The sequence below is a fragment of the Pseudopodoces humilis genome, chromosome 2 (genome assembly GCF_049639895.1).
Source record: "Pseudopodoces humilis isolate 2021_Gansu_Grassland_sample_001 chromosome 2, ASM4963989v1, whole genome shotgun sequence".
Classification (NCBI taxonomy): domain Eukaryota; kingdom Metazoa; phylum Chordata; class Aves; order Passeriformes; family Paridae; genus Pseudopodoces; species Pseudopodoces humilis.
In genome coordinates this window covers 83343559-83415647 of record NC_142201.1, presented here as the reverse complement: position 1 = coordinate 83415647, position 72089 = coordinate 83343559, and positions in this window count along the sequence as shown.

Genomic DNA, 72089 nt, shown 5'->3' with positions numbered 1-72089 from the left:
GGGGCTGTGTTTTGAATTTGTGCTGGAAACAGTGTTGATAACACAGGGGTGGTTTCACTACTGCTGAGCAGTGCTCACCCAGAGCCAAGGCCTTTGCTGCTACTCACTGACTGCACCAGCGAGGGGGCTGGGGGTGCACAGGGAGCTGGGAGGGGACACAGCTGGACAGCTGACCCCAAATGACCACAGGGATACCCCAGAGCACAGGGTGTTGTGCTGGGGAAAGGAGGAAGTGGGGGACATTCATAGTGATGGATTTGTCTCCACAGGTCACCATTACACGGGATGCAGTCCTGCTTTCCTGGGGATTCCTGAAGACTTGTCTGCCCATGGGAAGTGGTGAATGATTCCTTGTTTTGCTCTGTTTGTATGCACAGATTTTGCTTTTCCTACTAAACTTTCTTTTTCAACCCATGACTTTTCTCACTTTATCCTTCCTGCTTCTCCCCCCAATCCCACATGGGGAGAGTGAGCGAGAAGCTGACTGGGGCTGAGCTGCTGGCTGTGTTAAACCTCCAAAGCAAATGCACCAAAATGTTTGTTGAACATGGGCCCTGAATGATTTGTTCAAGATCATGCTGTGAGTAAATACTCATCAGGGAACCCAGAGAGAACAATAACTTAATTGCACGTGAAACAAATGAGTAACGCTATATACTCTTGTCTACTGTGGAACTTGCTGCTAATAACCATGAATAGTGAGAAACCTCTTTTCTACAGCACATGGTTACACAGCAGCTGCGTAATTTGCTGGAGAGAGATTTTGTTCCCTCAGTCTGTAATTCCAACACTTTACAAGTGTGGGAGTTTTTTTTGATTTTTTTTGTTTGTTTTTTTGTTTTTTCAGGACATAAATGGAAACTCAGTAAATACATCATGTAATAAATGTCAAGTCCCAGGCTGCTTTTTAGCAGCAGGAGAAGCTGAGGGCACAAGTGCAATGAAATCTGTGCACAGCAGAGACGTGCTGGGGACTTGCCCAGGTTCCAGTCTCTCTGCTGAGATTCCATTGCCTGTCCTTGGCTGTTTGATTTCTACACAGACTCACCCCCATCCCCCTACCAAACACAAAAATGGTCAAGGAAGCAGTTGTTTCAGGGACAGTGAAGCCACAGAGGATGCAAGTAACAAACAAACAGATGGAAAATACACATAAGGGGATTTGATTAAAAGTTTGATTCCTTTGAAGCAATCTGAAGAGATATGGGAACAGGGGAATATAGAGCCACAGCTAAAAACACACTGGGGATCCCTCCAAGTGAGGCACTGGAGACAGTACAAGTTCTAAGGATAAAGTTAGTTGCAGAAAGTCAACTGAGGAAAAAATAAAAAAGAGAAAAGGAAATCAGAGCTACTTACTAGGAATAAATCAATGTCTCAAAAGGTCTGCTGGCCTTCCTGGGATGGGGAAATCAAGAGCTTCCTTTCCCTCAGGTTATTACTGCAAAATGGCTGGAGTCTCAACCTTTACAGGGCCGCAAATTCTGATTTTCTGAGTCTGCTACCTGGGCTCTTAAATTCCAATAAATCAAGAAAATTGACATTTCTAAAAATACCTCTTTTACCTATCCTGAGATAATTACAGCCCAGGAGTATTCAAAACATACATGAAGCCTTGTGAAGCCCTTGGAGTATGATTCATCTCATAATAACCACCTCTCTTTCCTGTCTCATCCCAGCTAATCATCAAAAATCCCCCAGTTTCTCCACCTCGTTACACTTCACTCCTCTTCCCTTCCCTGTAAAGGATATCTGTGAAACAGAAAGCTGATACAAATAAATGGGGGGAAAAAGCTTAAAAATCCCCATTGCTCCATTTTAGGTAGAAGAGTTTCTGGGTCTTGTAGGGTGAAAGAATCTCCAAACACTCCTCTGGCTCCCTATTCTCAATCTCATAGCACTGAAACACTTTAGCATGGTTGGGAGTAAATACAGAAAATGGTAACAAATGCAGTCTTGAAAAAAATGTAATGTAAAATATCGAGAAAACTAGCTAGAGTTTTGTTTTTTGGAGGCATGAGTGCTTACACCAACGGGAAGCCGTGGGATCAAATACTCCTTGAAATAATTTGGTCTGTACAGGGACTGAAATTTTTCTGAAATTTTAGACTTCCTAAGAAGTCTATGTTTATTTCTCTTACCTGATGGAAATCTGTAGCTTTTGTTTTTTCAGCACAGAGGAAAAATTCTAAAATGCCAGGGCTGATGTTTAAGGACAGTCCCTGTCTATGCTACATGTAGTACAGTATAGCAGAATATCTTATATCTCAAGGGCACCTATGACTGACAGCAAAATTAATTTCATGGATTTTTGTGGCTACCAGTTCCACTTGAAAAGTTAATGTATAGAAAGACATGATATAACTTTTGACTACTGGCTGGGAACGTAACTGGCCAGCAGCATCAGCAATCAGTTAACATGTATTTCTCCAAACTCTTTCAGGGAGTTGTTTGGTTTATGAAGCAGACTGTAACACTACCTGCCATAAAGTGCAACTTGGGATGTTACCTAATTCTGAAAAAGAAGAAAAAAAGTGCATTTACACCCAAAAAGTGCATAAAGATTAAAGGACAGCCAGCCTTCTCTTCAAGATAGCAGTGCATCTCATAGATATATGTCCTGAACTGAAAATTTAAAGTAGTCTGCTATGGTGGTTTGGTACTTGCCTCTGAACTTAGCTTCCAGTGGTCAGGACAGTAGGAATGTTACTGAATTTGACAAACCATTTATCTCATCCACAATGATGGTAGTTTTCCTAAGTGAGTTCTGTATATAGTCATCAGTTCAGGTGGCTGCAAGTATTTAAGAAGTTATTATTACTGTAATATTAAAATATAGCTAATTAATACCATCCACTATCTTTAACATCACATATAATAATTACTTTAGTGCTGCACAAAATTGTTACATTTCTGAATGTTAATCCAAGAACTAACTTTTGTCTTCTCCCTCTAATTCTTATCCTCATCCACGTTTATGAAGAAATCTTGGCAAAGCAATTTTCTAGGTTGTTAATTAGACCACTGTGTACAGAATATTATTCCTTTATTACAGCAAATTGCAAATGTGTTCTTTTCTAGCAGAGACAGAAGAGTGACTTCAATGCTCACTTTCCTCTCTCATTTGCTCTAGGAATAGTTTTAAAAACCCACAGGAACCAGCAAGCAGTAACATCGACAATGCAATGACTTTGTTACAGTTGGACCTGAATAATCAAAAAGCTGTTACTGAACGCAAGCAGAGATTTCCCCAAATCTGTTCAATAGCCCCATGTCGGATGATTAGCTTTGTATCACCAGTTTAGATGGCCTGACTTTCAACCAGAACAGTTGAATAATGCCACTTCATTAAACTAGGAAGAAGATAGTCCATTCCTGTTTAGGAATTCTCTTGCAAGCCTTTGTGAATAAGTCTGGAAGTAAGAGAACAGCTCTGAGATGTTGGCATTTAAAGTAACTTCATAGTAGCTAAAGGTGCCAAGTGCAAGTGAGGCTCCTTTTACTGGCAATGGAAAAGACAGTAAACAAATTCCAGTTGATGAAACCATAGATATTAAAAGATCTTCAATACAGATTGATTTTTTTTTAAATAAAAATTCTTTATGAAAATTATCCATCCCAATGGCTCATTGGTCTTGGGTTGGTTAAACAGACAGGAATATGCATTTTTCTCAATGACAGTGGCATTGAGAAAAGAAGCCCAAACAAGTTTCTATCAATTTTTCTTATGAGCCTGGGGATAGATATATGGACTTAACAAAGGGTTGTACAGTTTATTTTATCCATTGCAAAATGAGTCTCCAAGCCTTAACAACATATATTTTTGTAAGATCATATGCTGATTAAGTAGTTATTTGAAGCTGTTCTAACTGTTCTTTAAAATGTCTTTTCCTTTACATTTTTATATTCTATCATTTTACTAGAGATAAAGCAAATTATCATTTAGAAAAAAGAATAACAGTACAGAATCAGGTATAATTAATAGTATTTAATTAGGGCTACCTTGAGCAACCAGAAAGATCACCTCACTCTTCACTCAAGGAACTTAGTGTATGCCTTACACATTCAAATGTTAGGTCTACCTCAGCAGGTGAAAACAAAAGGATAATGCTGTATTGGTTTGTACAAACTGTCAGGCTCAGCTGAAGAGTGCCTAGAGACTTTAAGAGAAAAGCAATGTTATGAACTGATACATTTCAGAGCTACCTCTTCTTTTAGACATTTTAGCCGTGTACAAAGATTAGGGTCTTATGAAGGAGTTTACAAAGCTCAGGGAGTTACAGGGTGGTTCAGCTCCACTAACTGCTTTTGAAAATCTCAGCCAAAACTGTTTCTTTTTCAGCAGGGTTGTGTGCTATGTTCTGTTTACATACTGAAATCACTGATGGAAAAACATTGTTTATTTTGGGCCAGAGTTAGAGCTGTAGTAGTGTGATGAAATATGCATTTCCATCTGGTTGATCAGAATAATCCTCTTACATCTATAATGTATTCAGCATACGCCTTATGATATCTTTAGCCATTAATTCCCCTGACATTAAGAGTTTGAAATTTAAATATTAGGCAGCAAAGTAGTGCATGGGTTGTATTTAGGAGGTACACTTAGTTTTCAGCAATTTTTTTTTTCTCTTGGAATTTTCCAGGTTTATTTTCTATTCTTATATAAAAAATGATGAACCAAATAATTGAATCAAAAAGCTGATAAAAACCTGATAATAAAACATATTTTATTTCATCTTCCAATTTTGAGATCACCCCTGGAGAAATCCACTGGTTAAAGGCACTGCCTGCAAGTCTAAAACCAGCATGTTTTAAAAAAGCTTGCACCAACAGGACTACAATGCCAAGAAACAATTCATCTCCCCAGTATCTCTCCTTCTAATGTTGAAAGAATTCATCAATAGCAGAATCTCTTTTTCAGTGCTACCTTTATATATCTTGGTGCAGACACGTAAAAGGATCTTCGCATCTCACCTCTGCCAAACACTCTTGATAATATCTTTGTCCTCTCACTCCAGGAGCCACCTTCCTTCTTAGGAGGTGAACTAACTGCTCATTTCACTCTATAATATTTATTTTAGAGTTGCTGTCATCAACCAGGATATCAGTACTTTGATGATTTATTGAGTCAGTTTTCTTCTCTGCCTTTCCATTTCTTTAATTCATTACAGTCAAACTCTACACATCTCTGAACTCACACCTTTGAACTTGCATGAGCAGCTCTGCCATAATTTCCTCCTCATTTTCCATTTTCTTCTATTCTCCTAGTCCCTTTTTCTTGTTTCTTCTGCTGCCCTGAACTTTTTCCTGTTGCTATCCTTCCTCTCCCATAACATTTAACACTTTCCAATGAAAAGTCTATTTCTTCCAGACCAAAATCTAGTGCAACACATTCCTTTGTGACCAAGAAAATATGATGGGAATGAATTATAAAAATCCAACTGGCTCTCACATCCACAGGTTCGTGGTACAGTTCTCAGGTTTGTTTCAGAAAATCCCACACCTATCACTTACTCAAAGGTCATTTCCCCAGAAATAATTTGCATTTGGAGTTCAGTTTCTGCATTCATGAGAGTAAGAGTGTCATGTAACAGCTATGTGATTTCTTAAAACCTACGCTGTTCTTGCATTAATTTTAATCACTAGAGGTATTCTCAAGGAATTTTCAGTTTTGGATCATGTCCTTAACTTGGTCTGGACAAAAATAAAGTGCATAAGTCATAGGTAGTTCTTTTCGTCTTTAATTTGTTTTTGCCACAGTATAAATGAAGCCTTTTGAGGTTTTAATAACCAATCTGCTTCTTGTCAGAGGAGACAAGACTGCTGTGAGACCTGCCCAGGCACAAGCTGCAATTTCTCTTTTTAGTCTACCTAAAGCATTGATAGCATCATCAATAATATCAGAACAGTAATATGCTTTTTAGTTAACCTGTGGGTCTCTGCCTGCTGCCTGGCTGTGCACTGTGAAAAGAACTTAGCATTCCCAATAAAGGACATCTATTAAAAATACACTGTTCTCAGTATTTTATTTTAAACAAAAAAAATATGAACCTTATTTTTATCCTATCCTGCCTCTGGAAGATAACAGTACCTTAAACAATTACTTTAATGTAGTTCCCAAGATTTCCACTGAAGTCTTCTATGGATTTAGCTAAAGGTCGTATGTAGTAGGTGACCAATTTTTACTGGTCTCTTGGGTAATGGCTTAAGACAGGATTCCCTGTGTTACATTAGAGTAGGTCAGACTTTCAGGGTCAAAGATAATTGCTTTGAAAGTGGGGCATTGCCAAGGAATTAAAGGTAGCTTGTGAACACAGATAAGAGGCAACACATTAGTTGTCCACTATTCCAGTTAAAGCATATTTCTTGCTCATTTAGTACACACTGAACAAGCAAAATGGATGTGACATGGAGGGTCAGAAATTTTACAACCCCCCATCTCAAACAGTATGTCACAATATTTTATTTGCTTAGTTTACAAAAGCAACTCAATAATTAAATTCAACTCCCATGTAAAAACACCACTGAGCAAAATTCTACTTACTCCTGTGATAGGAAAACAAACTAGACTAAGCTAAATGCAATTATTAAAATAGTAGGCCAAATATTACCTGTTGTTATTGTGTCAATCTTCTCTAAAAAAGCAGACAAGTATATATTTTACATAAGCAAGTAAATTATCATAATAATTTCTGCAACATGTCTTTTTTTTATATTATATGTCACTAAGAAATTAAAAATCTTTTTGCTCTCATTTGCCACTTCTACCTTTTATTTTATTCTCTTCTCTTTTTATGCTATCAGTAAGAACTGAAGTATTATGAACAAATATTTTTAATGTAATGTGTCAATTCAGAACATATATATATATGTATGTATGAATATCTATCTATATATATATATATGTATGTATGTATGTATGAATATCTATATATAGATATTCCTTAACAGAGTCAACTGCAATTAAATTACCACTTTGTTTGCAAGGCATATTGGGAAATTTGTTTTTTTTCTGTTTGCTGTGCTCAGTATGTATATAATTTATCATTTCCTTCATCCAAACTGTCATACTTTTAGCCTGAGTTAAAGTTTTGTAATATTTTTTTCAATGTTTCAGTAATCGACCTCTTTACAAGATTTTGTGATGCATCCAGTTATTTATAGCATCTATTAAGTCTCTTTAAATAGATCCTCTCCTCTGTGTCAAGCATTTATGTTTTTCTGATGCTCTTCTGTAGGTTTGCAGGTTAACTAAAGACATAATTAAAAATTTATGCTTCTTGTAATTAATATTCTATTAAACCATAAACCATTTGACATAAAAGAAATATTGCAAAGATGTGTAGTAATACTTTCTTATGATGAAGCAATGCAACTTTCAACAATTAGCAACATAATTAAGAAGAAAGCTTGGCATTAAATATTTTTTTAAATTATGCGTGGGAATAAATTGGAAATCTTGATAAACAGAAGACAAGCTTGTGCATCTGAAATTCAAATTTATATTAAGATTTAATCATGAATCACTAAAAGCCAAATTTTTTGAAATCTTTTCCAGCTTTCCTGATGTTTTTTTGTAGTGTAACAACATTCACAACAACATTCATGAAAGCATATGAATTGCTTTTTTTAACACTCAGTTCTTAAAATGTATGTTTGTAGTGTTTGACTCACATTACAATCTGATCTCTTTACCTAAAAATGTAATAAATAACTCAATGAGTCAGAAGATCAACAGCAGTGAGTAGTAATATTCCCATAAAAAGATAAGAAAAACATAGGCAGATGGATTATTTTTTCGGCACATTTCTCCTGCCTGCAGCAGTTTGTGAGTTTCTGTGACAAAGTTTGCACTTAGATCATCATATTTAATAGTCTCTGATGGACCTATCTTCCAAAAATTTTCTAATTCATCTGGAACCTCTTTATGTTCTCAGTTTCCCCAGCTGCATAATTTAATTATGCAGCATCCAACAAGTAACTTAATTTGATTTGTTCTTCTTAAATTTTAATAACATTCTAATTGAAATGGTGAATATGAAGAATTCCTTATCAACCTTTCAATATCTTTCATTATATTAATATTTTTTTTCCTCCAGTATTACTGAAAGAGACACTCCGGGGACAAACAAAAACCCAGAGAACCCTCGGCAGTGTCCTGAACCTCTCAGGGGTTCCTCAGGAGGATCTGGCAGCTCTCACATTTGAGATATGATACTGAAATTGGTGTGAAGAGGGTAAAAAGCTCTTGAAACCACCATGTATTGGAAAATCACATGGAGAGAAATAAAAGGTCTGAAAGAAATCATGTTTCAGGATTTCCTCAGACTTGAAATTATTTGACAAATCAAAAGTGATTAATGTTATTTATCAACAACAAAACAAAGACTCTCAAAAGGATCAGAACATACCAGCTGACTGGTGGGCTGAGTCACAACAAGCTGTGTCTCTGAATTATTTCTTTTAAACTTGTAGAAAGAAAGCTAGCAGCAGGATATTTTTTGCAAAATAAACAAGTTTCAGCCTTGCAGTCATCTTTCACTCAACTGCAGTGGTTTTGCCTTTCAGGCTTGATGTCTAGGTCAATGGAACTTTTCCATAGCAAAAAGTGAGGAACGGAAGAGGAAGGGAGACATTCCTCCCATTCTTAAAAAATTTAAAAGGAAAATTATTTTTATATTATTTCTGTGAAAGGTGGGAACACTTTTCACACACATGCATTGACAATTGCCTAAAATTCATTTCTCATTGAAAGTGTAAAAGAAATCAGCATATCACAGCAATTCAGACCCTGTCATGGCCTGCCTAAATAAAACACTAAAATCCCTCTATCACAGTTATACAGCTGGGAAAAAGAAGCATTATGGATCTAGCATGTATTCAAAAGAGTTTAACCAGATCTTAGCGTTCAGCAGAATGTGATAACTGTATTAAGAAATTATGAGGAAATGCCTGTAACATCAACATAAATTATGATTAATAAAATTCAATTGAAGCCAGAAAGTCAAATAACTTGCAGTTAGATCTGTGCCTACAAATGCCTTCTCCCTTGATTTAAGTCTTAATACTCAATGTAAATATTATTTTACTCATGTAATGTCTCTCTGACATCTTGCTGTGAGCTTCTAAGAAACTTCAAGTTATTTATATAATTTGTCTCACTGGCACCTACTATATCTTGTCCTTTGATGACCAGTATTGATGTCTGACTCTGCTTTGCCAGGCTCGTTTCATGCACTCATCACTTTATCTTTATAGAATTTCTGTTCAGTGAGTTAAATAAGTGTTTGTATCTCAATGGAAACCCTGACAAACATCACAGGAGAACAGCAGCAGTCTCCAGCATGTGTAGAGCAATGCTAGAGGCAGCTGGCTTCTGACATCCTTTAATTGGTTCTATTCTCAGAATTAGAACTAAACCCCTGGTAAAAGCTTCTGGTTGGTGAAGGAGCCAGCTTGGAAGTTTTCCCTGTCTGAAACTTGTCACTTTCAGCATGAAACAGGAAAGCTGAGGTCTGCCCTATAATTAAGTTTGAACAATAAGCAGTTATGCCTTTACCACCAGGTTATTTTGTCCTGCCTGAAATTTACCATAAATTCAAAAGCCTTCCAGTGTTGCTTCAATGGTGAGGAGTATGTTTCGTTCTCTTGGAAAATAAGAATTTCTGGTCCAAAAATAGCAGGTCAAACTCCCTGCTGGCGTAACTCCATTAATTTCAGGGAACTAGCACTGGAAGAAAAGTTGGCCAAGAAGGTCTAAATGAAAATTTAAATTAGATGTGAGACATCAGTGAAGATTTTTAACTTTTTAATTTTTTTTCCCCCAGTACTCTCCAGGGACCAGATGCTCAGCAGGTATAAATTACTATAGTTGCACTAATTTCATGAGCCATGACAATTTGAACAGATTGAGGATGTAACTCTAGGTAGTGATATTCTTTTCCAGGAGTGAATAGATGAACACTTGACAGTACTGTCAGAAGAGGTCATATTTTGTTAATGTGAAATGTAGAGAACTGCAGGACAGATAGTGCCACAGTGGTCTCAGTTAATAACATCCTTAAAATAATTTCAAATGAATTTCACTTCAGGGATATGAAATAGTCTTTTGATTTCCCATAAATGGCCTTTCTAGGTAAGATCAAAATTCTGCCCAGTCCAGCATTCTGTTTCAAACAATAATGAAAAGTGAAGATGCGATGAAGAATTGAAAAAATGGGGTAATCATGTAGCAATCTTTCCCCAGAATGCTTCTACAAACTCAAGCGATTTGTGGTCTGGGGAGAGGTCAGGCCAGAGGAGATGCACTGTAAGCCAGAAGAATCATGGTAGTTGTAAGTGAAAAACTCAAGCCATACTCAGCATGAATATATAAACCATTCTCTATTCATTCAGTCACTGTAAAATTCAGTAAAATTTTATTGCATGTTTTCATCAGAGTTCCTTATATTTGTATCATACAGATTTATCCAAATATACTTTTGTAACAGAAAATAGCATTTGGTATGAATATGTTATTGAAAGTGCTTGATAAATTTAAATGATGTTATGGAAGTTCTCAAACCCAAGTCAAAATTCAAACTGCGGTATTACAGTGTAAAAATGATACTGAAGATCTTTCTCTCTATTTCAATGCAATTAAAATGTTCTTTATGTATTAAATAGTTAGCATGCGGTATATTCTTATCTATTAATTTGAAAAACACATAAAAATTGGGTGTAAAACAAATAAAAGAAAGGAAAAAACCTTGAATATCTTTGAAAGAAAGGAAAAAAAAACCCAGTATGTTTGAAAGTGGTAAACTCAAGTAATTAATATATGTAGAAGTCTTGATGTTTCCTCTGATGATTCTGGCACCTGGTTTGTATCTTGTGGCAGTGCTAAAGTGTGTTCTTACAAATCTTTCAAGTTTGGAAATACATCATGCCCTTTGAAGGTTCTGATTGGGGTTTAGCAGGCAACAGTGGCCTGAACAGGACTAACAGAACAGAACTACAGAACAGGACTAACATCTCTCCAGATGAATGAAAGTCAGATACACATAAGATTTTAATATCTGGTAAATCCAGTAACACAGGTAACAACACCTAAAAAATGGCTAGAATACAGTGAACAAAATGAACTAGTGGGAATCTGTTTGTTTGGGGTTTTTTTTTTGGGGGGGGTGGGCTTTCTTTACATTTTGGAGTTTTTCTAAATTTTACATGACAGGCTCATTTGCAACATCCATAGTAAATTTATGAAGGTTCAGGTGAAAATAAAAACAAAAGCAAAGTAAATAATGGTAGATGATTTTGAAACAAAATTAGAAGACCGCTGTTGTTCAAAGCTAAGGAGTGTATCACTTTGAAGGGCAGGGAGACAGTGGGAAGTGTGAGAACTAGCTGTCTCAATTAATTATATCAAATTTAATCATTTAACATTAAGCCATTAATATAATGAATTTTCTTTTCTTTAAAAACCGATGTAATAATTATCCATTAGGTACAAGCTGGCATTTAATCCAGAATTCCAACAGATTATTATGTCTTTCTTTATAAAAAATTAAATAAAACTGGAGAGAAAAAATAATACACAGACCCTCAAATACTAATAAGAAACAAGAGTAAAAAAGTTCATTTGCTTTGGTCATATTGTTCTAAGAGCTAACATCAGCAGAGCAGGGCAAGATTTTGAAAGACTACATTAAAAAAAAAGTTACTTCCATCAAGGAAAGCACAGTTTGCTTAAAAATAAAATACATGGTTGTAAGTCAAAGCAAAGAAGAAAAATATTAAATCTGTTGGTCCATGACATTTGGTGAAGATGCTCACAAGACTGTTCTCTATGTTCTGACATGCTTTTAAGAAGTTACTTTAGAATTAAGACCTTGCTGTGCTGTTTCAGCAATTTGGGGTTTCATACAGTCTTAGGCCAAGTGCCTGGGATTCATTATATAGGTAGTATGATAGCTATAATGCCTTACTCCCTCCTACAGAAATAAATCCCCTCTTGGCAAGTATAATTTTTCTTTGGGCTATTACCATCAGTTACTTTTCTGTTGAAATGAATGTTCACTGCTGACTGGAAGGACCTTCAGCAGCTCAAGCAAATAAAATGGCTTTTATTGGAAGACAGCTAAAAGGAGCAGAGGAAAGAACATGATATTTGTTCTACTATTAAGTATTATTTGCATGTCTAGGGCTGTATATCATTGTACAAAAATGTTGTATTTAAGCATGCAAAATATAATTAAAATTGGTTTAATTAAAGAATACAATTATACTTGCTCATGTTCAAAAGGGAAAATAAATAAAATGAACCATTGTAGAGGCCTCATTGATTTGCACAATGACAGAAGTCATTAACTGAGCTCTGGTTAAATGGCACTCATCTGCTTCCAGAGGAAATATGCCTGTGCTGTAGGTCTGTGATATATTTCAAAGTATTTTGCTTTTCATGCATGATATGTACAAAGTATGCCTTCTGTTGACTGGTAGCGCAATCAGTAGGACGTATTTTGACAGCTAAATGGCAAATTTAAATGTGACTTTCTTTTTAGTGCTCTGGAATTTCTATTTATTTTTCTCCTGCATGTGTAATATAGCCCTACCGAAGCCTTTAGACATCTCATGTGGTTTACCCATAATGTGTCTCTCCCTGCATCTAGATAAGTGTCATCATGTCCACTAAGCCTAAGTTGAACATGCTGCTCTCTTATGATTTATTGTCTCAGGGATTTCTTCAGATTCCTTGGCATGGTTGTACTGATTACCACTGGAATGCAGGGACAGAGCAAATTCAGTGGTGCAGGAACTTCCTCATGACTGAGAGAACAGAGCACACTTTATGTCTAAATGGCAAAGTCAGTTAAAATGTTTTCTTTTGCATTATTTTTTTTTGGCGGGGGCTCGGGGAAGATCCAACTCTACAGTTTAGTGGCTAATTAAGGAAAATCTATTAGAAGATATTACTGTGCAGTTTTTGAGTGTTCATTACTGAATGGTTTCAAAGCACTTTACAGCTACTGGATTGGTTCCTCAGCCAGCACAAACTGCTTTCATGCACAGATTTAATGAAATTATTTTAATGAAGTTATAGCAACATCTTAATATATTTTAAAAAATATCCTGGTGTCACTGTTCATCATATAATTTTACAGAAGAGTGGAATCAGAGAGAAAGAGATTAGAAAACAACACTAATTCACCTATTTTTAGAGGTTTGATTCAGTTTAAAAACATCTCAATCTAGTGATTGTCCAGCATGGGACTTAGTTAAACACACATAAATGGGCTTATAATGCTCTAGGATATTAGACATCCACAAGGAGCCAGCACAACAATGACAAGACCAAATCATTAGGAGTCTCAAAGGTATTAGGCACATATATTTAGGATGTGATTTTCACCACAGATATCTTCTGTAAACAGAGTTGAATTATCCTCTTGAGGGCACTGACTATAATTCATGACAAAATGCGTGTCTGGTGCCAGTTAGGTTGTCTTAGAGGCTTTCATCCATTCATGGATGGAGTGGCATGCAACTGCCACTCTGCAAAGTCTAAATCTCTCCTTGTCCCTTGGTCATTTCTGACAACTCCATACTTTCTGGACACCTTAAGGCAATTCAGTTAATCATTTTGCATTTTGGAGTTGATACTTAGCTTACCTGGAGACATCTGATTTAGTATCCAGAGTTAATCCCACACTTATATTTATATTTAAGGCACCAAACTTTAGATCACTTTGGAGTTAATGAAAGGTATAATCACTTTTGGGACATGAATCATCTGCCCAGCTTTCTATGATAAAACAAGAAGAGCCATAAGATCTAAAGTAATGTCACATAAACTGTGTTCCACTTGACTAAAATAGCATCACAAGTCTCCCTGGAAGCTAAACATGCTGCTTGTAATTGACATGCAAACCATACACCAAGAGCCAAAGAAGACAACAAAATCAAAGAGAACCTGTAAGGGTCCTACTAAAAGCAAATGAAAGGAAACTGAACACATAAATACATGTGGCATCAAAATAGCAAAAAAACCCAAAACAACTGAGTTTAGAATAATACAGCATCTTTGAATACAGCTAAATAACCCTATACACGGCTTTAGAAATCACCATGTGTATTTCAAGCCTAAAGTGTGGGGTCTTTTCTAACTGAAAGCTCATTTTATTTTTTACCAGGTATAATGTAGTGAAATATATTCATTTTCCCTGTAACTTTTATCTCACCAAATAGTTTGTCAATCTGCACAGGGTCTGATACCTGACAAAGCAGACCTTGATGCATTACAGAATGGCCAGTCAGAAATGGTGTAACTTTCATAGATAGTCTCTCTGAAAGTTCAAACCCTGTCTGCTTTTGTATGTTAACTAGGGGACTTCTTGAAAAAGATAGATGAATAAAACATTTCTATTCATACCCAAATTTGTCTATTAAAGTGCAGAAGAAAGGTGACTCAGGAAAGGAAAAGAGTTATCTGAACCAAAAAAAAAGAAAGTTGTACTAGAGGCAGGCAGAGAGGTAAACCTTTTGTTGCTGATGACAGTGCAGGTATGATTGATGGGCTGAGGTCAGTTGTATGAGTCTGAACTGTGCAAATGCCCAGGTTTTGGGTCACAACAACCTCATGCAGGGCTCCAGGCTGGGGTCACAGTGGTTGGAAAGTGACCCAGCAGAAAGGGACCTGGGGGTCCTAACAACAGCAATATGATTCAGCGTGTGCCCAGCTGGCCAAGAAGACCAGTGGCATCCTGGCCTGTATCAGCAATGTGTGTATCAGCAGGAGCAGGGCAGTGATTGTCCCCTGTCCTGGGCACTGCTGAGGCCTCACCTCGAGTGCTGTGTCCAGTTCTGGGCCCCTCTTGAGTGGGCTGGAACATGTCCAGACAAGGGCCATGGAGCTGGTGAAGGGTCTGGAGCACGAATATCATGAGGAGCAGAAGAGGTTTTGAGCTGTGCCAGGGGAGGTTTAGACTGGATATCAGGAAAAATTTCTTCACTGAAAGGGCTGTAAAGTCCTGGAACAGGCTGCCACGGCACTGATGGAATCACATCCCTGGAGGTACTTGAAAGACATGTTTATGTTGTTCTTAGGGACATGGCTTAGCAGTGGGCTTGGCACTGCTGGGTTAACAGTTGGACTCAATGATCCTAAAGGGCTTTATAAACCTAAACAATTCTGTGATTATATAATAATAAATTAAAGATTATATCAGCATATTTTTTTTACATAGGTAAGTAAAAATTCCTTTGAATATAAAGATAAACAACATCTTGGTGCTATCTTGGAAGCAGAAAGTGAACAGACTTCAATCTTATTAAAAGAGATTAAAATTATATTGAAGACACAAAGGAAGATAAACTGTCATCTTTATTACTGCAGGTTGCTAAGGATATGTATAAAAAGGAAAGCCAGAGGTAGGAAGCTCAAAATGAGTATATGTAAATACCCAGATAAATCTCTTGTTTGGGGCATTCTCATTTCTGTGTTCTGACGGATGCTGCTTCCATTTCATTTTGTAAATCTTTTCCCTACCACAGAAAGCCAGGCTGGGATTTATCCTGCCTTATTTTAAGCATCAGCATTACAGACACCTACATGTGGGACAATCACATGCTGGGGGTGACTGACTTGATGTAGTCATTCACATGAACTGCCTTTTTTTACTATAAAGGGAATATATAGTGATTAGCATGGATAGTAGCTGCCTAAGTTTCATCACATGAGTCTCACCCTAAGTAGTGACAGTCACCACAGTATATACATAATACCCAACTTATGAAAAACATCAAAAGCACTGAAATGAAAAGTTTTGGTGTTTCTATATTGAAAATAGGTCTATGTATGGCTTAAGCAGTGTCTACTGTGCCAGTTTATCCAGTGTTAAACTGAACAAAACTATCAGCTTGTGCTTTTATTTGTCCCCTATGTTGTTTTCTGGTGTTTTCATGGCATCTTGAAAAAAAAATCAGGAGAAACTCCTAAAAACCAAGGACAAGTAAACCCTGATGAAACAGCCAGCATTCAGAGGACAGTATCAACCATGTAATAGGAACCCATAAAAGTTTAAAGCACACAGGGATAATGCTTCAGTACCCAACATCTAGTGTTTGATCAGCACAGACAGTCTAGTAAGGAGAAGTATAATGATTCAAGCCTGTTTATAAGCCAATAATAGTCCAGAATTATTCTCTCTACAACCATTTTTTATCTCAGTTTCTGACTTCCTAAGCACCATCCTATTCTGAGTTTGACTAATTTGTCTTCTTCCAGTCTTTAGTAGCACAGCAATGGTGCAGAGTACATTTACAGAGAAGTTTGCTCTTTTTCTTGTTCTTCAGGAAGGATTGACAGCATTACAAAGATAAAGCAACTAATGAGGGAGAAAGCTGCATTTTCTTCATCTACCCAACACTTACAAAATTTTATCATATAAAGCTAAGATAGCTGAGAAAAGATTTTTTCAAAGAAAGAGTCAAGAAAATTGAAAATCCCCACCCCATTCTCAGGGAAAAAAAAATTCAAGCCAGAAAAGTTCAGTGCAGGTCAGGAGGAAATTCCCTCAAGCATTGTAATTCATTCTTTTCAGTTTAATATTTTGATAGGGTGGGTTTGTTTGTTTTGGGTTTTTTGTTGTTGTTGTTTTTCCTTTTATTCTAACTACATACAGAACATGTAAAGTTCTGCAACAATCTAAATAAAATGGTTGAAAAAGTATGAAGATGTGTCTTCTCAGCTTCTCAGTATTTTTTAAATTAATTACATTTATTTCAAGTTCTTGGTATGCTTACTGTGGAAATTCTCAATAATATCAATTGCTTTTGCTACCTGACGTGTTCAAGGCTTTGTAGTTATCAGGATGATATATGAGGCTGGTTTCAGAGTTTACAGACTTTTGCCCATGGCCATTTGGGGATACCAAAACAAGCATTACTGAAACCAAAAAGCATGAAAATGAGGAGTCTGATAGCTGGTTTGTCTTCAAAGCTCCCAGAGTTGCCAGGCATGTGACAACATTCTGGCAAAGACATGAAAAAAGGCCCTCTGAAAATGTAGACTCTAGAAGGCCTGGGTCTAAGTTTGAGAAACTAAAAACAAACCACCTCTTTATTCTGACAGGAAGATGAACAACCTTGTGGCAGAACTCAACCTGTAATTTAATCAAGATTTTGTCAAGCTCAAAATATTAAGTACGATCTTTTAGAAATAATGAAACTGACGGGTTTTGAAAAAACTTGACTTGTTAAGAAAAATTCTGATCTTAAGGACAGGGAGTTTTATAACACATAGATGTTTCAATTAAGCAAGCATCAAATATCATTACAAAATTATTAATTTCTTATTAAATAATGGAAAAAATTAGTTACAGTGCATAGCCAGTATTCATAAAAGCAAAAAAAAAATTATGCCATACAGGTTAGTCTGAGGCTGAGTGACAATTTCTTTTCCTCTGATAGACAGAAGAAAATCTCCCGGTGGTTTTCTGAGCTTTGGGATTGAAGAATCAATGTATTTGGTGATGGAAATCACCCCTCAAAGTCCTTACACTAAGAAATTCAGGAGTCAACCCCCACTGGTACCTCACCCTAGGGTGCAACATTAGAGCTGCTTTTATCTCTGAACCGTACCAGAAGATCTTTAGTTTCTCAACGTCTATGGAAGATAAATGCCAATAAGCCCCTCCAGCAGCCTTTGTGGCACCAGTGCAGACCAGGCCTGTGTAATCTGTTCCCTGAACAGGGCTCAATCAGTTCTTCTACAAGAAGGCAGCTTCACAAACTCACCCCCAACGCAGCACTTCTGTTTTGTCTTGATATATGAAAAATATACCAAGATGATAAATCAGCTAAAGAGGTATAAATGAAGGCAGATTAACCTTTGAAACTGCTACTAGGGGCTGCTGATTACCTTCTACAAGTCAGTAATTCTTCACCAGGATCTGCATTACACACACACACATACACCCACCCACCCCAGTTTTTAGTATCAAAATATTGAATACGTACCTATTTTTACATGCCTGCACCATCACAATAATTTTCACCATTTTCAAATTTTGAAGATTTTTTTTTTTTAATATACTTTTCTTATTTATATAATTTCAATTTATTTGTGGAGGGGGGTCGAGAGAGAATATATTTTCTCTTCACTGGAGCATAAATACCCCCTTGGTAATCCCATGGCTGATATATTTTGCGCCAGTATTATAATATACCTGCACCCTTTTTCTTCTGTTCCTGAGAGGTCTGCAAACCATCATATTTATGTTTTACCCTTCTTAGTGACATCTATGTCAAATGACTTCCTCTAGTTAAAAGGAATGAAGCTGAAGTGTTATTAGCCCTCGTGCTAAATTGCTGCTGACTTTCCTTTTCAATCAGCCTTTTCTCTTAAAGAGCTGCTGATTAAGCCTGAATGAAGACTTTGACAGCTATTCTATTTAAAAACAATTCTATTTATATACCATATGATTATATTTATGGATACGTGTGACAAAACCTGATTTCTTATGATTACTGAATCTTGTATGAGAACAGGACTTTGCTACTGCTTTATTTTCCTTTCAAAAAAATGTCACTTACAAAATGCAACCCTATCCCTCTCTAAAACCCTAATTATTTTAAATGCCACTCTCAAAGAGAATGGAACATGGACAGAGGGCTGCATAATAATAACGACCAGTGGGGGTGCAAGTAGAAAAAGAGTGGCACTAGCCAAAAAATAAAAGGGATAAAATAAAGTGTTTTGAGATCTTGCAATTAATTTGTACCCCAAATCTGGCTGGTAATATGTAGGAAGACAAGATAGTAGAGGTTTTTAGCTGTTTTTCAATTTCTTTTTGAAACTGTAATTTGAGTTTTTATTTTGCATGACATTTGGTCCACAAAATTTTTGTGGTGTCACTGAGAACCATCATACTAGATTTTAAACTCTGGCTCAAACATTAAATTCTTATCCTTTTGTTTGGCAACAATAGCCCCTACAACAGCACATGTAGGAAGCTAAAGGCCAAAAAATTTGGATATCTGACAACCAGCTCAACTAAATCAGATAATTGGAAAGGTTTAAGCATTGGATGTTTCTTCCCTTATACTAGATTTGAGAGCCCCTATGAGACTGCCACTCACAACCACAAACCTCTTACAGCTTAAAGTCAATTTATTTTTAAGTACAATGAGTTCTTTCCATTCACTTTACAATAGTGTCAAAGGAGCAATCATGTATGGAGTTCAAGGTATTTACCAAAGAGCTTAGAAATATGGTTCATGTGCATTATGTGCCTGCAGAAATAAATTATGTATTTTTACCATAGTAGGACACTATCCTAATCAGTGTTAATGGTCACCCCATCATCCTTACTCTGAACTAAATCCATTAAAATGGATTTAAAGCCGGAGCCTGAAAAAAATCAAGAACAGACTTAAGGGGAATAAGATAACTGAAGGAAAGGCTGTGGCTCTTGCGTGTCTGGAATTTAGGAAAGCTTCTGACATCATTTTCTACAGCATTCATGGACAGACTGGCTGCTCACTGGTGGAGAAACTGAACAGGTGCACTCTTTGCTGGGTAAAAAACTGTGCAGGCCCAGAGAGTGGTGGTGAATGGAGCTACAGCCAGTTGGTGTGTGTGAACTTGGCAGTGCTGGGTTAATGATGGGATTTGATCATCTCTTGGACCTTTTCCAACCTAAATGTCTCTTTGATTCTACAGTTCATAATTTACAATAAAGGTTATGCTAAATGTTTGGTGCTGTCTTTCTCTCGGTGTAGGCATGGGTTAATAAATCATACAGCTTATTTTCTATTAAGGTATTTCTAAAATGAAAAATTGGTTTAGGTGCTCTCTGTGCTCCTTCCAGATTAATAGGATTTCATAGGATTGTTTAATTTATTTATTTTCCTGGGAAAATATTTTCTCATATGAACTATAACAATTATAAATAGTACCAGGATAACGTATGGGCAACTGAATCCCTAAAGACTCAAACACACATCTAAGGAAAATATGGAAGGCTGGTTCTAATATGAGGTGGATCCTAGTATTTGGCAAGTTATGTATATCACTATGTAGGGTAAATATTTACCAAAATTATTAAGAAATAGCTATAAATTTGTAACATGCATACATTAATTTCTGGGGATATACTTTCCTACCTCATAGTAGAGCCCTTAATATATAAAAAATGAAAGAAAAATAATCCTCAAAAGCAGAACTATTCAAATTTTCAGGATTTTGAAGCTAAAAAAACATTCAAGTGATGAATAAATCTGAGTAATGCAAAACTGATGATAATTAAAGAAGAAAATAAGTTAGTCAGAGGTGGTGCCTTCTCAGCCCCTTGAGTCTTGAGATCGATTTTAAATCAAGTTATATCCCTTTCTCAGGGATATGTCTATCAAGAAGTTCCAGACTAAAATCTATAAAGTAGGAGGACAGACTGTTTTGACAGAATTCCTTACATTTACAGCCTGTATTTCAACCTTTATGAACTCAGTGGAAGAAGATTGTTTAATTGTTTAATTTGGGCCAGCCTTAAGTCTGTATAATATGAAGACTCCTCTGCCTGCACAGCACTCTACTGATTAGAAGATATTAATTACAGCATAATTAGACAAAGACAGGAGAGAAGGAAATATGGGTGTGAGGCAGTAGAAGTTATCACAATTCAAAAAAATGAAACCACCAACTATTAAGTGCTTTTCACTACAATATTTAGTGCTGTTAAAATATTTTGAGCATCACACAAAGACAAAATCTGAGAATGTAAATTAGTAAGACATTATATTCATACGTTCACTTAATGGTACAGAAAGGTCCTTTTCATATGTGCTACTATGAAAAAACCTGCATAATTATTGAGGGAAAATGGATTAATTTAGTGATATAAAATAAGACGTGATTTGATTTTACAACTGAAATATTCAAAAGTCCTTTGGATATTACTAAATAGTATTTAAATGCATAAAGAGTATTTTAACAGGTTTTTATTTCTGAAGGAAACATAAAATAAGAGTTTTGTTGTGATGTTTCTTGGCTTTTTGAAAGTTAGAAGTATTTGTTATGAAAACAGAACTGTCTACAGAAGTACATGTTCATAGGAACATTTATAAGATGTAAAATTTTCTTGGACTGAGTCAATTTCAACTAAGCTTTGACTTTAACACATGAAGGACTTATGTTTAAAAACAAAGTTTGATGAGATTATAGACAGAAGAACACAGGGAGATATAAACAACAAAATAAATATTAAGTCATAACCAGATGGAATTCAGCATTTCACTTTTAGAAGTTCCATCAAAATCTACATTTTGTTAATGTATATGGGGAAATAAACAATTTCACATGAATGGTTCTCACTGAATTTTTTAATCATGAAAAATTAAACCAAAACATATACTCAACAAAAATTTTAAAACAGAATGAAAAGCATCCTGCAAAAACCCACTTATTTTTCCACAGCCTTTTGTACAGTAATATTTTGCTTTTTATTTTTTTTTTGGAGCAGCAAAAAAACAATTAAAAACATTTTTAACTCTTTTTTTATATATTGCCTATTAGAAAATTTTAGGGAGTCATAAAACCAAAGATTATTTAAATTCTTTTCCATGAGTTACATTTTTATCAGTAAGTTGGGAAAAAGTATCATTTAATTTTTATAACATCTTATATCCACATATTTCTTTTCTCCCTATTTGTTACTCAAAGTTCTGCAAGCTTGTATGAAATCACCCTCAGTTCAGCCACTGTCTGCATCAAGAAAATGTACTTTCCTTACTTAAACTTTCCTTACAATGACTATTAGCTGGACTAGACAAAATTATAGATGTAGCCACATGGAGGTGTGGGAACCCAAACAATGACAAAATGTGTCCATGCTCCTTTTCATGTGACTCTTTTGTGAGAATGGCCAAACTTCTTCCCATCAAAATACCCAGGCAGATAAATCACAATATATTTTTTCCCAGTTCTAGTGAGCAAGATGACTGGGTATCTCCAGGTGTAGGGAACTGTCCAGCAATTGTCAGTCTCGATTGCCCTGGATGTGTCAGCTCTCCAGCACACATTATTTTAGGTTATTTGCAAGCCCCCAGTGCTAACATAGCCTTTCTAGAGCCAACACTGAGCTGCACGATCAAGAGAGGTGCACTTGAAATATTGCATCAGACATGACTGAGCAGCCCCCAGCCCATCAGTTCAATCTTAATGGGATAGCATGGCTAAAGTGGTTGGGTGGTGGTGATGTTCCTGTTTTTGTAATTTTTTCCTGCTTCTTAGAGCCATTTTGCTTCTTGTTCATGGCCTGGCCAGTGAGCCAGATGGTCATAATATCTGATAAATGTTTTGAATGAATGGAGTGGATACTGCTGTGCACTGACAACTGAGCATCTGATGTCAGAAGTAATGTGTTTATGCAGAATTACAAGGGAGGAGGAAGTATAATTGAGGGACACAGAGAAACAGAAGGGGGGTTTCTAAAAGAATGAGAATGAGAATGATTAGGAGATGAAATAAAACCCTCCTCCATGAATAGAGATTGCAAAGAATAGTGTGATTTCCTCGAGAAATTAAACAAGCAAGAGGGGACATAATAAAGTGTTAAAAAACAAATGCTGTGTGGCAGGAGGAATAGGGACTAATATTCCTCCTGGCATAAAAGAGGCCTTCAATCAAACAAGAAGGGACAATTGCTGATTATTTCTAGACAATGAATAATTAGGCTGTGCAATACACAGCTGCATGATACAAAGGGAAGACTGGACAGTTATATGACTAGCTACACTACTGACTTAATGATCCAAGTTTTGGGTAGGGACATAAACCCCCATAATTTAAAGCAGTGTCTTTCAGCTATTAATAGCAAGTCTTTTGGAATTAAGCAGGCTCTTTTATCTTTTCCTGCACTTTTTTTTTTTTCCTTTAATTTTGTAACTACTTCTCTGCAGCTACTGTTGAAAAAATGGAGAAGACGAGATGAACCATGGGTTTCATACCTTATGACTTGCACTAAACTCCCTTGAAAAGCTACAACATATTTTGCCACAGTAGGTGATAGACTTCTAATTTTGGGCACTGTACATTGCAAATATATTGCCCTGTGAACAAGATGTAAAATGATCTCATTCTGGTAGAACTATGCAGAACCTAATAATCTCCTATCAAGTCTCACTCTCGAACTTTTAACTGCTCATCTAGCATAGAGATACGAATATCTTCAGAAGAAGCACTTTCTGTTATAAATTTTATAACTAATGGGAAATGCAGATGTTAGAGATACAGAAACCAAGTCTTAAAAATTTCCACAGCCATCCTCTTTCAGCTTAATGGGCTGACACTTGTACATCGCTCAGCTGGCTGGCAGTAAATCTGTCCTGATCTGACCTCCAGGCCATGCAGTTCTGATTTGCTCCGTGGTGTTTAGGAAAAGACAACTTCTGTTCTGCACGTACACCTGAGACGTGTTGCACGGAGAGCTAACATGGGAGAGCTGAGCAGTCTTAATAAACTCTCCTGATTACTCTTGTTGTCGCCGGTATTTCCACAGTCCAGCAGTTTCAGGAACTGTGTTTCACATACAAATTCATTTCAAGGTGTAGCTTTTCCCAAATAATTCTTTTTCTGTAACTCTTCTTGTTGAATAGAAATTTATGAGTCAGAAAGCATCCAGGAAATGCAGAGCTGAAGTTTTGCCTTTTTAGGGCTAAACATTACCATTCACAATCCATGCATTTGTTAAACAACTGTCATGATACCACTGCTTGGCCAAAAGCAACAGCAAAACCTAGATCCCTGAGGATTAGTAGGACCTTCGGATAGTGAAGCACTTAATAAATTGGCAGGCCTCTACATCATGCTGATTTTAAATCAGCATGGGTCCTCTGAGCATCACTCCTAGAGAGTTAATCTCTTGGCAAGTTTTCACTGTGCTCTTGTCCTTGAGTAACCTGAAATTCTGGTCTTTGGCCCTATTCTTCAAAGTAGCTTTGCCATGGAATCATAGAGTTGAAGGGATCCACAAGGGTCATAGAATCCAGCTCCTGGCCCTGCACAGGACAGCCCAAGAGACACACACTGTGCCCAAAAGCATTTTCCAAATGATTCTTGATCTCTGCCAGGCTTGGTGCTGTGACCACTACTTAGTGAGCCTGGCCCAATGACTACCTGGGTCTCCACTGGCCAATGACTCTCTGTGTGAAGAAAATTTTCTAAATATACAGCCTAAACTTCCCCTGACACAACTTCAGGCTATTCCCTGGTGTCCTATTACTGATCACCGCAGAGAAGAGATCAGTGCCTGCTCCTCCTCTTCCCTTCAATGAGGAAGTCACAGACTGCCGTGAGGTTTCCCCTCAGCCTCCTCTTCTCTAGGCTGAACAGACCAAGTTCTCTTCTCATATGGCTTCCCCTCCAGAGCCTTCATCATTTTCATGGCCCTCCTCTGGATGCTCTCTAATAGTTTTGTATCTTTCATACACTGTGGCACCCTGAACTGCCCCCAGCACTGCACGTGAGGCTGCCCCAGTGCAGAGCACAGCAGGACAATCCCCTCCCTTGCCCAGCTGGCCATGCTGGGCCTGATGCTCCCCAGGACACAGTTGCCCCTCCTGGCTGCCAGGACACTGCTGACTCTAACTCAGCTTCTGCCCACCAGGACCCCCCAGGTCCCTCTCCATGGCACTGCTCTCCAGAATCTCATTCCCCAGGCTGTCCATACATTCATGATTGACCCATGACAGGAACAGAATCTGGCAACTGTCTTCATTAAACTTCATACAAATGGTGATTGCCTATCCTTCTAAATTTAAGGATAGGCTACAGGATGACAGATGTGATGACAGTGGGGAATGAGAAAGCATTATATTCCTGGCATAGAGAACTTGCTGTGTGGGTGTTATGGCTCCATTGAGGACGTATTGGTGTTGGCAAGCAGACCACAGGGGTTTTCAGCAAATGATGCTGATGAAATTATCTACCTGATATTGAAACCCATTTTTTGTAAATCAAGACAGAATTAGCTCTCTACTTCAGGATGTGGGGATGGATTCAGTGAGGAGACCATTGTCACCTCAAGGGACATAACACAGTGGCTGAAGCAGAGTTTATTAGGTTTTTACTACAGGTCATACTTTTAATCCTTCCTGGTCCCAAGAGAGCTCACTGAAATGTCTCACAAAGCTCAAGCATGTTAACACCCATTACATCCTATATACATCTGCTCATGTTAATAATTTAGATAGGTTGCCTAGGGACATTGAGGAGTACTGGAGTATAAGGGTCAGTGGAAGCATTCAAAAGCTGTCTCATCATGGTTTTGGGCAACCAGCTTTAGGTGGCTCTACTTGTGGGCAGAGGGACAGGATGGGTTGGACAAAACAATGCTCAGAGCTTCCCTCTAATTTCAAGCATTCTGTATTCTATTGAAGCAATGACACAGCAGCAAATTATAATTGTTTACTTAAAACTGGCAATTGTGTGGAAAAATATGATCGCTTACAATCTATGTTATGATATCCCCAGGCTTAGAATGCAATGTCAGAGTCTCAGTCTTGCAACAGTAAGGACAGAGTAGTGATGCTGACCATTGCCTCTGACACCCTGGTGACTATAATATAAGGGGAGAGCCATGTCCTACAGCCCGTTCCACATCAGCTGATGGTGCATGAGTTACCATTCAGCTGTATGTGCTCCTACATGAAGGCGGCATTTTGGTGGCACCAAACAAAAAACTTCTCAGTTGCTGGGATCATGCTCTTTCCACTGTGGACTTCTTTCAAGATGAAGAAAAAAGGGAAGTAGAAAGGCTAGTAAACTGTGCAGCCCCGAACAACTCACAACTACATGCAAGTAAATTTCATACCATGGCACAAAATTTAGCCTGAATCATGAGGGAGCAATGTAGCACAAAAATGGTATTTGCTTCAGCTTCAGATACTAGGAAACTACCAGCCTACACAGTTACCTAGCACCTGGCACTGGAGACACTACTGTTTTATAATGGCAGCTTCTAAATTTTACTTCAACCGGTAGTTAATCCTTCAAAACCAGAAAGTATGTACAGAAGATGTAATGCTTCCAATTGCTTAAATCAAACCCACGTTTTCATTGACCTATATATATATATATATACAAAAAAAATTTCTAACATCTCTTAGGAACACATCTTTCCTATTATGCAAAATAATTATTTTTTAGTAAAAAGTATTTCCAACAAATTTTTCACTTAAATACCATCATCTGGGCCAAATTTGTTTTGAAAGGATGAAATGCAAAGATAATTTGACACAGGACTGTAATATCACTGTGCTGCTGTGCTGTTTTGCAAATCTACAGAGAATACAGTGTAGTCTGGTGTCCAGGGCTGTGAATGGAGCAGCCTGAATTCATTATTTTTATGTCTGTCTTCTGACCTATTGCAATCATAAATGAGATGCTTGACTTTCCCATGTCTACCTGGAAATCTCCTATCAAGGTCCATATAAATAAATGGTTCAATAAGTCATGGGATCTTCCTTCCATGGAAAAATTTGCTATTATGACAAGCAATTCAAATAGAAGATAACTAGATAACTAGCTTAATTAGAGCTTTTCTTGGGGATATGCATTATAAATGCATTAATTTTGTATTGATGATTATTTCTTTTCATGTCTATGACATTAAACAGTGTTCAAAGCCCAAACCTGACTCTAAATCCAGGGATAAAAATGCTTTTTCAGGTATGCATGAGTAGAACTCGAGGCTATCTTAAAGTACACCTGCCTCAGAAAGATCAATACCACAAAGAAAAGCAATAGTGGCCTTTTTTTTCATGGAATGCCCAGATAGTCAGCAAATATGCAATTTCAAGGATCACAGAACCACAGAATTTCTGGGTTTAGGTTGGAAGGGGCCCTAAGGATCATCTAGTTCCAGTCCCCCTACCATGGACAGGGAGACCCTCCATTAGATCAGGTTGGTCAAAGCCCCAGCCTTTCCTTGAACTCTTGCAGGGGAAGGGATATCCAGAGCTTCTCTGCACAACTTGTGCCAGCACATCACCCTCAGGGTGAAGAATTTCTCCCTAATATCTAAACTAAACCTGCTGTCTGTCACTTTGAAGCCATTCCACCTTGTTCTGTCCTTTCATGCACTTGAACTTACTTGTATCCCCTTTAGATACTGGAAGGTGCTCTAATGTGTCCCCAAAGCCTTCTCTTCTCCAGGCTTAATAACCTCAGTTCTCCTAACATGGTGAAAAGATTTCCCCTGTCCCAAAGAAAAATGTACTCCACCATAAACTTAAAAGATTGGAGAAAAGCTGGCATTCTTTTCCCCAGCTTATTAAGGTAAGTGAAGGCTCAAATTAAGTGGTAGTGATGAAAAAGCAGCAAGCTTGTAATCTGTAACAACCTCTCATCAGACCTACACATTGTAGAGGCACCTTAATAATGCAAAGGCCTCTATCATGCCCGAAAAATATTCAACTTGTCTAACACTCTGAAATGTGTTGCAAAATCATGATTATCTGTGACCTTATTAAGTCTGATCAGGCTCTATTCATCCTTGGTTCTGAATACAAGAAGTTTGTTGTCTATACTCCTTTTCATACTGTTCATTTTTTTCCCAGAAATACATTCTTTTCACAAACACACATGGCAAAACAGACATATCCACAAAAAGTATAATCACATGTAAGAAATATCTGGACTACAAAGTTCTTTTGTGGTAGGGAACATGGGACTGTGGAGCTGCAGGACTTGGATTGTGTGTTGCAGTCAAAACATAGGCATTAGGTCAGGACAGACTTTTATAGCAGAGATGAAGTGAAAGTATGATGGTAGTGAGAGACCATGGAAGTTCTCTGACTGTGAAAGGAGAAAGGGAAAGTCTCCTTGGACAAAGTGAAAGAGGCTGGATTATGTCCTAAGGGACCTAATTAACCATCGCTATCCCCCTTTATCCAGTCTCACAGTGAGCTCTGTCAGCATCTGACAAGACTTATCAATCTTCCACTCACCCATAGCCCCTTCTAACCTCTCTGTCACCTGAAGGAGGGAAAAGCTAGCAAACCTCCCCTTCTACCCCACACTAACCCACAAAACTCTCCACTGCAGCCACGAGCTACCTTTTTCTGTCATCCGCTGTTCAGCTGGTGAGATATCCTGAGGGGCACTGAAGCAGGAAATGCAGCCCAGCAGCATGTCACAAAGTCAAAAAGGGCACAAACAGCGCATTCTGTATAACCACACTTGCCCAAAAGACTTTATGGATTGAGCCCCTCTAAAAAGTAAAGGAAAGTTAAAAAACTCTCTAGATAGGTACATAGAGGGAGAGAGAGAGAGAGAGAGAGAGGAACATACATCCTATTGCTTTTTATACCTTTATTGCCACCTTCCATCCCACCAAGCCAGCTTCTCTCCCCTCAGTGGAAGCCTGGTGATCATTTCTCTCTGCATTGAATCCAAGGATGGCATAGGTATTAGCTGGCAGCGTTTAGGAACTGTGATGAATACTATTTATGAAGTTGCTGAAAGTACTGGTCCTTGCTGTTCCAGTCAGGATGAAAAAAATGCCTCTGTAACTCACAGAGGTTTTTCAGAGCATAGCCAGCATCCTCAACTCAGATGGCATTTGTGACAGAGGTGACTAACCACCTGCTGCAATAAGCTTATCAGTGACAGGTTTCCACATGGCATCCAGAACAATGCATGTGCACTCCTTTGTTGATCAGGTATGATAACATTACCCAGCAGCACAATAAAAAGCCTTTCTGGCAATACAAACAGATATCCAAATGCTATAAAGGCTCTGTCCTGGCATGGAAATAAGCAATAGCTTCAGGCTGGAGATAAGAGGAATCAGACATTGCATTTTCTCCTACAAAATTTCCCCAGATATGTCTAAAGCTGCTTAAGTGTTTCATCAAGGTGTGCTGGTTTTGGCTGGGGTAGAGTTAATTTTCTTCACATTGGATAGCATGGGGCTGTGTTTGTGCTGAATACAGGGTTGATAATACCTGGAGATATTTTTGTTATTGATGGGCAGGGCTTATACAGAGCAAATGAGCTTTATATAAAGAGCAGAAGAGCCTTTGCCACTTTTTATACTGCCATGCTGGTGAGGGGACTGGGAGTGCATGAGAGATTAAGAGGAGACACAGCCAGGACAGGTGACCCACAAATGACCAAAGGGATATTCCAGACCATATGGCATCACGCTCAGTGTATAAAGTGGAGGATAGAAAGAAGAAGGGGGGGATGTTTGGAATGATGGTTCTTATCTCCCCAAGCAAACATTGTCTGATGGGGCCCTGCTCTCTTGGAGATGGATGAACACCTCTCCAGCCACAGGAAGCAGTGAATCAGTTCCTTGTTTAGCGTTGTTTTCATGTGTGGCTTTTGCTTTCCCTATTAAACTGTTTTTATGCCAACCCTCACATTTTCCAGCTTTTCCACTTGATTCTCTCCTGGATCCTACTGCTGGGAGAATGAGTGAGTGCCTGGGTGGGGCTTGGCTGCTGCCAGGGGTTAAACCAGGACACAAGGCTTGTGCTGAAATGAAGTCATAACTGTACTGGATTGTAGGGAAGACCATGCCAAGCTGTGCTCAAAGACTTCAGGAATGGACACAAAGCAAAGGCTAGATGGCTGTGTATAGGGAGGGGGATGTTAGCCATCAAAGGAGTAATGTTTGGATGATGGCTAAGGAGACCTAACCATCCTGATCACAGCCAACTTGTTCCACAGCTCAAACTAGCTAATCATTGACCAGTGGGTGTCAAAGAGAGCATCTTGGAAATATGGGAAAATCATGTTCTTTAGATCAAGTGCAGTCTCCCAAAGGTTTGCTCAGCAATTGCAAAGCGTGGGGAGAGCTTATAGCAGGAGACCTCAACTCTGCCTCTGTGCACCTTCCAGTTCTGCTCTGAGGACACGACAATTCCACTAATCTGAGTTCCCCTACTACATTCATAATTTTCCTCTGACTGAGACAGAGCAGTGCTATTGAAAAGGGGGAAGAATATGAGCTATAATTCTCGGAACATTGGTAACAGATCATTAAGAGTTTCCTCCAAGCCATACCCTGCAGATATATGAATTACTCCTCCCTGCTACACCTTCCTGGGTCCAATAACCCAACCAGAAGCTTGGCAGAAGAGGGAAATTGGGTGACAGTGCCACTGTATTGCTCATGAAGCAGCAAGAAGAGGACAGGTAGGACACAGAGCAAAAATAACTTTTGATGTCACCCAAGAGAAGAAATTAAGCTTGGCTCCAACTTCTAAAGGGGATGATAACATGAAAAAAACAAAACAAAACAAAACAAACCTACCACCCAAACACCTGTCATCACTTCTTGTAAAAAAGAGGAAAAGGCAGCATGGTACTTCTGAGCATGATCTGCTGAGTGGTCTCTTGTTCTCAGAGAAGATATTCAGGAACATTGTTACATTTTGGGCAGTTTAGGCTACATTTTTATAGGGGATATTTTGCCTGCAGAGCAGTGTAGAGGTAATCTAAGGTAAAAGACCTCAAATGTTTGAAGCACATACATTAAATTGCTGGCATCACATTATTCAGTCTATTTGTTCTACTTTTGTTGTGCTAATGAAAGCAAAGCCTGGCAAGTGATCTAAGACCCTGGACATCAGCCAATGCATTTTTGTTATCTCTCAGGCTTCTCTCCTTTTGATGGAAACAAATAGCTCCCTCTGAAGATAGAGTAAGGAGAAGTGTTTCACATGGTCCTCTTTCCCTCTCACACCCTTAGGAAGTGTTCCACGGTTCTTTCTCCTCTCAACACTCCCCTTCACCTGCTGCCAATTCAAAGCATACAATATGTGCATTTGGCTTTTGCCAAGTCTGGCACTTCTAGCAAGTTATAACAGAGGAGTTAACCTTTTTGAAGTGTATTTTGAGTTGAAAAAAGTATAAGAATACGCCCTCTGAATGCACTTTTTACAACCTGAAGGAGATTCAGGCCATGTGCTGTCTTGTGTGAGTACACAGTTCATGCTTCACAAGGAGCAGTGTGTGCAGAGTTTGCAGTTCTGCACCATGAATAGCTCAGTTACAGATCCCTTTATCACTGCCAATGTTTTCTATCTTGTGCTTATTGTCTGCCAATTCCTACTTAAATAATTGCAGCAACATCAAACAAAGCCTGCACATCTACGCAAAAAAGAAAAAAAAATCTAAACATTGGAGATTCAGGAAATGGCTCCAGTGATTTGATTCTAAGAGATTAATAATTTCCCTTCTTTTCCAGTCTTGTGAGGAGGGAAGATTTTCATGACACAGCTGACACAACTAACACTTGAGCAACTCTACAACCTCAGCTTCCACGAATTTTAACTTAAGTGATTATTATAAAAGATTCACATCGTTTAAGAAGGTCCTCCACAAAAGTGTGGGCTGTAAATATGTATTCTATATAAGGTAGACATTACATATTTTTATCTATGTATACTTCCCATGCTAAACTTAACTTATCAATACGACTCTTTTGTCAAGTCTATTCATGTTTAATCAGCTATGTGCAGGAAATCAAAACCAACACAGTGAAATCAATAGTCTGGCAGGGATCTCTCTTCTAATAATTTCCCAGGAGCCTGTGTTTTTCATCCACATTAATGCTCACTCAAAGGGCAAGGGAGAAAACAGGCAAATGTCTTGAGAAAAAAAAAAAGTGTAATTTGAGTGCCAACATCTCTCCTAATAAGTGCAGAGCAATTTTACACAGAAGCTGGGCACTGTAATGATTGTCCAATAAAACCAAATTGCTGTATAAAGTGCACAAGCAGTCATTTGAAGAGGCTCTGAGTGGATGGATACTGGCCAAGAGCAAGTCACAGGGGAAACAAAACACCCAATGACACTTCAGTGAAGTGTTTGCATGGGGTTGGATTGTCAAGTTTGAGCTCTTTTGTGCACTGAAAGATCTGCCATTTTGTTGAACTTGCTGCAGCTGCATGACCTGTTGGCAGGAGAAAGTGCTCTGCATACCCAGTGTTGATTTCCTCAGCTTCAGCTGACTACTTTGCTAATCAGTCAGATGCAATTTACAATCAGTTTAAGATTGCTCATCATTTCCGATGACTGGCATGCTGACTCTTTGACAGAAAACCAAATTATGGCCCATACCAATTAACAGCATAAACTGCTTTCAACCCTTGTCCCTTTTTTTAGGCAGTGGAACATTTTTCCCTTTCTGTCCTGGAAAAATTTGCCACCCTTTGCCAGTGGAAATGGACATGGTGGAAGTTCATACAGAGTGAGTTATTGAATTATTGAATTCAATATATGAATTATTATATGTTTATACACTTATCTCATTATCTGCATTTAAGATAAAAGTGATAAATGGAAACTTCCTAAGAAAGTTCCATTGTCTCTCAATGCAGTTAATAGAAAAGTAGCAAACTGGTCTAGGCAGCAGCTTGAGGCAGCAGTAACGTATCCTTCTGATTTCCACAGCTGGACACCCTGTTCTAGCAACGTTGGATAGCGTATTTTACTCTTATTAAAAATATCCATTTTTCTGAGACTATCCATTTTTCTGAGGAGAGACCTGATGGTCACATTCTCAGGTCTTTTAGCAAAACTACTTGTGTGTACCTACACCAACAATTTAATAACATTTTGACCACAACTTGTTGTAATAAGTTTTGCCATTCCTCAAAATAGCAAATGTCCCATGAAACAACAGCAACCTGAAGAGTTTATGCTGGCTGCACAGAGCTGGCAAACTCACATTAAGAAGTGGTCAGCAATTGTGAGATGGTTTCTATATCTTGTTAAGGAATTAAAATTGTTTTATATCTCCTCAGCTAAATGTTTTGCTACCATTTTCTGTTTCATTCAAACTGTGGCTTGCTCACTGTGTGAGAGGTTTACCTCCTTTCAGAGAGAAATTTCATTAACACACAAATATCTCTGCTATTTCATTCTAATTTTTTATCCCCTTTTTTGTTATTTTAGTATTTTGTTTGCTTGTTTGCTTGCTTTCCCTTTGGTTTTGGTTTGGATTTTTCTTCATGGTTCTCCACTTTCCCTGTTTAGGAATCATCTTCCAAGAACTAATGATTTAGATTACCTTAACAGATATTCACTTCTTTTGAAGGGAATCAAGGCTCTGTTAGATAAGGCAGAAGATTCAAATTACTTGCTTGATTATGCCTCAGTCCTCTGATCTGCTTTCAGAATTGCCTGGTGAAAGCCTTGCACATTGAACCTGAGGAGTTAACTTGCAGACTATTCTAAAATCAGTCAGACTTGAGCCAAAAACTTACCCAGGGACATTAAAACAATTCAATGCACTGGTAAGTATTTGGGACATCTGCTTTATTTGCTGCAGGTGCTTCAGCCTGGAGATCTGCCAGGGAGAGAGCTCTTATAAAACTCCTTCACCTTATGTAAGCAAGGACACAGTCCTTCAATATACATATAGATAAGGCTTGGAAGAATCAGAGCATCAGCGTGCTTCTAACACTGAGGAAAGCTCCAATGACTCCAGCCTTCCTGAACATCAGAAATAACACAGCAGCTGTGGCTGTGGTCAATAAGACATTTGCCTAACAGAATGTTAAGCTGCTTTCCTTTACAATCATTTTACAGCTGACTGATTCAGATGTTTTTGTATAAATGCCTTGTTTGACAAGTTCATTCTTGTCTCTGCATTTAAGATAATTTCTCTGATCACCATATGGACAGGATTCATTTGTCAAATAGTCCACCCCTACGGTTTTTGGATGCAGCAAGATTTTTCTTTTTTTCTTTTTTTTTTTTTTAATACAGTAAAGAAACTCTTTAACAACAACCTTGAGAGGATAAAATAAAAGACACTGAGAGGAGATATTTTCAAAGACTCTATTAGTGTTACAACAGCCCTTAGAAATGTTCACATTATCTAAAAGAGGCTCAGTATTTAGAGAAAAACATGGAAAGGCATGCTGGTTGAATTATTTTCCCTTATATTCAACTGTGGTATGATCTTGGGCAAATCTGACAGTATTTCTGTGTCTCGGCTTCATATGGGTAGCACAGAAATTCTTCTCCCACAAGTAATTATAAAAAGGCCACATACACTCAAAGGCACCTCAGAAGAGGACGGGTAGTAAAATCTCTTTAGATTTAATATGATCAAACTTGCCCGTTTAAATAGAGGCTTAGCCAACCTTCCCTCAGTTATAATTTGGAAGATGCATGTACCTGTGAGGAAAACATCTTTGCACTCACATGAGTCCTGCTCTTTCTCCATTTAAAATAACTGTTCAAAGGGGAAGTGAAAAACAGTATCTCTCAAATTTAAGTGTCAAGGGTCTTTGCTACTGTTCCAAGGTTTCTGTTTCTGCAATGTTAAGAAAAATGCCACATAAGATACATTTTATCTCTATATTGCATACAGAGAGCCTGTTGTCCTGCTCACTCTCAAAGGAGGGTAATTGTCATCAGGTAACAATTGTATATAAGTATTAAAGCATATTAAAGAACTAAAGTGTTTTTTTAATTTTATTTCTCTGTCTTAAATGCAATGACATAACCATGGTGTGGGCTCATGCTAATTTTCCATAGCAATGAGTACTTCTTTTTCTGTATCAGTAGGTACAGTACCAAAATCAGCATTAAAATAGACTTCTAGTCAAAATTTCTTCCAATATCAACCTTACAACCTCACAGTCTTAAACCATCCATTTCTCACATACAGATCACTACCTCCTATCCCTGCAATTTCCTGTACTGTTGTTTTAACCTGGAAAACAATTTTTTTTTTTTTTTTTTTTTGACCTTACAGCTTAGCTCCTTTACTCCATAGTCTTTTGTAGGGGAATAATTTCCCACAAATCATCTGCACTGTTTTCTAGATGAAAACAAGACAACTATTTATTTCTGTTGCAATCTATGTCACAGATAGGCAAAATACGATATTGACAGCAGTAATAACTGTACATCTCCCACAATCTATATTCAAAAGCTGTTCTCACCTTAAAGCTTTTTATGCAATTTATTTTCCTTCAATCTAGTCTTTCATTCCCTGTCCCCTGAGGCACCTGCTAAGCTCTCCTTGAAAGTTCCTCCAGCATCACCCCAATGCCAAAGCTTCATTTTATGCTGAGTTACCCAACCTTCAGGTCCTTGCAATTAAAATCTAAACCAGAAGGTATTCAGCTTTCAGTCTGCTCTCTCAAGCATGACCAAGTGTAATCATTGCAGGAAGCTGAGCATTCTTGTCAGCAGCAGCAGCAGCACTTTCTGTCCTTAAAATGTTACTGTCATGCCACTGCCATTTACCCCAGGCTCTGACATGCCCTGATGGGGTGTGTAGTATCCTGGGAAGATGTTCCAGTCAGATTCAGCAAGACTAAGAAAAGACATCACCTGTTAAAATTTTTCATTTCAGCTGGAGAGCAGTGTCTCATCTTAAGCTGGAGTTGAACTTGATTGCAGTTTAGAAGCTGGTGCAGCAGTCTCTTATAAAAAATACTTTTTCAATGCTTCTCTTCCAAACGCACATTCCTCTCCACCAGATTATATGTAAACCCCCTGATTTCATTTATTCCTTAGCACTCACCATGAGACTTTTTATCATTAGGATTAAATGATCTGGCTGTCTTTTCTATAAAGGCTGAGAATTTAGTTAGATCTCAGAAATAAAAATAAGGATAAGACATCCATCCTTTCAAGTTCCAGAAAACACTAGATTCTCACCCCTGCCCCCCCTTCCCCCTTGAATGGGCACCCTTTTTAGATGCTTATTTGTTCAGAATTCAACCAAATTTGAATTTGTTTAGTTGTTCTTTTTAAATGAAATCCATTGCAGCTTATTCAATGGAGAAAAGGATCCCAAATTACTTTTCCACTGGCACTCAATAAAATGTTGGCCATTCCTGGCAAGGTGTTTTTTACATATTGTAAGATTAAAAATTTTAATTTGTGAGAAAAAAAATAGCTCTATCTGTATACTGATCTTTATCCAACAATTTTTTTAAAAAATTATTTGACTAGCACGCAGGAAATTCTATAGATAATTTCAATAGTTTGAATTTCTGGCTGAAGTTCAAATCCCTTTTGATGCAGATTGCCTGAATGATTTTATGCCAGTTTGATGAGAATAAGCATCTAAATATATAAAGCCTGTAGTTGAAATTCCTCAATATTCACATTATTGAAGATTTTTTAGTAAGATGCAGATAATATTTTGAGGTAGTGACAGCCATGTGAGTATCTTAGGGAGGAACAATCCACCTTAATGACAGTCAACATCAGGTATGTTCATTACACAGTAGATGTGTTCTTTAATGTCACAGATATTGGTCCAAGGACTTAGTTTGCACTGCATTTCAAATTCTTAACACAATGAGGCCTTTAATTTGGTGGAGTCTCCAGTTGACAGTGTAAAACAAAGTAATAAACAGAAGAATGGAACTTAAGAGACTACTAAAACTGGGGAAAAAAGGGATCTTGGAAATATGCATGAAGCTTAATAATCAATTAATGGATTTGATATTTCCAAGAAACTTCAAGAAAAAATTGTCAGGGCTTTTTCCCCCAGAGAGTTCCCGTACACTGAAATCAACAATCAGTTTTCTTCTGAGAATTTTTTCAAAAGAAGGTGATTCACAAAGGGAAAAAACAATAATAAACAAAAAATAAGACACAGAATCATTAAAGAATAGAATGTCCTTTTCAGATAAATGAACAAAGCACTTTAATGTAGAGGTCAATTTGCTATGAACCAAAACTAGTCAGAAAGAAACATTAATTGGAATCAATACATGATTGTGAAAATGTTTGAGAAACCTAAATAATTGCCACACTTAATTCTGTTGTCTTAAAGGAAAGTAGAAAGGTCAGGTAATTAAATTGTCTTAATGTGAACAAAGAGTAAAAGCTGCAGCTTTTAAACATATTGAAGTAGTTCATAGAAAAGTGTGTGAAAGTAAATTATTCAATACCGAGATGATTAAACTAAGAAAGGAGAACCCCACACAAATTGACAATTCTTGAAACACTTAATGTAACCCTCTAACAAAACAAATTGCCAGTAAAATGAAAATTGATAATTTGTTTGCTTCAAATGATTTGCAGTTAGTCACATATTGTGAAAAATTGTATTATAATTCACAAATGTATTATTGTCAGTTACCAAAGATACAAGAAATGTTGAACCATCTAGGGAGAAATGCTGTTTACTCCCTAGTGAGCAAAAGGAGATGCTCATTTTTGTACTTTGCCAGTCAGTTTGGGATAAAGTAGGAACATCTGGGGATGAAGAAGACTGTGATTTTGTTTTCTCTCTGGCAGGGATCAATAGTAGGCAGAAGAAATGCAATCAGCCTTCTTCTGATATTGTCGTGTACACCGAACTATTAATGCCCAGATGGACTAGCATAATCTTGGGAATAAGAGACTTAATTCAAAATAACAGCATGTCAGCATTAATTTTATTGTCCTTTGCTTATAAAACCTCTCTCCAAAGGATTCCACTGGAAGACGATGTTACATTCAAAGCAGGCACAGAAACTCGTACTGAAAGTGTGTAAAAAATGACACATCTCAGTTTTGTACCAGTTTCCCTCTCTGCCACAAGGCTGTCTTCGGGCCAGAGCATGCTTCAGCTTCTGTTACCTGGCATCACTTCGTGAGAAGCATTGAGGAGAGAAGCACTGACTTTGAGAACTGCATGTCTCTGAAGGCAGATGGCTCAGAGTCAGCCTAGAAACTCCTCAGGACTTTTGAGCTTCACTTACAAGTGAGGTTGAATACCTGATTAGTACACAGAATAAATCAAAACCAATTCCATTCTGCAGAAAAATGAAGAAATAAATTCTAGCTAAAAAGTAACATTTGCTTCATAAATTATTATTTTTTTCAAGAATTATGATTTTTTCTTATAATGGGGAAAAGTCACTTTAGATGGAGATTATGGCACTTAGTACATATATGTTGTAGAAAAATACTGTATGAGTTGCTGCTTGTAAAGCACCTGTATATGCAAGGAAGATGAGGATGCCTAGGCTACATTTAGAGAGCATGGCTGATTTTCCCTGATGGCTTACACTCTGTGAGTCCCACTGGAGGAGCTGTTGGAACACTTCAGAGCTTCCATTTTTTTCCATACCTTCACCCCAGGAGATCCAGATCCATGAAATAAAAAGTATCCAATTTCAAAATTCCCTCTTTGTCATGAATTTCAACATTTAATTCCTCTGCTGTAAGATTGTGTGAGCCAGTTTTTTACTCAAACTTTGACTCTTGATTAAAACCAGGAACTCTTACTTTAGAAGAGGGGAAATCCAGCATCAAACCACAGTAAAACTTGTGGAAATTTTCCCTTCTGGACCTCTAGAATTATCAGAATGCATCTTATTGAACAGTATGTCAAAATGAAAATTTCTTCGTTGGAATATTTGAAGTCAAAAAGAAAATCAGGAAATATAATTTTTTATTAAATAACTATAGCTGCTTACATAGTACAGGAAAGAATTAATTTCAATATCGAAAATTAGGGTTTGCTTAGGCATTGGGGGTGGAGTGGGCTGTTTTTGTCATTGTTCAGATAACAGTTTACTTACTCCTCATAAGGTTCTACACTTGAAGTATATATTAAAAAAACAAACAAACAAATATTAATCTAGAGATTTTCTTTCATTTTAAAAATAATTTTCTTTAAACAAAATTAACAGAACTCTCAATCTGTGAGGAGAGCAGTCTTTTTGAATACTCCAATCAAAGCATTACATCAGTCTCTACTTTCAAGCATGGAAAGTGCCTTATGACCTATAATTAAAGAGAATGTTCCCTCCATACAGGTGCCACAAAAACAATAGTTATATGCTATTAAAACCTCCTGGACAGGAGAATCAGAGGTTTTAAGATAAATCCTAAACAAAACTAAAAAAAACCCCAACAAACTAACCAACTTTGTTAATAAACACATAAATCAATTTCCCAGAGTGACTCAAGACAAGAAATTCAGAATAGTGTGATGCAAAAGAAAACCAGGCAAAGTGACAGTGTAATTTTCTTCACAAAGAGGGAAATGGGAGCACTTGGATTCTCACTTATTGAGGTTTAATATTGGACAAGCCACTTAACTGACCTTGCCACAAAATGAGTTTTATCTCATTTGTCTCTTCTCTTTCCCTTTTCACAGATTAGGGATGAAATCTCTCTTACTAAGACAAGATGGGAGAGTTTGGGTTGTTTGATCTGTAGAAGAAAAGACTCAGGGGAGACCTTAGAGCTCCTTTCTGCAACTAAACCAGGCTACAAGACAGACGAGGACAAACTTGTTAGTAAAACCCACAATGACTAGACAAGGGACAATAGTTTTAAACTCTAAGCAGGTAAATTTAGACTAGACATAATGCAGATTTTTTTTTTATGGCAAGATAGCCAAGACACTGGCACAGGTTGTCCAGAGATGTTGTGGCTGCCTCATCCCTGGAAGTGTTCCAAGGTGCTTTGAGCAACCTGATCTAATGGAAGTAGTTAAAAATGAGCTTGAAACAGATGACTTTTCATTGCCTTTTCCAACCAAATCATTCCATGATTTTGTGCTTCCTGATATATATGGGTTGATAGGAGACAGTGTAGTCATTTATCATAGTAACCAAAGAGGCAAACAAACTCCTTGGAGAGAAACAACATAATTAGGTGGAAAAAATAATTAGATTACTTCATGTACAATAGGGATTAGGGACTCTCATCCATAATCACACAACTCTGATGCTGGGTATTGAAGAAGACAGTGTCCAAGCTGGCAAATTCTCCCTGTGTAATGTCTCATGGCACCTCTAGCAGGGTAGTGACCTACATGCCCCTCCATGCAGACTATTGGTGCTTTAATGTGTGATACAGTGTAGCTCTCACCCTAAAATGATAAGACTTTTTGGTCACAAGCTCTCTGTTATGGTATTTGTATGTCCACATCAGCCACAGCATGACACCAGGCCAGATTCAACAACTTTAATTGCTAGCCAAAGCAAATTGTACATGTGGTCTCCAGCTAGCAGACTAGCAGACAAACTCTGATGCCTCTCTTGCATCTGATATTTCTTGCAACATCATTTCTTCCCTGAAGAAACTGTGAAGTTTAGCTGGAGCTGTCAGTTTTTACAGTTGCTGGACTGAAGAGGAAAAAAAATTCAGGACACTCTCATAAGTCTTTTCCTCACAGAAAAAGACAGCCTCCCACTACACCCCTCATTGACAAGAAGATACCCTGAAGGTCCACCAGCAATCATGAATATCTAGAAGGAGATAAAACTCACCACATAAAAAAAAAAAAAAAAAGACAAGTACTTAAAAATCATAAAATGTCTCACTATGAAGGAATAACAGCTTGATTAATGATGTACCTAAGCATTCTTAAAACCACAAATGAACTGTGTAAGTCAAGTAAATGAATACTGTAAACAAGTTTATACTTTATTATACCTTTCTGAATTCAAGTGAGAAATTCTTTTAGGTCTGTTTTCAGCTACATTTAAGTTTTCAGTAACAACTGTCTTTGTTTCTTTGTGTTCACTGCTACAAATCTTAGGAGTTTAGGGCTCTCAGAAGCAAGACCTACATACTGATTCTGTGATTATTTTCTAATAAATGATTGTACATCATAACACCATTACTCATGCAGAAGCAATAGGATAAAAAAAAAAACAAGTTTCCAAGTCTGCTAGAGCTCAGAATGATTCTGAAAGCTTGCAAACTTTTCCTTCATCTGTTACTTCTAAATACGCAGTAATACTAATTTCAACAGGAAAGTCCTTATTGTAGTCCAAGGCTTCAAGACTGGAGTCCCTCAACAAGGAAGGACAAGGTGTGAGCTGTCCAGAACAGGAAAGGGTGGCAGCTCGACCACCAGGGACACCTTCACAGCATGTCTGTGCAAGATGATCTGCAGAGCTGCTGAGGGGCAGGTTCCACCAACAGCCCAACCCTCAGCCCAACACAAATGGGAAGTGGCAAGTCATGCCTCATGTAAAGCAAACAAGCCAGGGCTGAAGACAGGTACATCTATGGCAGATCTCAGCTCCCAGGGCTGAGCTGAAATGGGACTCCTGAGCTCTGGGTGTCTGGGTGGGGCTCGTGTTAATGTAGGTCTATGAATACACTCGGAATCCTTGAAAACACTTAGCCCAGAGCAAGAGGCTCAAACCAGTAAAGGCAGGAGGAAGCTTTCTCTGTGGTATACCAGATGGATAGCCCTAACTGTAAGCTTATCTTGATCTGATTTAGGGTAAAGATGTATCTTTCATTATTATTTATTATTTATTATCATTCCACAAACAAATAATGAATCCAATATGCAAGGACAATGTTATTTCATTTTGCTTTCCTTACCTAATCACACAAAACCTCAGACACTAATTTTAAAATGTTAAAAGAGGGCAACATGCAGAACATTTAATAAACAGAAAATGTATTTGGTTATTTATCACCCTACTGAAAACACTGGCATTCCATTTGCATAAGATGTTTTTTTTTTAATTTATTATGCCTTTGCCTTTTTTTAGATAGTGAACTATTTTTATGAAGAGAAAAACGGTATACCCTTTTCATGTAAACTACTTCAGTCCTCTGCTCTTTCACTACAGACATATTTCCTGGTTTGTTCATATCTAGGAAAGCTATGATTGGAGGGTGTTATCTTCATTCTCAGCCCTTAGAACACACAATCAAGACTTCCCATTAGTATGTTATAATGTGGGTCTGTATTTCTGAAAATACTGTACAGCTATCTTTGACAGTTCATTATTGACATTCATTATGACATATATGACATCCTAAACACACTCCTTATTCATTGACAGTGGGTACAAATACATATGGGGTGAGAAGGAGCTTAATAATTTTTTTGTACAATAAGGCAGGATTCCTTAATTTTAAGTCCAGTTCATTTTGATAATCATAGTTGAGCATGTTTTGGCTTTTCTTCCAGAAGAGCACCAGACAGCTGCAGGTTTGACCCCTGTCTTTGAGGGTCACAGGTGTGTGCCAGCCTGTCCTGGAAGTCACACATCATGAGGTAGTGCCTTGGTTCTGTGCCTCTGATGTCTTTAAAAGAAAAATATGCTCAGGAGCCCAAATGTGCATATCTGCAGCTCATCTGGCTTACATCTGGCCACAAGCTATACAGCTGTAGTATGTATTATCCACTCATCACAATCTTTTCAGGCATACAGAGGTCTAACAGGTTGGTCAGTGGTGATCACCATTATTTCTAAGACTCAGGAGACTGAGTTTTGGCTACTACCCTGCACTGTGTAGTAAGGCAATTCTGACATAAGGCAAGCAAGGCGAGAGTTCATACATTCTAGCAGAAATATTAATTCTTTACAGAAAAGATCTGGTGATATTAGGTTCTGCACAATAAACAATTGAGAAATATGAGCAAGTTGGGAGGGGCCCTAGGCATTTATTTATATATTTATTTATATAAAAAACTTTATTTTACAGCCTACACTGTGATAACAGCAAGACTAATCACTGGATTAGGATGTTATTGCTTTGGAAAGCTCACCATGTATATTTGCAATTCTGAACAGCTTGCAGAGGTCTGCTTATGAAATTCACAGAGATACTGTCAGCTTTGGTGAAGGCTAAAATAAAAATAAGTAACAATGAGTAGCTTGCTTTTTTTCTCACTACTGTGAGATTCAGGTTTGTTTCCTGCACTCTGAAAGTGGGCATTCCACATTATTCTTAAAACTAATGTCATTTACTAACAGTTATTACAAAACTATTTCTGGATAATTGCTGGTTATGTTCTGAATCTCTTTTTTTTTCCAAAATTCTCAGAAAAAGGTAGCCTTAGAAACCAGTCATGCATCATTAACTTCTTGGTATAGTGATTTCTCATAGGAAATACTCCAGTTATAGTGATGGAAATTAAGACATTAGAATACAATGCAGATGAAACACTTTCTTATACAGCAGAAGGACTCTGGTGGGCGTGAGAGTTCCCCTTTTTGTATGTTGAAAATTTGCGTAATGTGTTGGCTTGCTGGGAGCCCAAAATAAGGAAGAGAAGAAACAGAGTAGCTGGACAGAGAGCATGAAGGGCAATCTGAAGGCAGATGCAAGGAACCTGCAACCAAACAGAGCTCAATCCCTCTTTTGGCTTTTGGCCTACATTTTAGAGAGATTTAGAGATCCAAAATACCTTATCATAACCATTCTGCAGCACCACTCTGCTCTTCTACTTATTTTCAAAATTTTAGATAGATTTGTATTTTTAGATACATATGGCCAATGAAAGAGAACTCTTCTCCATTAAATTACTTTTCTTTATCAAACTATTAGCTATATTTTAATAAAAATAATGTATGTTTTGATTTATTCAATGCCTCTCTAAAAGTTGAAGCTAGAACATTCATTCTTCATGTCTATGAGGAATGAAGGACAACTTGGAAGGGCTTTGGTCTACTGGAAAATGTCCCTGCCCATGGTAGGAGTGTTGGAATCTTTAAGATTGATCTTTAAGATCAATTCCAGTCAAAATCGCTTATTCTTTGACAAGGCTCCTCTTGAGGTTCACGTTCTAAAGGACAGGAAGAGAAGAAAAAGAAGAAGGAAATTAAAAAGAAGATGGAGCCTGGAAAAAACATAAACTATAATTCTATACCAACCAGCTTGACAGAGCTGAGGATAAAAAGGGGTTTTCAAGAAACATAAATGTGGTCAGAGGAGGCGTCTGTCTCTGTCCTTATGAAAGCTGCTTAATGCTTAAGGATCATTACTAGGGGCCTCAAGCATTGCTGTACATTAGGACGAAATGTTGGGAAAAAATGGAATTTTAAGGAAATGAGATAGCAAGCCAGTCAATGGGAATACAAAAATATCATGAATGATATTCTCGCTAAGCAGTGAGACTAAGCAGCTTCTAATGTCAGACCAAAGGAAATTGGATTGGCAAGATAGAAGCACAATTTGCAGGTGTCCTTACAGACCCAACACTCTTTTGTTCATTGGTTGTCCAGACCAATGAACCAGACCAAATTTTTTAATAGCAGAAGGCACATACATGTGCCTCAAGGCAAGACATTAAAGAAGCTCTGTCTCTAATTTGTCATTTTCTGTCCATTTTCATAAGAAAGTCCATATAATGGTAACTGATAAGAGAGCCAAGTTGCTAAAATATGAAAATTAGAGAATTAACATTTATCCTGATCTTTGGATGAGGCTGTCAAGAAAAGAGCTTGTGGTGATCACAGGACGTTAGCTTAGAAACTGGTGCAGTTTGTTAATTTTCATTCATTCTCAAGTGTTAACTCTAAAAATAAAAAAGCTAAATTACATCAATTTGAAAAGACCTTCTTTAATAATCAAGGAATGAGTCTCATATGCTTACCTACAAAGGTTTTTATAACACTGGATTTTGCCCAGCTTATTATATTGAATTTAATATTAAGTATCTGTGGATTTAAGTATTAAAGGAATTTTATTCACATTTCATCATGAGAGAACAGTATCATCAAGGTGTTTAATACTTCTGGTATTATCTAGTATTATTCTAGTTTACTTCACCACGTCTTGTCTTCTCTAGTTATTTTGGTATTAACATATCCCAATTCACTTTTCACCTTTCAAATTGTTTGTGCTAGCATTGATTTTGCAAGCATTTTGCCAATAATCTCTCATCTGAAAATGTTAGGATGTAATAAGAATATTTCTTATGAAGCATCCACCTAGATCATATCAGATGATGTATTCATGCATTCAGGAAATATTCTGTGTTCTTTTATGGAAAAGTAGGTAATGGAGATCAACAAAAAAATTAAATCAAGCTAGGAAGTCATGCTGGGAACTACTAAACTTGTTAACATCTGAGAATATACAGAAAGATAAAGTCCTTTCCACAAAAATTCTGCAAAGGATTTGCAAAACCAGGTTTTTTTAATCTGTGTTAATCAGGGTGACACTTGAAGCCTTGTTTTGTAAGGTTTGAGAAGGCTTTGGAGATATTGACAACAATATATTTAGCATCCATTGAATTGTATGTGAGGTTTGTCTTCAGGAAAAATTAGGGGGAATCTATTTTGTGGACGGCAAACAATGTTGTTTCAGACCTCAGCCAGATTCTCTGGAGATGCAGAAGGGAAATGAGACATACACAGAGCCAATGAAAACAAAACTAGGCAGACTGACAGAGGAGGAGGGTAATGAAAAGTGGGTTTACAAATGCAGAAGGGTTTGAAGGAGTCCTTTGCAAAATGCCTACAGGCAAAGGTTATATCAGATATATGAGATGCCCCTCAGATCTAACCACCTAAAACAGACCTCTTGGTGTCTGATGTATGATAACTCTAGAACCGAAGATACTGGGAAGCACCATATTTTTTTCAAAATACGAATTGAACAAATGAATTGAAATATGAGAAAAATCTTCAGGCTCTTTCCTGATTGATCCTAACCAGTTTATCTATCCCATTGCATGTGCTGAAAAGCATCACATGTGCTAGGAATGTTCTAATATGCTGTCAGATGTCTCTGCCCTGCCACTGTGAAGATGCTGAACTGACTTTTAGAGGCATCTCCACATAATATCCCTTCCATTTTGTGTAATTCAGTCCTTATGTTTTTGCATCTCACTTCCGTTTTAACTTGCTCGTAGATTTGACCTCTGTTTGTTTAGCGTAATACTGAAATCTGCCGGTTCTATTATTAGTTTTGTGAACCCAGACCCAGTGGACTCAGATTTTTAATGCTTTACATGTATTCAATAAAATCTCTTCAGTCATCGTTGTCTTTTCTCAGAGCAAAGCATTTCAGAATGAAATAATTAAATTCTAAATTCATGGCAATTGAAACACATGAGAGTGGTTCATTTACAACTTAGCAACAAGTAATGGGTGCATTGTTCCTGTCTACTGTTTTTTCTTATTTACCTCTTAAAATGGAATGTAATATCATTAAATCTGCTGTACTTTTATTTCTATTTGCCATCTTATCAGCATGTTAGTTTGTGTTTTTGTGAAGTAAATACAAAGCTTTAAATTTTCTGTTCTTTACTGCATTTACTGCTCTCACAGAACCATCCATCCTGTCAATCCCTCTTCACACAGAGTAGTAACTTTTCTTGCAAATATTGTTTTTAAAAAAATTTATTAAAGACTTCAGCAAACTACTGCTTTATAAGGGGAAACATAGTAGAGTTCACCCTATAAAATGACAATTTACATCATTCAGAGGGTTGGGTTTTTAGAGTTTTTTAGACATTTTTATCTTCACCTTTTTTTAAGAGAACTATTTAAAAATTTGAGTTACAAGTTGCTAAAATTTTTTTCAGAACAATTTTGATCTAAAATTACATCATACCTTTATCTGAATTGAAATATTTCATTTCAACATTTTTATTCAGTGAAATTTTCAATGTTGACTGTCATTATTTGAAGCATGTCCTGCCCCGTAAAGTGGTCTATGGTTTATTTTATCTTCATATTTTCAATATATTTTTGTTATGACTTTACTTGCAATGTTATATATAGTATTTCCCTGGCAACTCTGTTCTGCCTTACAAAAGTCCTGTACCTAGAAAAAGGAAGAACAAAGCTGAGGAGAGATACTCACCCCCACTGCTAATAAAGCAAAACATTTCAATTATGAGAAATGCTGAAAGAGAGAGAGGGAGCAAAGTAAACTGCAACTGTCAGGGTCATCTCCTCTGCCAAAGCTCAAAGCTACAATAAAAGGTCATCTGTGATGTGAACGAATGTTGTGGAAAAGGGATGCCTTTTAAACTTCTATGAAAGAAACTCCATCTGGCGTGGTTGCTGTGACAGACCAGTAAAATATTCTTGCCGATGAATGAATTAACAGTGACGTACAACATTAAAACGATGTCAGCACGGTCTTATGTGACAAGGTCAGAACATGAGTAGTTTTTTGCAACCCTGTCAAATCAATTACCACGGGCAACTTCAGAGGTCAGCTCATTGCCCTGACCATGATCCAGGTCTGTGCTGCAATGCTGCACACAGGGGAGCTGAGTGGTCTGTGAGCAGCGTGAGTACAGCCTAAACAGCACTGCGAACAAAGACATCAGTGTGGCACCAGGCACTGCAACTCCAGGGCTGGAGGGATCCAAATTAATGGGGAAGCACTAGGAATGGATAAGTGAAAGGCCTCTGCAGCTTCTCCAGATCCCACATTGTTTGGGTGTATGATAAAATCATCAACCAACCCTTTAATATTATTTTGTCCTCACATGCTAATGCTTTAGCACTTCAAGTGCCCCACATTCTTTGTCAGGTTTCAGCGTCTCCTTTGATATATTCTCCCCCAGATACCTTTAGATTATTAAAGGTAGAAAACAGCTAGATGGGAGTTTTTCAGTGTTATAGGTGTCATCCCATACCATTTAAGACTTAGAGACAGACTGAACTTGCTCAGCATGTTTGCCTGCAGGTAAAGGTGTTGTTTTCTTAGCCAGATCTTTGATACTTTCAATGCAAAACCTTTTTTCAGTTTTAGCTGATGCTCACTTCTAAACCTTTCAACTACTAAAGCAGTACAAATGTTTAAGTATTGCAAATACTCTGTAATATTGAAATCAACTGGAATTTCAAAAGCTATTCCTAACTCACACTGCATGAAAACTGTCAGTCATGCATAGCTATTGTAGCCAGGTTTAAAGCACAAAGAGCTGAGAAATACACATGTAATTTGTGTGTCCGCTGTGACTTCGAGGATTTACAAGTATCATGTTAAAAATCAGCCCTCTCTCTGACTCAAAAATGTATACCTTGAATTTTTAATAATTCAAAGACTTCCCTTCAGTGTTATTTTATTTCAGTACTTTTCCAATGTTACCAGAGCTCTTTCAGGGCATTGCCAGATTTTTAAAGCTAACCCATTCTGCATTATAAGCAAACAGAGCTGAATAAATGTAATCTTTGTAAATGCAAATTGTGAGCAGTTTTTATCACCATGCAGCTGAAAAATCTCTTTAGATAATCCTTACTTAAACATAGATGAACCTAAAGGGCAAATTCTAGCCTTATATTCTCAATTTCAGCAGTCTATATACCTACAAAAGGAAGATAAAATGTTAAAAAAAGAAGAAAAGAAATGTCACAAAAGAAGAGGCTGTGATGACTTGGTTTGTAGGACACACTCCTCATCCAAATTTCACAGTAGCATTAAACTGAAATCTCAGGTACCACATTCCCATCATACCAAGCTCAGCACAAAGTGTAAAACACCAGCTTTTTGCTTGGTCAAGCAGCTCATTTGATCATTGCTGTCACTGCATTTTATATGATCTGCATTATTTACTATTTTCTTAAAATAAAATAAAGCATGCAAAAATAGCATTTGGATTATATTTGCCTTTGCTTTTCGTATCTTTACAATCTCAGATGATCAATATACCTTTAAAGTGTCTTGGTGGCTTAGATGAAGGGAAAACTAAACCCCTGAGAAAAGACCTGAAAAAAGTCTGTCAGCTTCAACCAGGTCACAATGTATTGGGTGTGCTCAGCCCTTCCTGAGCTTCAGCACTGTTGATACAACCAGATCCTGAAAACAGCATCTTCTTCCCAGAGCGGTATCTCTGGGAACCAAGGGAAGGAGTGCAGTCATGGCATGCAGAATTCACATAAATGAGTGAATAATTCAGATATTTTAACTGTGCCATCTAGAAATTCCATCCTCAGTTCCAAATCACCCACTGGATACATATTTCAGGCACTCAGTTTGTAGAAATACAAATCACACTGGGCCAGAAAAATAGCGCTGGAATAATGGGTACATTTATTTTTCTTTTCTGTGTGTTAGAACAATTGTAACTCAGTGGCACTCCAGTGAAATCCATATGCATCTCAAAATAGCGTCTGTGGAAAACAAATTAAAAACTAAATAAGGCAGAGAGTGAAACAGGAATCAGATAGATTTGGAAAGCAGAAAGGAATGCTGATGAACTGCATGCAGCTTTTCCCTCGCAAAACCAGGCACGGGGTTTGAATGCTGGCCAAACACACTCATTGTATTTCAGTAGATCCCCATGACTCAAGATCATGTGTTGTTTTAAGAAACATCAAGTTTGTATCTAGTAAGCAACACACATTGATCAGTGCACAACAAGGGCAGGTGTGGTGATGTTTCCAGTGACTAAAAATCACCGATTTTTCTTGCTGCTTTTGGAATTCAAAATCTGGTTTAATGAATACAAATCCCGAGTTTGCATCCAGATGACTATTACGCTGTTGCTCAGAGTATTTAAAACCCAAATTTCAGCTAATACATGCAAGGGGAATGTTCATGTACCAGAGATTTAAAAATTTGATCCTTCGTAAAATCGTCATGCTATAAACCTCCCAGAGTCATTGAACCCTGAAAAAAATCTGATGTGATTGATCTCACGTATGTTCATAGGCTTTATAAGAAACTTCCTGGAAGTAGAGGACTAGGTTTTAAAACTAGTTAGCTAGCTGTGAGCTGATTTTGGTTTTGGATTTTTTGATTGTTCTGTTTTTAGCTGCTGATAATTTAAATCTCCTGAATATGAAAATATACAGCCTCATTATAATCTAAATGAAAAAAAAAATATGTAGGAGGTATTTGCATTGGCACTGCATTTGCAGAACATTTTCTTTACACTAAAACCCCAGAATAAATCTCTAATTTCCCCACTTTTTCTTTTTCTGTGGTAAATGATTCTTTGATAACAAGTCTAGAATGTTATTTAGTGGCAGAATGTCTTATTTGTGATTTGTGAAGATACATTGCCTGGAACCACAATATCCTGCTTTTCCAGTACAATATTATCTTCTTCTTAGAAGTCAGAAAAATGGTTATTTGGTGATAATGAACCAGTATTTTTAATAAATCATTAACTAAAAAGAGCTAATATATTAATTCCAACAGACTGTGATAGATGGATCATTAACCAAACCAACCAACCAAAATACCCATCCAATCTAATTTATGAAATTACCATGGCTTATTTTTTTTTGTCCACTAGCTTATTGAACAAGACACTTGTAATAAGACACTTGAATAAGACACAAGTAATATATGTTAATATATATGTTAATAATATATGTTCTAAATATATATTCTATGTCCATATGTTTTAATATATGTTCGAAACCTCAACACATTCTAAAAGTCTTGAACCTACATTTGACACTACTTTATGTGACATTCTGGATTGCACAGCTTGTACTTTCCTTGAAAGTATCGAAATTCAGTATGACTTGAGACAGATTTAATAATCTGATAACGAATATACAAATATGGAATTGGTGATACCTAAATTTCAGCAGCTCCATTTTTTTTTTTTTTTTTTTTTTTCTCTGTGGAGTATTATTTTTTCCTGAAAATCACATGGTACTCCCATTTGAGCTAAAACACTTTTTCACTGAAATAATTTTCTGTTCCATAAAACTGCAAATAACTAAAAATACAGGTATTTAATTTTCTAAGGAGAATCCCTGTTGGAAAAAAAGAAAACTAAGCCCATGTTGTTTATTTCTGTCTTTTGAATCTAAAGTTATTTGATACTATCAGGTATAAGATTTCAAATAATATTTTTTTGGTCAAGGACAGTGTTTCTTTGCGAGTTTTATGTTTGAAAAGCACAAAGAATACTCTGGATATCAGGAAATCCATAGAAAAATTTCTATTATATTTTGCTGAAATATAGGATACACAGGTATCTTGTACAGCTAATATTGATTTCCAGGCAGCAATGACTTTATGAAGAGTTGACAGTAATTTCACTTTCCTTGTTTGGGGCTGGAAAGTTGTTGGAACCAAAAAGACCAACTTCAGATTAATCTTTTTAATTAATTGGAGTGGTGAACAAAGTCTGCTACTGCCTATCTTGCTGTTAAGTCAAGTCTTGGATATTTGCTCAGAAGGTTATTTTACAAAAAAACCTGTGGAAATACAGGAATTTCACTTACATTCATTACAAGTTTTTATCACATCATTATAGCAATTTTGACTCAGATTTGATGTGAAACGAAATAAAACCTCTTGCTCCACTAAAGGAAAAAATTCATTTCTATGAAGGGTTTACTTATTGACCCTAGCTTAAAAGAAGGAAAGAACATATCTTCCCAGCTCTCTGCAACTCTAGACTCTCTGGACTTGTCAAAAATTAAGCTGATTATTAAATTAAATCCAGTCTGTATTTGCAAAAGGAGGTGCATTGCAGCAACCTGATGCAATGATGAGATGCCCACAACAACCACAGTGAGGGAAATTATCTTCTGCACACAAATATATAGGTACCCTTCACTCATCAAAACATCTCATCCAAAACTTCAATCCAAGAAATTGAGTTCAAAAAGCTAATTAATTTTTGTATTCACAACTGTTCAGAGGCCCCAAGGGAACAATGTATTTTTAAGCATGCTGGGGGATGGCAGGTGGTAGTTTTCACCCCTGTTATCAGGTGTGATCTGGAATGATGACAGGCAATTTCTGTAGGCCACTTTTCCCTTTTCTTAATCATTTAAGCTTTGGGAAATTATCTTTTTCTTTTTTTTTTTTCCTTTAATAAATCAAGGAGTGTTTTTTAGAGAAAACAGGCCTACATTTGTAGAGGCTGAAGGAAAATCACAACACAAAACACAGCACAAAATAGTTCTTCATGTATCACATAGAGCTGTCCTCAGAAATCTTTCAGAATGAAGAGAAGAAAAAAAAGCTAGACAGGGAACAAAGAGAACAAGGAGATAGGAGAAGTTTAGCAGAGGCAGAATGTCCTTCTGGGGGACATGAAACATATCGTCATCTATCAACCCTCTGATCACCTTTACTTTTCTTCCCCATTTCCCCAGGGGGAAGTAGATTTGCTGTTAAAGTCAGCAAGTTTCACTGAAAAGTAATGCTTATCTTGCCAGGGTCTTGCTGCTTACTGCTTTGCTGCTTTAATGGTGCAGCTATTTATTTTGCTTTTGCAGCAGGAAAACAAATATTTTGGCTAAATTTCTTTGATATTCTGGTTTACTTACCTTACAATTAGTAAGCAAGCAAGAAATTACAGATGAAATTAATTTTCTTGTTGCCATGTCAATGCAGAAATAAGTAATCTCTTTGTAAATCAGGTCTTTCTTGCAGAGTTACAGAAAAATCTTTCCTGTGCTTTTGTTACCAGAAGAGCTGAATGCAACTCTAGTATTGTACAGTACTCTGTGTACTACTGGCATAATTTTAAAATTTCTTTCTATCACAGCTAATGAGTGTGAGCCCATGGGGGAGAACAGAGGGTGACTTCAATACTTAGAGCTGCTTCTTTCTCCTAATACACCAAGCATATAATCTGAATGCACCTTCCAAAGCTCTAAAAAGTCAGACTGTTCCAAGGCAGAGACATCTTTTTCTGATTTTATTTTTAAATTTGATGTGTGTGTGTGTCTAATACTTATACATATATTTCATAATTTTAAAAGAAATATTTAAAAATCAACTTTATTCTTCTTTATGAAATTTATGTCCCAGCAACAGCAGCATGCAGCACTTGTCACCATACATGCTTGTGGTTTATTTCCAGTCAAAGACACGGGTTACACGTTAAAATTTATGGAAACATCATTGCATTTTACCATGGGCAAGAGCTGCAAATTATGCTGAAATATGAAGTAAGTTTTTATTTGTCTTTTAATGAGCAGGATAATAATTAAAGTGCCACAAACTTGTCTCATGTGAGGCAATAATGATAATAATAAAGGACAAACTCTCAAGAAAGGATGTATGAAAGGACTAATTTTTTTTTTCTTTTTCAACAAGCTAAGCTAATAATAGTTCTTTGTTTTTTACTTCCTTGAGGTGTAACTACTTTGTTAAGTAGCGATGAAGAAGAGATGTAGAAGTTAATGAGTTTTTAAACAGAGATCAAACTCAGCCTCGCTGCTGGCTGAACATGGGGACACGGAGCTGTGGAAGCCTCCTCTATTGGGATGCTGGATTCTGTAGCTCCCCACAAGCTGATTAATTTTGGTGGTCTGCTTGCTTTTTTTAAGGTTTTGTCCACAGCAGGGTTTTTCAGAGACTCCTGCACCTTGACTTGGTGGGAACTAAGTGTCCAAGTGCAGCTTGGGGAACCCCCCCTTCAGTAGTTACAAACAGGGCAGCCCGTAAGGGTCTGGGTTCAAAGTGTCTGTAACACAACCTTCTCCGAAGGATTTGCTTCCCAGCAGCACTTTAAGATCTGTAACCATTTCTGATTTGTCAGGATATATTTACCTGAAAATACTGTAGTAGTAGCAGGAACCCTCTGAATTTGTTTCATCTGTTTTTGAAACTCTTCACTTTTCAGTATTCTCAGGAACCCAGGAGAGATCTAAAGGTTATTCCAAATGATAGTGTATTTCCTGAGCATACACATGGTCCTTGAAAGCCAGTCTTGTATTTTATATCTTTCATGTATTTAGGGTTTGGCCAAAAGCCTCCTTTTATGCAAAGGAGACAAAACATATCCTTCTGAAAAACAGAGTTTAGGAAGTGAAATCCTAAAAAGACACTATTTGGTATTTTTAATTTTTCAAGGGCCTTATCCTAGTCCTTAGCTATTAATTTATTTTTATTGAATTATAATTATTGAATTATAAATTTATTTTTTTGAATTTATTTTTATTGAATTATTAACTGTGTACAGTTAAGACATGTATGCATTTGTAAAAAAAAAAAAAGAATACTAATAAAACCAAATTTTAAGTAATTTATCTATAGAAGTAGAAATTGGAATTCAGTATAAAATTCAATAGAAAAAAACTACCAAGTCAATATGAGGTCATTTAAAAAATAATAATTTGATAGGAGATCTTTATTTTTTATTAAAAATTATCTTTGTTATGATGTATTTCTCCATTTGTGAGGAATGCAACAAAGCCTTAAACATGTTGGATTTTGATATTTTATTCCAAGCAGTGCTCAAGTAACAAAGTATGTATCTTATTTAATGGCTTGTTATTTAAAGTAGTTAAATTTCTTGAAATGATAGATTTGAGCAAAGTCTTTGTAGGAATACTCTGTGTCTCAGCACTTCTCTGCAAAGTGAAACTCTGTATGTACGTAAAATTATATAAAAACTGCAAATATTGAAGTGTTCTTTCAGGTTTTTGACACCTACACACACATTTTTATGTGGGTTCAGTAAGCTCTTCATAATTGTCCTTATACTAACCAATTTATTTGTCCCTTTGAAAACAGGAAGACACATAATCCCAGCCCTCTAGAGATTTCTGTATAAATTGAAGTGCTATAACTCAGATGGCAGGAGATAACCTGTGAAAATAAAAGTAAACAGTATTGGTAACTAAGTGGGTTTTGGATGACTTCTGCTGTTAAAAACTACATTTTTAATTATAGAATCATAGAATCAGACCAGGATGGGAGTGACCTCAAAAGATTACTTTGTCCAAATTTTGGGTAAATCAGGCTAGATGAGAATACCTAGCACCTATCTATTTCATTCAAACCACTTCCTTACTAGGAGGGCTAAAATTCCTCAAGGACAATTCTGAGACTGATCAGCAGATGTTCTGGAATAATTCACTGCATTGGAATAACTCAGATATTTCTGGATATTTCTTCATACATAGTGTATGCATTAAGAATTTTGTATTAAGAATGAAACTAGAAAATTTGAAAATGAAAGACTAAAATGAGAGTCTAAAAAGTCTACATTACTTGAACCACCAACAGGACATTGCCTCAAAAACACTGGTTTTATTATTTGCAAAGAGGACAGATGTTCAATTCCAACAATAACAAAAATTCCCAGAACTCATATTTGGGTGTTTTGGGCTGATAAGTTCTTTTATTAAATTTTAAATAACAATTTTCCTGCTATGTTATTGTATTAACTATTCCTTAAATTGTTGTGCTTCTTAGAGCTCTAGAGAACTTCTGTACATTTCATTAAAGCTGCAATGTAATTTGCCTTAAAATATTTAAGATTAATAAAAGCATCCTTGGCAATGAAAATGATTGAAAATGAAAAAATAATTTGAATGGTTTTGGATGTGAACAGTGCGTTACATGGATGGAAGACCGGGAAAAGGAAAAAAAACAAAGAACACTAAAATGGCAGTATTATTTCTGAAAAGTTTGTGTATCGGTGCATTATATCAGATTGAATGCCTCTTCTTTTTTGATCCAAATAAAAAATTGTTTGGTACCAGGAACTGTCTTAAATCACCTACATGGGTTTTGTACTCAGATTTTGTGTGACTTCATGCCTTAGTAACGAACAGAGTCATAAGTATCACTGGAATTTAACTGACAGCATTAAATTCTTTTGTGTTTAGCAGTGAAGGCACTTTTACAAACCTATATTTTCAGAATATAATGGCTTTTTTTTACCCAGTGAAGATATGGAGGTACTTGGGTCCCTGGATATATTTTGGGCAAAAATACCACATAATTTGTAAAACAGTGTTGAAAACACAGTGCAAGGAAATGATGCTCACATTCCCATAAAAGCTTCAACTGGACTTCTAAATACTGATTAGAACAAAATTCTTCTTGGAATACATATTAATATATATTAATATATTAATAGGATAATAATCCTACTTGATTTTACCTGTCAAAGAGTTAATAACCTAATCAAAGCTGTTCATGCAAAAACCTTTTACCTTAAGTAGGCATCATATACCCCTAAAGAGAGCAATTTGTCCCATCATGAGACATGTGTTCTACACAACAGGAGTGGTACACCCATGGCAGGGGTTAATTTGTCTCGACTGATTCAAGTGTGGATTTCTAGCACATGGCAGCATGCTGTGCTTAATAATAGATATACTCGTTATTATACCAAAGCAAATAATGTACATTTAGTGATTTAATGATATACCTAGGGGTAAGTTCTATTTATATAGCACATTTCTCAAAGGAGAAAAGGAGGGTGGCTAATTTAAATAAGCAGTTACTCTAGATATTTCTTTCAAACTGCTTCTATGATTTCAAAATAAATAAAAAAAAAAAGTAAATTAAACCCACCCACACCTAATACCTCTATCTGACAATATTCTATCTTGATAATTTTACCTAATTATTCTAAGGAAATTTATTTTGTTTTTCTCCCTAGAGGACAAGAGTCTGACCAGTGTTGCAGGACAAATTCTTCTATATTCTGTCCAGGCTTAACAAAAGGCTTCTTTACTTTAAAATATTTGGTCCTTTAATTTTGTTTTTTTTCCCTTAGGAGAGAAAAAAATTATGTATGGATGAACAAAAAAGAGGAAAAAAGATACATATTTTTATTAGTGTGGTGGGTCACTTCAGAGAAAGAGAATAAGACTAGATTCTCATTTAAAAATGCTTAAGGATTTAAAGCACTGATCATTTAATGAAAAACACATAAACATTTCTTGAATAGCACAATCCACTTGCTTATTTCAGAACTTGAAAATGTGTAGTATGCATTGGCTATAATCACAATGCAAACTATTGGAGCTACTTGTGCTGCATCTGAGTTCCTTGACAGCCACAAATAAATAAGCACCAATTAAATTCAGAGCCAGGGTTTAACAGTACTGCCATTGGAGATGAGCAAAAAAGCTCAGTGACTGAGTGACCAAACCCAGAGCAGCTCCCTGCCCAAGCAGGGAGGATATATCAGACATTAAATTACTCATTTGATTCCAGCCAGGTTTCAGATTTGTTTGACTTACAACATTTTCAGGTGAACCTTTTCTGAACTGTTTATCCTTCTCGAGGTAAATGACCCTCAGCGCAGCACAGGCTGCCCCTGTTAAGGGGAAATGAGGATTTTTTTCCCCATGTGAGACAAAGAGCAGCAATGTGTCAACCCTTCCTCCCCATCCTGGGAAACAAAGCAATCATTTTTGCTGTTGCATTTGCTATCAGCATAGCACAAAGCTTCCAGCTTCCCCTTTCCACCTCTCCCAGCTTTCTAGTTCCTTGTTTGAACACTCTTCATCATTTTCAAATTTTCCTCTTAGCAGATTCAATACTCCAATAACCACTACTTTGCAATGCAACACAGAGTGACCCCAATTTCCCATTCACTGTATTTTCTTCATTTTCTGGGGGAAAAAATAGTGCTTCCTTAAATATCTATTCATCTGTGTTCTTGGTGAAATGCGACATTATCCTATGAAGAAGAATCTGTATAAATTGTTTATTTGTTTGTTTAGCTATTTGTTAGAGAGAAAAACAGGAGGTAGTCAGCTGATTAGAAGGGTATTAATGCAGGATTTTTGAAAGGAAGGTTTAATATATGATTATTAGTAACCATTAAATGGACATCCTATATCACCAATGTAATATTTATATTTTAAGATGACATTGACTTTTGAACAGCAATTTAGGGTTACATTAATAATCATGGGTAAATATTTTTTTAGGTTCTTGAAAACCCAAAAGTTCAAAACAAGATGTCATGCTTTTTCTGGAATTATTTTTAATCCATTAACCCCATTCCTCAACATTAGGGGTTTTCACGTCATAAAACAGATGATATTAAGTATTGTAGAGTTTTTCACTAATTTTTCATTTTTTTGTTGTCCTTTTTGAGGAAGAGTTAAGCCAAGCATTCTAACATCAGGAAAAATGTTTGTTTTGCTATGGTGTCAGGGATACTATTTTTGCCTGAGGCTGTCTCTCCACCAGATGATAGCAGAAATAAGGAGTGATAGTGACAGAAGAAAGAACCTACCTTTTTCAGGACATATTTAGAATCACTGTCATTAAAGAGGACACTACAGAAATTTTGAAGGGCACGTTTTTTTTCAGTCATTCTTTGTAGTAGCTATTACTCCACCACTGATATTGAAATAAAGACCCAAGTGCTTCATGCAAAAATTTTATTCAGGTTTTATGAAAAAAAATTTTATATGGTTTTGTGGCTAATGTCTTGACATGTGGGATGTGACGCATAGCAGCCACTGGAGATGTGGGGATATGTGGGCAGGAATAAGGAGGAAACAGGCTATGCCTGAAATAAGCAAAAAATCAGAATTTCCCCTGAGGATACTCTGGTTTTGTATAAAAACTGCAATAAATGAGTTGATCATATAGATAAATAGATAAAGCTAGGAAAAAAAGAGACAATATATTCTTATACTCAAGTCTTTGGAGCATCCCACTGTAACTTCAGCTTAGTTTGATGCAGTATTAATGTTTGTTCCATTTAGATAAGACTTAAAATATCTAGCCCTCAAGAAGAGTAATAAAGTGGTAATAAAGAAGTGAAGTTACATCCTTAATTAAAGCATCATGATAGAATGTTGCAATTTTGCAAAACATATTTATGAAGAGGAAAAGAAACACTAAGGTTTCAGATATAATCAGATTTGTAATACTGTTGTAGGAAGTTTATTTACAGAAGGCATTTTAAGTTCCCTTTCAGAATAAAATACTAATTCCTAATTCCAAAAGCTTTTTTTTCCTTTTTACCTCTATCCTAGGTTTACACTGTGCTATTTCACAAAACGCCAAGACAATTTAAATAAAAAAAAAAATCCCATGCCAATTGAAATCATACTTCTAGATGTTCCAAAAACAGGAAATCTTTTCATGACATGGACTCCATTGTTTTAGAGTGAAAGCACATCTGTGTGACAAATTATACATGTAATCTTATATGCAGGATTACACATCTGTGCTCCAGTTTGGGAGGACTAATAAGGACCCTAATAAAAAAGAACATAAGTCAAGAGGGAGATTTGCATCTCTCCTTTCCAGATATTTTCAGATTTTTGTTGTCTTCTCTCCCTTTTCCCACAAAGGCATCCAGGGATAGCAGTCCACATATATTTTTAAGTCAGCATTAAAAAAAAAGAAACAAAACATAACAAAACATAACAAACAAAAAATAAAAAATAAAAAACAAAACCAAAAACAAAGCCCCCCAAAAAACCCACAAAAATAACCAAAAAAACCCAGCCCTATGAAGGGTAGAAAGTGTATTTCCAACGCATTAAGTTGTCTGCACTATAGTATTACTACTCACACACACACACCAATAAAAAAAATTCTTCATGGAAAGAGAGGATGGGAAAAAAGGTCAAGGAAACTAAAAAATGCTAATATATCTTAAAAATCTGTTGCTAACTGCTTGAAATGACAGTTTTGTGTTCTAGTGTGTTGGCTTTTATTTGTTGTTTAAAAATGTAGTTGATTTATTCATGTAGTTAAAAATAAACTTGTCCTTGTACTGTCAGAGAAATTAATGCTAAATGACACAAATTACTGCTAAAATAAAATGTACTTTGTATTAACATGATAATGACATTTCTGAATATACTGAACATCAGGAAATGTTGCATATAGCAAGAGAATCTTGAAGCCTTTCTGGGTTTACTTGTGTGTGCATCTTTATGTGGATGTGTGTGTGTATGTGTCCACAAAGAGAAGCATTATCCTATAATCTTCAATTTTTGAATTGTAAGACTTTACCTCTCTGTGTCTGACTCTTCCAAAATGGTGCGCCAACAGGATTTAACTAAAAGAGAGAACTTAAAAAAAAAAAAATGCCTAATTTAAGAAATGGACTGATTTCTACTACATAAGGCAAGAATTCTGAAGTCTTTCTGGAGCTGGATGCCTGACGTGAGAGGAAACATGTATCTCTAAACCTCATTTCTTTTCTTATTCCTCCTAATTTTATTTTCTTCATTTATTTTTTCCCCATTTTCCAATTTTTTCCATTTTTCCATTTTGCACTTTTCATTTTTCTTAGTTCTCTTTCTCTTTCTCTTTCTCTTTCTCTTTCTCTTTCTCTTTCTCTTTCTCTTTCTCTTTCTCTTTCTCTTTCTCTTTCTCTTTCTCTTTCTCTTTCTCTTTCTCTTTCTCTTTCTCTTTCTTTCTCTTTCTCTTTCTCTTTCTTTCTTTTCTCTTTCTGTCTTTCTCTTTTTTCTTTATCTCTTATCTTTCTCTTTTTTTTTTTTTCTACACCTGCATATACTTTTATATCCAAAAGCACACAAATTACACCTGAATGTGTTTACAGACTTTTATCTGTATAGAGATTTTGCTGTCAATACAGAGGTAGAGAGAAGAAGAAAAATTTCTTTATGAGGTTCATGTAATAGTCAGTAACTGAATAACTAGTTTTCTACTTTTAGGAATGTGACTTTATTTAACTCAAACCACAACTAAGAAGAAGAAATTAACTTGAATTGTAGTCACTGACTTTTTTTTTATTACTTTTATTTTTATTTTTTTTGGTCACTGAATAATATTTTGGCCACAGATGTAACAAATGGGGAGACACTGATTTTTTCCATAAAAGACTTTCAATAAAATCCTCTTGTTTCAAGCTACTCCCAGATATAAAATCTCTGCTGAACACAGTTGGGTAGCTCAATTTGCCTCTGGGTTTTCTTCATGTCCATTTTACCTCTGGAAGCATGAGCTGGTGTATGCAAAATGTTTCACCTTCAGCTAAGCTAATTGAGAAAGATCAGTTAATTGAATTTTCTTAAAAAACAATGTTATAATAGTTATCTGGGTGAATGCTTAGTGTATATATAATAAAAAGAAAGAGGGTGAAAGATATGAAAGAGGAGACAAATTAAGGTTGACACAGAAACTCAATATCTCTAATGCAAAATGTTCTAAGAAGATTGCTTTTACTGTACTTCTATCAATCCTTTCAGGAGAGATTACACAATTTAACAGATGTACAAAGGGTGCCACTTTTTCTGATAGCATCCAATAACAGATCTTCCTAAGCAGATGTGTTTCAAGACATTTGTTTCCTCTGCAAATGCTGTAATATTTTACTCAGATAGATTTGGATTTACTAAAGGTCTGTTAAACCAGGATGACCTTACACCTTTTTTTTGTATAGAGTGCTTCATTATTTTTTTAAATTAAAGGACAAAAATAATATTTCATCTGCCCAGAATTTACGGCAACAGCTGAAATAAAAATACAAAACATAGAATTAACAGGAATATTATAATGTGGAGGAGAAATTAAGGAAAAGAGAAAGTATAACCTACTGGGTTGGAAACAATTTATTGGAATACCTTTGGAAATAACCTAATTTGTAATCATGGCATGGCCTAAAGTAGTTTAATAGTCGTATTCACAAACAATGCGAAGTGGGAGGGCATCAGCTATACAGAGAAGGGGGAACATTGTGCAAAAGGAATTGTAAAGCCTGGGATAAGAGAAATGGGGTGAAAATTTGTAGTATAAATAACACGGTCATTTGAATAGAAAGTGATATAGAGAACACAATGCTGAGGAAAAAACTGAGGTCATGAATATAATGTAGTATTGTGATTACTCACATTTAGGAAAAGTTAAAACAATCTAGGATGAATACAGGAAGAGACTAAGGGATAGATAACAGAAAGATGAAAATGTAGAAAATGGAAGAAAGGAAAAATGGAAGAAAATAGTGGGTTCTGAGAGTGAGTGTTGCCTTCTCACTTAAACAAATGTGTCAGGGGAATAAACACTAGAGATGTAAAAAACAAAAACAATTCACCTTAAAGGCCAATAACAAGATTTGACATGAAAGAAAATGGATGTAAATAGTCTGAATAAATTTAGGATGTAAATTAGAAGACCTCAAACAATCAAGGCAAAAATTTCTGGGAGATCTTTTCAGTTGTACATGAGGAGAGATGCAAATATCGTCAACTCTGAAAAAATTTAATGATTCAGATAATTGGGACTCATATTGCCTGAGCTGGTGACTGTTGGAGTTCTTGAGTTTGTAGTAGCATCAAATTAATTTTCATTCCATAGCTATTCTTCAGGAACTGCACTTATCTACAGAGAAGGAATAAGATAATGATTTGATAATAGTTTCTTACAGAAATTATTCTATATACGTATAAGCCATCTGTGTTAAAACTGTCACGTAATATTACTTTTTTTCTAAACTTGAAAATTAATAGACTACTGAAAATTACATATGCAAGAGTACAGCTTCAAAAAATGTGTGAAAACAAATTTATATTACTCCTATGGGTTTAAGGGATTGACATTGAGCTAAGTCTTATTGTGTGGTTTCTTCATAGCTCTCTCCAAACTTATTCGATTTTAAAAAATATTAAAAAAAACCCACAAAATCTGTTTCAAGGACTGAAATATAATGCACAGATTTTCATACTTCTTCCTGGATGTAGTTAAAACTTTTTGTTCACTATGTTTGTGTTTTTCTGCTTATTGAGGTTATAAGACTGACCTCAAAGGAAAATGTTCAGCTGTATAAAGTAACTGCAACAGGTTTGATTTTATAATAAGGCTAGTAAGGAATAAAGCTCCATTATAAGAAAGATGCAGCCTGACAGAAGTCCCAAAGCCAACAATTGACCACAATAGATATTGAATAAGGGAGCTAGAATAAATTACTGGAAATCAACAAAGTTAAATACTGAAATTCTACTGCTATTACATGTCTCAAATTGGCTTTTATTGTCAGAGACCCCAGGTAACAAGATTACTTGTTTGTCAAGAAAGAGGAGTGTCAACTGTGCAAACAAAGCATTGAACAAGAGATGTTGGTAAGGCAGGGTCTCCACTGGGTAGTAGAGCCAACATGTTCCCCATAAATCAAGGAGTTATAATTGACCAATTATTACACAGGAAGCAAGATGCAGTTCCAAGTCCAAATAATTTAACATTATTTTTAAAAGAGATATGTTTGGCTACACTAAACTTTCATGATGCACATAAGCTGGGGTCAGCTAGTTCTGATGCTGGGAATGGGGTGAGTTTGGCCTTCCTCTCAGTTTTGGTGATACTTTTTCCCCGTGTACTTTCTTCCTTATTCATGAGGACATGAGCACTTAAAACAGTGTGTACTAAAATAAGTTGTTGAATGAATCTGGACTAAAATTAACCACTCCTGAGTGTGTTTGTGTGTGTGTGTGTGTGTTTGTGTGTGTTTGTGTTTAACTGGGATCAGTTTCCAAAAGAACATTATAAAACCAAATTTTCAACAGTTTGCCAATTTCTGGCAAATGAAATTGCTTCTGGAGCTACTGAGCTACATTATATTTGCAGTTCCAGTGTCCAATTTCTTTCAGAAGCAGTTGATTTATGAAAAAATATTCAAATTAATGTAGGTTGCTTTGCACTGTGTCCAACCAAATCAATTTATTTAGCATAAAACCTTTCTTGAAAAGTGGCTGAAAATCAGAATATTTGGGAATGAACTGCCAGATGTTTGAACACAGTGCTTCCAGTTCTGAGTCTTAAAACCTTGCATCTCAGCATTTGAGGTTAAGATATGTTGTCAATATGCACAACAATGAAAAATAAATATTAATTTTTAACATTATGTTATGATGATATCTACTGAGAGCGGCCAGCCAGGACCTCGTTAAAGTTCTACTGAACTCGGTCAATGAAATCAAATGTTTTATCAAGAAACTCTGCAATTGTTTGGTGGGCAAGTTCAACCAGACTGACTGTATTTCAGCTGTTTTTCAAAATGACAGAAATAGCAATGGATCATCTGGAGCGCTTATTATTTAGTGCTAATGAATGATTGTTTGGAGAGGGAAGAAAAATCAATTTTGACAGCTGTGAGAGCTGTTTCCCCTGTTCCATTATTCCAAAAATAAATAGCAAAGCTGCCTGCTAAGGTAGGAAATCAGCTAGCATTCCCGGTGAGACACAAAAGTTATAGGCAAAGAAGCAACTCCAACTTGTGTTTACTGCACATAAATGATGGCAGGTCCCCAAGATAGAAGCAGAAGTCCTTGAACTACTGAAAAAATCCAGTACTTTTTCCTGCTTGTATTGCAAGTGCTCAACATGCTTTCTCTCCCCAGACAGTTAGATGCTTCCTTGAGCATCAAATTGGGTTTGGGTTCCTTTTTGGAAAAACCTTCATGCCTGATCAAAGACGAACAGTGGCTGAGAGGAGATGATGGGTGAAGGACCCTCACATTTGGACTGCTAAGAATTTAAGGGACAATATGGTTGTAAAAAAGCAAGAATAACCACAATTTAAAGTATTAGAAAACTAATGTTCCATTAAAAAATCTATCAGAAAGGCACACATTGGGCAGTTTAGACAGAGCCCAGACAGGATTGTTCTCACTCAAAGACTAGGTAACGTGTCGCTTCAGAGGAACTCTGTTCAACTTAAAAAGCTAAAAGCCAAATAAGAAATACAATATCGGAAAAGATAGTATGCAGCATGCTGGATCCATCCTAAAAAGACAGAAATTAAGGCAAACTGTTATAGTTTCCAAGGGATTTTTATCCATATGCATGCAGGTAGCTAGATAGATCTAGAATTAGACACAGATACCAGGGCCATCAGACATCTCAGCTGAATGCTGCCATCTCAGTATTAAACTGATTGCCAAGGAAAAGCCTAGTTTGTCTTCACGTCTCAGGACAGAGGGAGCCCACATTTGCTTTCTGAGATCAGAAGGAAATGTGACAACGCAGCCACGGAGTTGGATTGTGCCGAAGCTCACAGAGTGCTGAGAGCCGGTTTCCTCCTCATTGCCCTCTCAATCCCACCTCTTGTGGAGCAGACCCAGAGCACTCTCCACTGCCCTGCTCAGTGGCAGCATGCTGTGGCCTGCTCCACTCAGCTTTTTCTCTCCCACTAGTGCAGAGGAAGAGGATGAAGAGAAGGAGTGGAAGGGACAGCTTGAGTGTGCAAGCCGCTTTTGCACAGCTTTCTTCTGTGTATAATGATAGACATTATACATGTCTATCACACACATGAGCTTGTGTGAAGAGCAGAACAGACAAGTGTGGTCAGAACTTTGACAGACTGATTCAACAGCAATCTTCCTCCAAATTTCAACAGACATTGATCAGGGTATGAATATATTATGCAGACACAAAAGAACAAATTGCCATAGACTTCTCACCTTCAGGATACCTAACCTGACAGGCAGGTGTCCACTGATAAATGACAAAGAAATAATAGAAGAAGGAGGAGACAATATGTTAAAAAAAAAAAAAAGAGTTTATAAAATTTCAGGAAATGAAACAAGTTTAGTTTGTGAATTCATTACTCTAGTGACAAGCTGCTAAAACATCAGTTGTACTAATGTGTCATAAAACAAGACACATATTGAAGGAGACTAAACTTTCCATTATCCAAAACTCCCTTGGTAATGGAACGTGATTACTACAGACAGTTGCTAATATGTCTTACTATGAATTTATCCGGAAACTAATACCTTTGATTACCAATTGAAATTAGTGTTTCAGTTTAGTGTAATTCTATATGACAGCACAGTCAAAGGGAGATTTGCTACTGCAGTCAAGGGCAGCAGGAGAAGGATATTGATTTAACTGTGGACTTTTTGAGGGAGCTATTACAAACTCTAACAAGCAGAGTATATAAGTTAATGCTGGGAAAAGAATTCTGGAAGGGTACAAAAACTGATATTGCAGTTATGAGAGCAATATCAGAAGAAGAGGATGAAATGAACATCCAACATCTGCCAAATCTGGAACTACCTATATCTTTCTGGAAAACTAACCTTCTTGGCAAATGGTAGATTATCTGGGGGGCAAATGGGTATAATCTAGCCTCATAATTCTTAGGCACAGCAGAAGGTGATAACTACCTCTGTATGAGTAACTAAAGTTGTTACAAGACAGGAAAGTTGAATCTATGACTGGCCATCTGTCACAGAAATCATTGAAAATTATTTTTCTGTGGATAATTCCATGGCACAAAACTATCTAATGTTGATACAAGATGGAAAAGTATTTAGTGGTTAGAGTATTTAATTTCTTCTGCAGGAGACCAGTATGGATTATGTTGCCCAAAGTAAAACAAAATAATTTTCCCTTTGATATTGGATCCTTCTAGTGGCCCTAAATTCTGAGTGGCCTCTAGCAGAACCCTGTCACAGCTTGATATAGAAGTCTAACGACAGTCCATCAGGGAAATTTGACAAACATGGAAGAATATGTAATAAAGTTTCATAGCCAAAAAGTCCCCTCATTTTACAGGACTGCTGTGTGTGCCATTGGTCAGCTTCAAAGATATATAATAAATAATCAAGGACAGCTGCAGATCACTTAAAAGCCTTCAGTTCCAGATAGGATGAAAGATCAAGCTCCTTCAAAAATTTTCTTGCTGCCAACTTTCTCTGAAATAATTTGTCATGCTGTGACAAGCTATGGATTGGTTTCTGGGGAGTTACAATTTTCTCTGATAAATATAATTATAGTATGTATAGTCCAGGTTTTCTTACTGCAAATAAAACTTAATGGTATTCTAAACTGAGTGTTGTTCAAATCTGATCTGTGAACTAAACCAATGTAAATTTAAAAAAATCTAGTGTAATAATTCAAAGCATTTTTTCATTTTCAGTTATATCAAAAGTTTTGCCCAACACAAACCAGTCTGCCTTACTTTTGATGTCTTAATTTTGCATTAAAAATACCTATTTGTCCAGATTTGAAAAATAAATCATATTTAATCTATAACAAACTGAAACAGTTAAAATATTAAATGACAGTAACATTGTAAAATGAAATAGCCTTCTCCCTTGTTCATCTGTTCATTGGAATTAGGTAGAAGCACATATATTACTTTTTCCACTGAATAAAATAATTGGACAACAATTTTGAGGTGTTTGTAAATTCTCTAAATGTGTCATGTGTCTATAATGTGGTTCATTATTACTGTGTGGCTCAATGGTGTGACCAGAAGAATATTCAGTTATTGCATTTCACTACAGCTCCTATTCCTAGCTCCTCATCTAGGCTGAGCTTTGGAAGCTGAAATCCCATCTAACTTTAAAGACCTGATTGATTTACTGCCATGGAGACGTATTCACCTTAAGTCAGTAATGCAAGAGAAGGACACAGGAATGTCCTGACGATTGGGTCTCAAACAAGCTGTCTGCCAACAGAATAAAATGGTGCAGATAGAACACAGGATTCAAAATGGTAGCCAGAGTCTTTGGGGAAAAAAGAGGTTTTGGAAAAGGGTAAAACCATGGCTTAAAAAAACTGTCATTAGTTCTCACTATTCTATTGAGGTTTATGCTATCTGAAGCATCTAATATGTGCAGCTTCTAGGAGGGAATGTTAGCAAAAGAACATTCTGATTACATTAAAAGTGAATAAATAAATAAATAGACAAAGGAAAAGAAAAAAAAAAACAAATAACAAAGGGGAAAAAACCCAACAAAACCAGAAAGAATTCTGGTTTTGTTGTATAAGAAAAAACTGTAAATATTAATCTGAAAGCATTACCATTCAGAGGGAAATTTAAGAATACAATATTTACATTTAGAAGAAGAGCGAGAAATAAGCTGCTGCTAACTGAACAAGAATAAAACAATGAAATGTGGAAAAGAATTGCAAAATTAGAATATTTGAAAACAAGAGCTTAAAAGAAAATTTTAGTGAAAAGAAGAAATGTTCTAAATCAGCTGTTAATTAAGGTGTGTTTGGTGTTTGTGGCACACCCTTTTTGGGTCTGCCCCTCTAAAAAACACATGGAATTTTTGGTAAATACTATTAAAGATATTGCATGCTTGCATAGTAAACTTAAACAAGATGTAAGGTTTCACCCTCCTGATTGCTGAAGTCAGGCAAGCATTTCTTGAACATAAAACCTTGAACAATTTCCCTTGCTCAAAATCCCTTCGGCTGGCAGAAACAAGTTGTTAGGAAAACAATTTCAAACCATACATATTCATTTATGGATATACACAGAATATATTAGAGTATAATATACTGGCTAAGCATTCCGTTTACATTACAAAAACATTAATGAGGGTTTGAGGGTCACCAAAGTATCATTATCAGAGCTTGGCCTTGGAAGTATCTAAAATTGTTTGGTGTCAGCACAGCTTGATTTCATAGCCATCTCATCAGAGCAGTCGATGCTAACACATCCTTTGTATGCGCTCTGTGCACAAGTCTAAGCTAACAAATCAACACATTACAAGGCTTATTGCCTTATTATCCATTTACTAAATCATGATCCTTCTCCTATGTTCAAGGTAAACCCTGACATGATATCTTACATATAATTATGGTGTATAAATGATAAAACTCTTCATCAGCTAGGTCGCTCAAGAGCCTGATTGCCTCTGCCTGCTTAATGAGGAGCTTTAATATAGGCAACAAAGCAGTGTGCCTAAATATACGTTCTAAGAGAAGAGTGTTTTTCCACATATTTTAGGGCACAGTTCTCAAGGGGTCCTGTCACACTTTTTCTCTGACAAAGATTCAATAGGTACAGACAGAATCAAGATGGGTAGATCTGTTTCAGGAATTAATCTGAAATTTTCTCATTTCTCATCTAAAAGGAAGTGCAAGACAAAAGTTGGTCTACAATTCAAATGTTCTAAATGAATAAGTTGGATACAATAATAATGTGAAGCTGTGGAGATGTAAAACCACAGGGCCCCAAGATAGGCCTCATGTTTTCTTTTTCAGCCTCCTTAGATAATGGAAGTCCATTTGTCCCTGTACCTGAACTACACATCATGGTAACCCTGCTTTGCTAGAACACTGCCTGATCATTAAGCAATAAGTTGGAGGTTTTATTTAAAATTGTCTTTGCAATCTTAAGGAAGTCATAATTCTCATAAGGATAATCAGAAAAATCTGAGTTTTCAAACAGTTGAATTGGTTTTCCCACTCTAACAGCATGAAAATATCTTGCATATGGCATCTTCAAACTCTGAACTATTTGCGTGATCCTTCTGAAAACTGCAGAAATCCTGGACGTGGTGTATCTGACTTGGATCTGGGAGGGCTGAGAATGATCCTGAGGTCCAGAGTTATTACTGTGGAGTTGCTTGGTCACTTGTTGTACATGGAGTGGACAGAGTTACTGTTTAGACAAACCTGCGCATGATGCTGCATATGATATTGCTCCCTGGCAGTCTTTCTGCAGAGGAAATTTACAATTTGATGTTTAAATAGCATGTATGATTGATTTGTGCAAATACTCATTTTATTCTTTTCCTCTATCCAGAAACAATTATGATTCGCTCAGTCTCTGCAGTGTGACTACCAGCCTGTTTCCATTTAATATTTAAAGGACAAGTTTTTGAAAGCAGTTTTACAAGCCCCTACTGATGCCATCTCCTTTTTGTTCTTTTTCAGTGTTTGATGTGTATTGAGCTCTAGACAGTTTGTTTGTTTCCATTTCTGAGTTCCAACATTTTTTGCTGATATACTGTGAAAACAGAGTTCTGTTTAAGTCATTCCATTTACCTTAGGAAGAGGATTGAGAGAAGAGAAGAAGAGAAGAGAAGAAGAGAAGAGAAGAGAAGAGAAGAGAAGAGAAGAGAAGAGAAGAGAAGAGAAGAGAAGAGAAGAGAAGAGAAGAGAAGAGAAGAGAAGAGAAGAGAAGAGAAGAGAAGAGAAGAGAAGAGAAGAGAAGAGAAGAGAAGAGAAGAGAGAGAAGAAGAAAGAAGAGAAAGAAGAAGAAAGAAGAAAGAAAGAAAGAAAGAAAGAAAGAGAGAAAGAAAGAAAGAAGAAAGAAAGAAAGAAAGAAAGAAAGAAAGAAGAAAGAAAAGAGAAAAGAAAGAAGAAAGAAAAGAAAAGAAAAAAGAAAGAAAGAAAGAAACAGAAAGAAAGAAAGAAAAGAAAGAAAAGTAAAAAGAAAGAAAGAAAGAAAGAAAGAAAGAAAGAAAGAAAGAAAGAAAGAAAGAAAGAAAGAAAGAAAGAAAGAAAGAAAGAAAGAAAGAAAGAGAGAGAGAGAGAAAGAGAAAAAGAGAAAAAGAGAAAAAGAGAAAAAGACAAAAGGAGAAAAAGAAAGATGAGTTCACAATATATCAAACTTTTCCTCATTTTTTATTCCTAAAACACAGCAGAAGGATCAAATGTCACAAGCTTCCAAGAATATTCTCATGATTGATAGGTATGGAAGTTGATGATTTTCAATCTTAATGAGGACATAGCAAGATTGCTGGGTTTCATAGCTAAATTTTCTCTCCCTGTAGGCAACCAATACCATCCTAAAGATGATTTCAAATCTATGTATGAGAAAATTAACAATCTGTGAAAGTGCATTTCTTTCAGGATTAATACTGAAAATCTCAATGACACTATGGTGCCACTAGAATGCTGAAAAAATTACAGATGTAAATCTTCATTTCTGTCTCTATTCTGACAGCAGCAAGAGAGCTCCAAGTATTTTAAACGAGAAAGGCTGTGGACAAGCCTATGTTTTTTTCCTGACTTTTTGAATTCTCTTTTTTTATTATTTTTCTAAATTTTTTTTATTGGAGGAATGAAGAGGCAGCTGAGAAACTTCACCCATATCTTCTGCTAGTTTAACCCTAATGTGGTTTAACCCTAGTCAGCAAAACAAACCCATAGATGCATCTGTTAGGAGGTACCAATTCTCCCTTCCTTAACAACATATTCCATCATGTAATCATTGTTTTCAGTGAGAGCTTGTTTCAAACACTGCTCAGTCCAGTTTGAAAGATTTTCAAACAATGAAAATTCCTTGGAATTAAATCTTCACCAGCCAATAATTTTCCCGGTGTGTATAATACACCAGGTACTCCAATTCCATTTTCTTATCTGTGTCATGTCCCTTAAACTCAGTCTAATAAACAGTCCTGCTCTGATGTGCAATACTTCCCATCATGGGACCTCGAAGAACTGAAACAAACATTAGCTAGTTTGCAAGACCTCTGAGAAGCGCAACTTAAATACAATGATTGAGTGAGATGAATGGATAAGAGAGTTTTAATGGAGACTCACAAGAAAATAGTTCTTGAAAAAATGCTGGAAACTTTTTCCACATATGGAAAAACTGCAAAAAAACATCAATATTTTAAGTAAAATTCTTCCACTGGAGTGTGGAAGATAAATAATATCCAGATAAAAATACCCAGAGTTTGCAAAGAGTGGATGCTTGAAATTGTGAGAATTTTGTGTGAGCATGTTTCCATAGGAAAAAGTAGATTTAATGTAATTGATATAAAATTTGAGCTTCAAATAGTCCAAATCATCTTGAGATTTGTTACATTCCCAATCACAGGAAGACTATGAGTGTGCTGTGGAATCTGGGACAGCAAACTTGTTTTTAGCTAAGAATGTTCGTCTCCAGAGGAACTCTAGAAGGTTTGAAGAGGGAATGAAATTTTCTTCTGTGTTTAGACATGGTGATGTCAACAGTTTGAACATTACAGCAGTCAATATAGATGTGTTGGAAGACTAGTAAATATTACTTTTTCCCTCATAACTCCAGCAGCTCTCTCAGAGAGCAGTCCAAGCCATCCGAGATGATATTCCTAACTCTCTGCAGACTCAGCAAAATGACAGAATTCTGGGGTGAAACTTTCCAAATGCTTTCCTTAAATTGGGATATAATATTTTTCTTCCTGATAAAATAGAAACTGAATCTTGGAGGTCACCCTGGTATAGGTTTTAGTTTCTGACACTGCTTCTTTGCAAAAAGACCTTCTTTTACAGGAGCTGATTGCTCCCAAACCTAGCAAGCAAAAGATCAACTCTTTATTGAGTTATCTAATCCCTTGGATTACCTGTTTAGCCTCTGAGAGATAAAACTCTTAGCACTACCACTTATTAAAAAAAAAAAAAAAGATAAAAAAACTCAGTAATGAATTATAGTGTTTCATTTAATATCCTTCTCTGTATTAATTTCTGTTTGATCTGAAGTAATTTCAATCCTATTTAAAACACTAATTACAGATTAGAAAAAAAGATTAGGGAACTATTTTTCTTCTATTGATAAAGTCTAGGTGTCACCCATCTCTTCTCCTTTACTTCTCCTAGATGCCCAAATAGAGAATAAGGCAGCGTATTCAGAGGAGGTAATTTCCTGCTCATCAAATTCCACCTCACAGGATATTAAAATGTCACATAATTAGACTCATTTCACAGAGATTACAGTGTTACCAGTCTTGCCTGTTATTTCTATCTCTTCACTTGTTGCTGCACCTCAAACTGGTGCTGATTATTCCACAGATCTCATAACCCCTCATCACCACTTATGCTTTTTCTTTCTGAAGTCCATCTATTCTAAGATGACTGTTTCCATTGTGTTCTGTAAACTCCAAATCAGTTTTCATGATCAAATTCTAATCTGATTTTCAAATTTTAATCTGTAAAACATTAATTAAAACAGGTACGATAGAGAATGAATCAGATCCTAAATTATTCTTCCTTCAGCAAGTGTTCAAACTTTTACACATTTAAGAGTCAGTAATAAAAAAAAAATTCTAAGGAAAAG